The following is a 60,948-nucleotide window of genomic DNA, read 5'->3' as shown; positions in this document are numbered from 1 at the left end:
AACGAGAACACCATTCAAGCGAGGAAATGTTCACCCAATTAACCTCAGTAGTCCGTAGACACAGGCAAGCCTCTGGCAGTGCCCTTCCGATTCAACTTCAAAATTGATTCGTACACTTATGATGTGACAAGCAGAAGTGGTGCGAGTTCAAGAGTTTGCAGAGCTCCGTGGGTAGGCCTACAGCATGCTCCGTGCTGCTCGACACGTACCGTACACTCTCAAGTTTTCTCAGTATAGGCTATACAGCATGGAAGTTCCACCCGAAGGTGAAGGCACTTCACACCCGCTATTACACATAAAATAGCCGGGACCAGGAAATATACTTATTTTCTCTCCGGGTCCTGCGTGTAGTTTTGTTTTCATTTCCAACCTCATGTCGAGGCATTGCGGGATTACACTTGTTGCAGAGTCTTCAGAAGGATGTCACTCCCAACCATAGCAATGGCCCAAGTATAGTTGGGACAGACCCAACTACAGGCCCAACTATAGTTGGGGAAATTACCAACTATAGTTGGGTAACGTCCAACTCGATCGCAACTATAGTTGGGACGATGCTTCAGTTGGGCTCAACAAGGATGGACAACCTGTTGTGTACTATGCCCTGTTGTCTAAGTTACTGTTGTGTCATTGTATGGTTCATTCTGATTAATTACGCGTAGACTTTGGACGATATCTTTATGCATCAAAAACGAAAGCACAGTGTCTATGGTCACTGTTCGGTTTTTATTACTACAAAGGTCGTGTTGGTGGTACCCCGGGCCGATTGGATTCGGTTTCGAGAATGTGAGCATTCATACTGATGAAATTTAAAGGAAATATACAACATTTGCAAACATCGAAAAATAAAACTACCAAGTTTTTACGAAATACCTTACTAGGATGTTGGTAAATGACAGTCTAAAGCATCCTGTAAAATTATGGCACCTGGTGTGAAGTCATTTTCAAGAAAATGTTTTTTTGTAAACATTTCCAACGGTGGTCGGCCGACCACCGTTAGAAAAACCTAACTATTTTTCAACTACTGCTCCAACTTTACACTTTTTTCGGTCCAAATTTTGTTTGCTATTGGTTACATGGTCATGAACGGGTGCAGGCCAGCTAGACTGGTTCCCTTACCTTACAATTTTCCGGCATCTATAAATTGATCCATTTTATCTTTAGTGGAGTCAAGCAACCAGACTACTTGAACATTTTTGTTTTTCTTGGTTTTTCCAGCATTTTCGAACACAAAACTTCAAACATGTCAGTGTAACAATATTTGATCTATTATACTAACCCCTCAAATAGTTCATTTCTGAAAATTACAGCAAAAGCCAATGATGTACATTCCCTTTAAGTCGAAAGTAAACATTTATTTCCTCAAAGTTAAAACGAAAAACCTTGGCAAATGCAACACTGACGACAACAGGAAATTGAAAGTACCAGTGTTAATATGATGACAATCCGATTCTGTTTCTACGAAAGTATGAAAAAGTAAAACATAAAAACAGACAAACAATATTCTTTAAACGTTTAAAATAAAATAACAATTAGAATATGAACATTTATCGGCGACTTCTTATAAACTCACAGAGGCTATACAACCAGTTCGTAGCATGGGTGAAATTTAATCATGCATATTCATTTAACGAAAAAATACTTAGCTTCACAATGAATGGTATAGACACGCCCCGTAATTAATCACCATAGCGACATAAGACAAGGCCAGGGGCGATACCCGGAAGTTAATTAATTCATAAAAAAATACATCTATTACTGTAACAATAATTAAAAAAAAAGGACATCTCCGATATTAGTCAGACATCAGGTCTCGTTCAATGTCGCGTGGTTTTTGTAGTCCATCACAATTAGGTTTTATTCACAGAATTGCTATTATTTAAGAAATAAGGAAAAACGTTCGAAACTCCAAGGAATGTCAGATGCTCGTCGGTCGTTTCCAAGGGCGTAAATCCATAGTGGAAGGGGGGGGGGGGGAAATCCCCCACTTTTAGACCAGGAGGATGGGCCATTGGATCGTCTCCCACATTTGTGAGGTGAGAAACCAAACAAAATGCTGATTTTGGGTTTTCTTTTAACTTTCCAGCATTGCAAGTGTATTTAAATAGTTATGAAAAACGGGGAACGTACAGTACAAAAGCTTTAAATCCACGGTGTTGGTGTTTTGATATTTCGACACTTCTAAGTTGCAGTGTTTGGTCTTGTGTCCATTTAAGTCATTTCGCACCCAAAGTCATATCCTCCATCATCGCGGTATCCGCTTGAAACCCCGCCCCCTAAAAGTTGCCATCAGATTTACCGCCCTCTCCCGACAGGTCATCAAATATGGTCCAGCTCATTCAATTTTTGTTCGACACGGCGGCGTCGATCTCAACGACGACCTGTTCATCCAAGACGGCTTTCGTTTCACCCTGTTTCCCTTCCGCCTCCTCCGTACGAGTTTGCGTCGTCTGCTCCGCATCGGTTCCACTGCCGCCATCTTGGTTCCCTACACCGCCCTCTGTCGGCTGGAAACCGCTATTGCTCGCCCCACCCGTTGCTGCCTCACCTTCACTGGTGCCCTGTCGCTCTACCATTGGTTTGCCATGGTCGTCTTTTCTCTTGCTCATAAACAAGCAGCGGCCGGGCCTGTAGTACCTTTGACACAGTAAGGTTAACAGGGATCCAAACACTATAATGCTCCCCAGTACAATCGCGACAACAATGAGGGCGTCAATGTACTCCTGCTCCAGAGCCATGGCGAGCAAATTCCTGAGAGTAGTTCACAAGTTTACAATTTCTGCACTGCCGTTGAAAACTTTGCCGGCGCTGGTGGACCTAGATGTGTCCGATTGTTGGTTGAATTCCGGAGCTTTGCTCCGACACGACCAAGTTCTCTTGAGCTCCTGAAATCTGACCACAGTTTAGAGTAGTGCCGATGATGTGAAAACAAACTGTTGGTTGGTCAGTTTATAGACTAATATTTTTCTCCGCATTTGACTGACGTTTGCAAGATGTACCCACACTCGATGAGCAGGTTGATGTTTCCATTCGTTCAAGTAAAATGTATAATGTTCGAACGCCCAACCTGCACTGCGAATTAAACCCACCACTCCCGGAAAAAGTCCAAAGTCCCTTTCCTTGAAATCCAAAGGATTACCATTCGATGATGTAACTCAGAGAGATATGAAGATACCCCCAATCAGTTAAAAAGAGGTGCTTTAATACGAGCTGGAAAGTTTCTGTACAGAACAACCACTGAAGAGATCGGTCTGCTCTGACGTGAACAAAATTCTTCTGGCCTCTGATCAGGACTGCAGAACCACATCACAACGTCTGTAAAACCAAATTTAAATCCGAGAAGCCTTGTATGCCGCAGTCCTATAAACAGAGTCCACAAAAGATTGTTTGATTAAAAGATACATGCACCACCAGTTCTTCCAACGATAATCAATATTTATTCCTCAGTTTTGTAGCAGACTCATGCGCGTCCCTTTTCGATGATTCCTAAAACTGTGTCAATTTTCCTAAAAATGAGGCAATGTACACACAAACATCCACAGTCAAAATTGCAGCACAAAAGAGGAAGTTTGTTTGAGAAATGAGAATGACACAATGAGTGGATTTTTATTCACATGGCGATTGAAGCATGACGTCACTGCTTCTTTGTATCGCCAGACGAGGAAATGTTGCTCAACTTTCATTTCTATGCGAAGGTATACTTTGTTGACTATAGTAAATCATTGCTTAAACAGTTTGCCTGAGCTGGAATGCAAGGGGAAGTTGCATAACGTACCCAATATTGCAAAATACCAAATCTGATATCATATTCAAACAAAACCTTCAAGCAATTCCTTTTAAATAAATACGCCTTAGCCTTGTTCGCTATTTATCTTGTCATATTTTAATGTATATGCTCCAATAAATTTGTGATCATCTCATTCTAATAAAATTATTGACATGTACGTCCTCTTTCTTTTCACTTTATAAGGAAATCGATTTTTCTCTTGTTTTGTTCAACTTTGAGTCTTTTTCACAATTAACGTTAAGCTACTGATCAGAGGTGTTCTTCTTGATTGTGTTAATGATTTTGTTCTATCATCATTTTTACCTACATATTATTGTAATTTATTTTCATTTGTTCCGGTTTGCCTTCCATCCCCATTGTCTTGTTTCGTTCATGTTTGTTGTGTTTACAATCCATTTGTCTGTGTATATAATCATGCTAATTATCGGGGTCCATACCCACAAGCTCAGCCTTCTTATGGATTCCACATCTGTATTAATTGTATTTATTATCTGCTTATTACCTTGTACTCATGTAAATTATGAGATGAAATAAAGTCAAGTTCAAGTTCAAGTTCAAATGACAAGGAAATTCCGCTTCTATATGGAGAATATTTATTTTATACTCAAAGTTACAAGATCGGTTTTGTGTAGCTCTGCACACGAGCAATAGATCGATTGCATCATTAAAGGGAATGTACATTATTGGTTTTTGCTGTAATTTTCAGAAATGAACAATTTGAGGGGTTAGTATAATAGATCAAATATTGTTACACTGACATGTTTGAAGTTTTGTTTTCGAAAATGCTGGGAAAACCAAAAAACCCAAAAATGTTCAAGTAGTCTGGTTCCTTGACTTCACTAAAGATAAAATGGATCAATTTACAGATGCCGGGAAATTGTGAGGTATAAAGGGAACCAGTCTAGCTGGCCTGCACCCGTTCATGAACATGTAGCCAATAGCAAACAACATTTGGAATGAAAAAAGTGTAAAGTTGGAGCAGTAGTTGAAAAATAGTTAGGTTTTTCCAACGGTGGTCGGCCGGGGGGGGGCGTGGGGGGGGGGGGGGGCAGCCCCATGAAACCTTGTCGCCCCCCAGTCACCCCCCCCACTGAGATTTTGAGTTTCTAAAAAAAATATCATTGATCTACATGACGCCCCCCCCCCATGAAATGTTCCAGCCCCCCCCCCCCCCCCCCAGCGCCCCCCCCCTCCCACTGAAAAATTCCTGGCTACGCCACTGCTTTAATGACACGATGGTTTCTAGTGCACGACATGAAAATGAGATCTCAGTGGTACCTGTGCTTTAAGGTAAAGAAGGAACACCTAATAACTTTTTAGGCAAATATCTAAACCGATGAATCGGGAAAAGGTGTAGGCCACATTCCCCCATGTGAGGCGGCAGCACCTCAATCATAAGAACAAATCTTTAAAATCTAAACATTTATTGCGTTTCATACAAGATTATCAATTGTTTCAAATTTTGTTTAATAAGCGAATAAACGACAAAGTTAATTGGAAGTACTAAAGTAAAATCACTAAAAATCACGATGCAAAGACGTGAGTATTTATTGGAACTTTGTTGAAAATATCATCATTGTTAACAATATGGTCAATTACATTCTAGCTTACAATTTTGGATAGAAGACTAAAGGAAATTGCGTGAATTTTTAGAAATTACGAAAAAAACTACATCATTCTTTTAAGTATTTGAGCAATCAGATTTTTGCGTTCTTTATTTGTTTCGTACCATTCTGAATCATCAAAAATTTAACAAATTGAGTTTAGAGTATCGTTCAGTTACTGGTGATGGTGTTGTCAATTTCGACCACGCAATTGCTGAGCTTGGAGCAGCTTGCCGTACTCTTTGACGAAATGGACTGCGGCTTCCCCGCCTTCTCTCTCCTCGAATTGGTCTTCCGCGGTATCTCGTAGTTATCAAACGCGGTGTTGGCGTAGTACGCGGTCGACCCTGCCTTGCGCCGTGTCGAAAGCTCGAGTTTCCGGGCCTTCCGGCTCCGTTTGCGGTCGAGTTCCAGCTGCGCCTTGCGTTGGTTCTCCCGGCGTCTCCGGCGGCAGGATTCGCACACGAGACAGCCCAGATGCGGGGCAAGCAGGCAGAGGATGCCGAAGACGATCAGCCCGCCGAGTGCTGAACCGACGACAGCGAGGAGAAGTAGAGGGTCACCCGCTATGCCATCAGTTCCTCCGTCTGGATTGAGGGGTGGGTTCGGATCTGGTGGTCGGATGGTCACTGAGGCATTTCTGGAGGAATTGGGACTCTGGGCTATGCAGGTTATCTGGAGACCGTAGTCTAGTTCCCCGACGTCTGAGATGATAAGACGTGACTGTAGGTGTCCAGTCAGGTCCTCCTCGTCATCAATGGTGAACCTTGATTCGAACGAGTTTGAGGAGGAATTAGCCATAGGGGTTACAGTTTCGTTCCCGACTATCCACTGCACATTTTCAACCGGTGGGTTGGCATCACCTGAGCACGTGAGAGTTACAGAGTCGCCAAGACTGGCTTGAGGGTTGGAGGGTAAAATTGTCACCACAGGCGCGTGGAGTACCACAAGAGGGCCTACAGTGCACGACCGTGTTCCTTCCAGCGCTAGATGGTTCTCCTGGCAGGCAAAAACGGCGCCGTCGTCCGCCGGTGCAGCCCGTAAAATCGCGGTAAAATTCGGCCCCGCGCCGGCACTGATTTTGTCATCATGTCTGTACCACGCGAGCTGGGATTCCGGTCTCCCACCGCTTCCACTTACGCAGCTCAGCCGAATTTCATCTCCTTCCGACAAAGGCTCGCAGTATCCCGCGAGACAAGACGGCCCCTCCGGAGGCGCAACAGCCTCCACAACCTCCAACATCCCAGGCAGCCCGTTCACAGTGCGCACTCCATTCGACATCAAACATTCGTATCTACCAGCATCAGATGGCACCAAGTCACTAATAGTGAGATTATAAAACCCGAGGGAGATGTCAACATCAAGTTCAAATCTCAGCTGTTTGACGTAATCCGATGTCCCCAAGCCCAACACCAATTCGTCTTCAACTCTCTCCGCGACCCAGTAAACACCGTACATGCCCTGGTTTGTCACGCGGCAAAAGAGCTGAACGCCCTGCCCACGAATCCCAACGGCGTGTGAAAACTGATCGATGGTTTGTACTTGAGCAACAGTCAGAAGGTCCTCAGTGGAAAGCAGAAAGTAGCAGACGATAAGGACTGAAACTTTTCCCGCCATTTTTGCTCTCTACTCAGTGTTTCGTTGAAAGTTCAATAGGCCTATGCATACCACCTATCTAAACTTCACATTGAACAGCAATCACTGATAAAGTACATGTCATGCAGAACCAGCAACCAATTCACAGACCTTTCACACGTTTTTTCATGAGGGAACCAGTTTCAAGATAGTTATTGTCAAAATTAATTCAACTTCCTTGCACAACAAAGGAACGTATTCAACCCTGACAATGCAATTGAATCTGTTTACACCTCAGTGAACCAGGTAATGGCGGCGAGCAGACATCGCGACACAATAGATTCCAAAAATCTCACGGCTTTAAAATAACATGTCTCTTTTGGTACTCCAGATTTCGTTTCGGCTCTGTCCAAACAATAAATCGGCTATTCTTATAATCGACCCTTAAAATTAAGACCAGCCAGGGATTCAGGGACCAATTAACGGTACAGAAGTGAGAGTTTTTGGTCCACTTTGCCAACTATATCAAAAGACAATTTCGAGACTTATTTCATGTGGACTCCTTTGTTACTCTTTGACCCAATTCAAGAAGAAAATTCAATTTCGAGACTTATTTCAAGTCTGGCATCGCGACGTTACTTGTCCATGGACATCCCTCCCAATCATGCAATACAACACCGAAGTCAGACTTCATTCCCTAAACTTTATCATTGATGGCTTGATACCAAGTCTAGACCTTGTGACAAATTCGTTGAGGGCGCTCTTTTAGGCGTTCCACTTATGTCACGGCCGACCTCGATTTCATGGCTGCAGAACCAGACGCTTATGTAAACAAGACCAGCACTCGAATCAAGGCTAATCCAGACTTAAGCACTCAAAAAAGGGACACTTTCATATGCAAATTTCGTCCGCAACCATGCGGCGTACCATACTGCACTTAGCATTTCATGAAATGTTCAGTGTTTAATGTTTGTCCAATCCTCCTCAATCAAAAGTAAGAATGGAAATGGGCCTCTGAAAATATGCGGCGAAGTGAAAGTAAGATATGTCGAAAACAGCGTTTCTAATACTTGAAATGCAAATGTCACAAAAGTACAATACAACCCCTCCCCGATATTTGCATGAGTCAGAGGGGTCTGTGTTCTTTAATTCTCAGTTTGGTGAGCTTCCCAAAGTGTGGCTTTTCATACCGGAGAGCCTGTGCGACAACACGGTACCCTTGGTGTCAAGGAGGGTCTATTGTATGGGGCTCCTGTTGTGCCTATTGTCCGCTCAAAAAGGGACTATCGATGCATGCTACGTCCATGCTATCTGCAAATGTGTGGTTCCATCGTCGCCTCTTTTCACATCGTTCGTGAGTAAAACGCCCTCTGTTGTCTGACCGACATTTTTACCAGTTTCAATGTTGATCATCGATGTCTCGTCGACGTCTCTGGCGCACTCGCCATCGGGTGAAACACTCCCTTCGTCCGGGTCACGCTTTCTGATGCACAGGCAACAAAAAGGCTTACAGTACCGTTTCAGAATGAAAATCACCACGAGTCCGATGATGGAGAAACAGGCCAAGAAAATCAAGTCGATGATGAGCACTCGCTCGTAGTCGTCAACCATGGTTGATGAATTCTCCTTCTTCTGAAGAAAGATTGAAACTAGTCGCAATCTCCCGCCAAAATACCCACAGGGTTTAAGTCGTGCGTTCTGTTCAATGCCAAATTCAAGTTCACCTTATCCAACTTGCTCCATGCTCGTACATTCTGTTGCCAAGTCCTGAGTTAACTTATACCGTAAACTTATACCTTTTGCTCGCTCTTGGGGTCAGGAACGAGAACACCATTCAAGCGAAGAAATGTTCACCCAATTAACCTCAGTAGTCCGTAGACACAGGCAAGCCTCTGGCAGTGCCCTTCCGATCCAACTTCAAACTTGATTCGTACACTTATGATGTGACAAGCAGAAGTGGTGCGAGTTCAAGAGTTTGCAGAGCTCCGTGGGTAGGCCTACAGCATGCTCCGTGCTGCTCGACACGTACCGTACACTCTCAAGTTTTCTCAGTATAGGCCATACAGCATGGAAGTTCCACCCGAAGGTGAAGGCACTTCACACCCGCTATTACACATAAAATAGCCGGGACCAGGAAATATACTTATTTTCTCTCCGGGTCCTGCGTGTAGTTTTGTTTTCATTTCCAACCAAACGTCGAGGCATTGCGGAATTACACTTGTTGCAGAGTCTTCAGAAGGATGTCACTCCCAACCATAGCAATGGCCCAAGTATAGTTGGGACAGACCCAACTACAGGCCCAACTATAGTTGGGGAAATTACCAACTATAGTTGGGTAACGTCCAACTCGATCGCAACTATAGTTGGGACGATGCTTCAGTTGGGCTCAACAAGGATGGACAACCTGTTGTGTACTATGCCCTGTTGTCTAAGTTACTGTTGTGTCATTGTATGGTTCATTCTGATTAATTACGCGTAGACTTTGGACGATATCTTTATGCATCAAAAACGAAAGCACAGTGTCTATGGTCACTGTTCGGTTTTTATTACTACAAAGGTCGTGTTGGTGGTACCCCGGGCCGATTGGATTCGGTTTCGAGAATGTGAGCATTCATACTGATGAAATTTAAAGGAAATATACAACATTTGCAAACATCGAAAAATAAAACTACTAAGTTTTTACGAAATACCTTACTAGGATGTTGGTAAATGACAGTCTAAAGCATCCTGTAAAATTATGGCACCTGGTGTGAAGTCATTTTCAAGAAAATGTTTTTTTGTAAACATTTCCAACGGTGGTCGGCCGACCACCGTTAGAAAAACCTAACTATTTTTCAACTACTGCTCCAACTTTACACTTTTTTCGGTCCAAATTTTGTTTGCTATTGGTTACATGGTCATGAACGGGTGCAGGCCAGCTAGACTGGTTCCCTTACCTTACAATTTTCCGGCATCTATAAATTGATCCATTTTATCTTCAGTGGAGTCAAGCAACCAGACTACTTGAACATTTTTGTTTTTCTTGGTTTTTCCAGCATTTTCGAACACAAAACTTCAAACATGTCAGTGTAACAATATTTGATCTATTATACTAACCCCTCAAATAGTTCATTTCTGAAAATTACAGCAAAAGCCAATGATGTACATTCCCTTTAAGTCGAAAGTAAACATTTATTTCCTCAAAGTTAAAACGAAAAACCTTGGCAAATGCAACACTGAAGCCAACAGGAAATTGAAAGTAACAGTGTTAATATGATGACAATCCGATTCTGTTTCTACGAAAGTACGAAAAAGTAAAACATAAAAACAGACAAACAATATTCTTTAAACGTTTAAAATAAAATAACAATTAGAATATGAACATTACTTTTATCGGCGACTAAGTATAACTTCACAGAGGCTATACAACAATTCGTAGCATAGGTGAAATTTAATCATGCATATTCATTTAACGAAAAAATACTTAGCTTCACAAGGAATGGTATAGACACGCCCCGTAATTAATCACCATAGCGACATAAGACAAGGCCAGGGGCGATACCCGGAAGTTAATTAATTTACAAAAAAAAAATACATCTTTTAACTGTAACAATATAACAAAGGAAATCTGTGATATTAGTCAGACATCAGGTCTCGTCCGATGTCGCGTGGTTTTTGTAGTCCATCACAATTAGGTTTTATTCACAGAATTGCTACTATTTAAGAAATATAAGTTTGAAACTCCAAGGAATGTCAGATGCTCGTCGGTCGTTTCCAAGGGCGTAAATCCGTAGTGGAAGGGGGGGGGGGGAAATCCCCCACTTTTGGACCAGGAGGATGGGCCATTGGATCGTCTCCCACATTTGTGAGGTGAGAAACCAAACAAAATGCTGATTTGGGTTTTCTTTTAACTTTCCAGCATTTCAAGTGTATTTAAATAGTTATGAAAAACGTAGAACGTACAGTACAAAAGCCTTAAATCCACGGTGTTGGTGTTTTGATATTTCGACACTTCCAAGTTGCAGTGTTTGGTCTTGTGTCCATTTAAGTCATTTCGCACCCAAATTCATATCCTCCATCATCGCGGTATCTGCTTGAAACCCCGCCCCCTAAAAGTTGCCATCAGATTTACCGCCCTCTCCCGACAGGTCATCAAATATGGTCCAGCTCATTCAATTTTTGTTCGACAAGGCGGCGTCGATCTCAACGACGACCTGTTCATCCAAGACAGCTTTCGTTTCAGCCTGTTCCCCTTTCGCCTCCTCCGTACGAGTTCGCGTCGTCTGCTCCGCATCGGTTCCACTGCCGCCATCTTGGTTCCCTACACCGCCCTCTGTCGGCTGGAAACCGCTATTGCTCGCCCCACCCGTTGCTGCCTCACCTTCACTGGTGCCCTGTCACTCTACCATTGGTTTGCCATGGTCGTCTTTTCTCTTGCTCATAAACAAGCAGCGGCCGGGCCTGTAGTACCTTTGACACAGTAAGGTTAACAGGGATCCAAACACTATAATGCTCCCCAGTACAATCGCGACAACGATGAGGGCGTCAATGTACTCCTGATCCAGAGCCATGGCGAGCAAATTCTTGAGAGTAGTTCACAAGTTTACAAATTCTGCACTGCCGTTGAAAACTTTGCCGGCGCTGGTGGACCTAGATGTGTCCGATTGTTGGTTGAATTCCAGAGCTTTGCTCCGACACGACCAAGTTCTCTTGAGGTCCTGAAATCTGACCACAGTTTAGAGTAGTGCCGATGATGTGAAAACAAACTGTTGTTTGGTCAGTTTACAGACTTGTATTTTTCTCCGTATTTGACTGACGTTTGCAAGATGTAACCACACTAGATGAGCAGGCAGATGTTTCCATTCGTTCCTGTAACGCACAACCTGCACTGCAAATTAATCCCACCACTCCCGGAAAAGGTCCAAAGTCTCTTTCCTTGAAATCCAAAGGATTACCAGTCGATGATGTAACTCGGAGAGATATGGAGATACCCAATCAGTTAAAAAGAGATGCTTACGAGCTGGGAAGTTTCGGCACTACCAAAACAACAACTGAAGTCAAAATCGGTCTGCTCTGACGTGAACAAACTTCTTCCGGGCCCTGATCAGCCTGAATGGGTACCACATCACAAAGTCTCCATGTAAAACCAAATTTGAGAAGTATGTATGCTGTCCTAAAGAGTCTACAAAAGATTGTTTGACTAAGATACATGCACCACCAGTTCTTCCAATGATGTCGACACAGTCAATATTTATTCCTCAGTTTTGCAGCAGACTCACGCGCGTCCCTTTCCGATGATTCCTTAAACTGTGTCCACTTCCGTGTGGTGCTGTGCTACACAATTTTCCTAAAAATGAGGCCACGTACATACACACAAACATTCACAGTCAAAATTGCAGCAGAGAAGGGGAAGTTTGTTTGAGAAACGAGAATGACACAATGAGCGGATTTTTTTTCACATGGTGATTGAAACATGACGTCACTGCTTCTTTGTATCGCCAGACGAGGAAATGTTGCTCAACTTTCATTATTATGTGAAGGTATACTTTGTTGACTATAGTAAATCATTGATTAAACAGTATGTACAGTGCCCACAATACCAAACCTGATATCATATTAAAACAAAACCTTCAAGCAATTCCTTTTAAATAAATACGCCTTAGCCTTGTTCGCTATTTATCTTGTCATATTTTAATGTATATGCTCCAATAAATTTGTGATCATCTCATTCTAATAAAATTATCGACATGTAGGTACTCTTTCTTTTCATTTTATAAGGAAATCGATTTTTCTCTTGTTTTGTTCACATTTGAGTCTTTTTGATATACTACTTTACTGCTCCTAGAGTTTTTATGATTGTATAGTAGTAACTGTGTTTTGTATATGTACATGTTATGATATATTTTGGTCTTGTCATGTTTTGTTTATTTTTTAAATTATTGGATGTACACATATTTTTAATTGTACACTGGGAAATGAAGTTTCATGTAATTTTGAGCATGGCAATAAAGAAATCTAATCTAATCTAATCTAATCTAAGACACCACGTACCCTTTAATGACACGATGGTTTCTAGTGCACAAACTTGCCGCCATATTCGACATGAAAATGAGATCTCAGTGGTAACTGTGCTTTAAGGTAAAGAAGGAACACCTAATAATTTTTTAGGCAAATATTTAAACCGAGGAATCGGGAAAAGGTGTAGGCCACATTCCCCCATGTGAGGCGGCAACACCTCAATCATAAGAACAAATCTTTAAAATTTAAACATTTATTACGTTTCATACAAGACTATCAAACGTTTCAAATTTTGTTTTAATAAGCTAATAAACGACAGAGTTAATTGGAAGTACTAAAGTAAAATCACTAAAAATCACGATGCAAAGACGTGAGTATTTATTGGAGCTTTGTTGAAAATATCATCATTGTTGGCAATATGGTCAATTACATTCTAACTTACAATTTTGGATAGGAGACCAAAGGAAATTGCGTGAAATTTTAGAAATTACGAAAAAAAACAACATCTTTTAAGTACTTGAGCAATCAGATTTTTGGGTTCTTTATTTGTTTCGTACCATTCTGAATCATCAACAATTTAACAAATTGAGTTTAGAGTATCGTTCAGTTACTGGTGATGGTGTTGTCAACTTCGACCACGCAATTGCTGAGCTTGGAACAGCTTGCCGTACTCTTTGACGAAATGGACTGCGGCTTCCCCGCCTTCTCTCTCCTCGAATTGGTCTTCCGCGGTATCTCGTAGTTATCAAACGCGGTGTTGGCGTAGTACGCGGTCGACCCTGCCTTGCGCCGTGTCGAAAGCTCGAGTTTCCGGGCCTTCCGGCTCCGTTTGCGGTCGAGTTCCAGCTGCGCCTTGCGTTGGTTCTGCCGGCGTCTCCGGCGGCAGGATTCGCACACGAGACAGCCCAGATGCGGGGCAAGCAGGCAGAGGATGCCGAAGACGATCAGTCCGCCGAGTGCTGAACCGACGACAGCGAGGAGAAGTAGAGGGTCACTCGCTATGCCATCAGTTCCTCCGTCTGGATTGAGGGGTGGGTTCGGATCTGGTGGTCGGATGGTCACTGAGGCATTTCTGGAGGAATTGGGACTCTGGGCTATGCAGGTTATCTGGAGACCGTAGTCTAGTTCCCCGACGTCTGAGATGATAAGACGTGACGGTAGGTGTCCACTCAGGTCCTCCTCGTCATCAATGGTGAACCTTGATTCGAACGAGTTTGAGGAGGAATTAGCCATAGGGGTTACAGTTACAGAGTTACAGAGTTACAGAGTCGCCGAGACTGGCTTGAGGGTTGGAGGGTAAAATTGTCACCACAGGCGCGTGGAGTACTACAAGAGGGCCTACGGTGCACGACCGTGTTCCTTCCAGCGCTAGATGGTTCTCCTGGCAGGCAAAAACGGAGCCGTCGTCCGCCGGTGCAGCCCGTAAAATCACGGTAAAAATCGGCCCCATGCCGGCACTGATCTTGTCATCATGTCTGTACCACGCGAGCTGGGATTCCGGTCTCCCACCGCTTCCACTTACGCAGCTCAGCCGAATTTCATCTCCTTCCGACAAAGGCTCGCGGTATCCCGCGAGACAAGACGGCCCCTCCGGAGGCGCAACAACCTCCACAACCTCCAACATCCCAAGCAGCCCGTTCACGGTGTCCACTCCATTCGACATCACACATTCGTATCTACCAGCATCAGATGGCATCAAGTCACTAATAGTCAGATTATAAAACCCGAGGGAGATGTCAACATTAAGTTCAAATCTCGGCTGTTTGACGTAATCCGATGTCCCCAAGCCCAACACCAATCCGTCTTCAACTCTCTCCGCGACCCAGTAAACACCGTACATGCCCTGGTTTGTCACGCGGCAAAAGAGCTGAACGCCCTGCCCACGAATCCCAACGGCGTGTGAAAACTGATCAAGGGTTTGTACTTGAGCAACAGTCAGAAGGTCCTTAGTGGACAGCAGAAAGTAGCAGACGATAAGGACTGAAACTTTTCCCGCCATTTTTGCTATCTACTCAGTGTTTCGACCAATTAACAGTACAGAAGTGAGAGTTTTTGGTCCACTTTGCCAACTATATCAAAAGACAATTTCGAGACTTATTTCATGTGGACTCCTTTGTTACTCTTTGACCCAATTCAAGAAGAAAATTCAATTTCGAGACTTATTTCAAGTCTGGCCCAATCACGCAATACAACACCGAAGTCAGACTTCATTCCCTAAACTTTATCATTGATGGCTTGATACCAAGTCTAGACCTTGTGACAAATTCGTTGAGGGCGCTCTTTTAGGCGTTCCACTTATGTCACGGCCGACCTCGATTTCATGGCTGCAGAACCAGACGCTTATGTAAACAAAAACAGCACTCGAATCGAGGCTAATCCACTTCAGCACTCAAAAAAGGGACACTTTCATATGCAAATTTCGTCCGCAACCATGCGGTGTACCATACTGCACTTAGCATTTTATGAAATGTTCAGTGTTTAATGTTTGTCCAATCCTCCTCAATCAAAACTAAGAATGGAAATGGGCCTCTGAAAATATGCGGCGAAGTGAAAGTAAGATATGTCGAAAACAGCGTTTCTAATACTTGAAATGCAAATGTCACAAAAGTACAATACAACCCCTCCCCGATATTTGCATGAGTCAGAGGGGTCTGTGTTCTTTAATTCTCGGTTTAGTGAGCTTCCCAAAGTGTGGCTTTTCATACCGGAGAGCCTGTGCGACAACACGGTACCCTTGGTGTCAAGGAGGGTCTATTGTACGGGGCTCCTGTTGTGCCTATTGTCCGCTCAAAAAGGGACTATCGATGCGAATCCGGTTCGACCTACTGACGGAATTTCACTTGATTAAAGGCCATTGTGCAAGATTATATCATTCCTTCCAACAGAAACACTGCTTACTTCGTGAGCAAGTATCACATTCATTATATTTTTTAAACAGAAGTGGTATTGATGGTATTGTTAAAAAGACTTTATAGTTCTGCACAAGAGGGTCATAAAGTGAGAAGTTGAACTGTGGCACTGCAATAAATTTGCTGATCTCTTTAAACTTTTTCGACATGAATAGCGCATCAAGCTGTAGGGTCAGAGCGCACCCACGCAAAATAAAATTTTGATTGAGTACACACGTTGACCCACTACCAACACCTTACGTGGGTTTATAGCTCGTACTGTGAAAACATTAGGGCGGTTACTGACGTGACAGGATAATACGCGGTGTGCCACTTGCAGTGTCAGTGGACCAATTTCGCTGCGGAGTTCGAGTGTTTGCTTTGGATCTTGTAAGGAACAGTGTTCACTTTTTCAGGACTGAAGTGAATTCATCTTCTGGGATTCGACTGAATGAGAGCAGGTAATTGTGGACTGGATTGTTAGAGATCGTTGGTATTGGAATACAAAGAATAAGATGGCAGTGTGGAATGGTGTGAGAGTACTGTGTTTCGTGATCGCTGTGACAATTACCGGGGTTTGGGCCCAACTGGAACCTTCCTTCGCCGTTCGGCCCTCGGCTACAGTGGGCGCCGTCGGTCACTCCGTTACCATCTACTGCACCATAGCCAACCTGGGCCGGCAGCACCAGGTGTTCTGGAACGTCGATGCGGCCCAGGATTTCACCCTGGGTCCCGACACCAACGTGCACGCCTCCTATCCCCGCTTCCAATTCGTGGGGGACCGGTCCAGCGGCCAATTCAACCTGCAGATTGCCAACGTAAGCAGTACAGATGAGGGGACGTACATCTGTCTGGTCCGCGATCTGACCGATGAAGGTCCAGTCAAGGAAGCCCAAGCAAAACTGACCGTTATTGACAACCCCATGTCGCCAGATTCTGGTTATCCACGATGCCTAAGAAGTCCACTGAGAACTGTAAACATGCCGACAGGGGTGTACATGAAGGATGATACCTTAACCCTCACTTGTACCTCCAAAGGGGGCGTGCCCCTCCCACAACACTCCTGGGTCAGAGTCAACATTGATGACACCGTCAACGATCTGAAAAGTACGACGACTGCCATCGTCGACGTGGTAACCACTGAGGCTAAGATTACCCTATCCAGCAGGGACAATCAGGCTTACTACAAGTGTATCGAGACCCACCCCGCCAGGCCTGGCGATGACAGAGATTGTATGACACCGTTCTCTGGCTCTGAGTCCCGCATGGACGTTCGCTTCGCACCGGAAGTTGACATCACTCCAGATGTGGTCACCGTCGAGATCCTTGGTGTCACCAAGGTGACACTAGTCTGCGAAGCCAACAGCAACCCTCCGCTCACCGAGAAACCGCAAATCATCCTCCCAGTGAACAAGACAGGTGTTTACCCCAATGAGATGGACAGGTCTCTGGTGGAGGTCGAGATGACCACGGATGACATCGGTAAGGACTTTTTCTGCATAGCGCAGAACGACCTAGGCGTCGGTGAAGACCGAGTTGACGTACAGATGGGGTCGTTCCCAACATGGCTGATACTCGTCATCATTGGCGGGATCGCAGTCGTCCTCTTCTTCGTCTTCGTCTTGATCGCGTGCGTCTGTTGCATCGACAGACCGGACCCAGTTGAGGACGTGAAGGAGAAGGACCCGAACCTCTTGCGAGTCACCCCAAAGAGGTCCACCAAGCGCAGGTCCCTGAGACACGAGGGGGAGGACGAGTTCTTGGACGACGGCATGATTCCCATCGATAACTTCCAAGGCGGTCATGAGAATCTTGACGTTGAGGAGGCCCGGGAGGACAAGGCGGAAGAACTTGCTATCAACTCAGACTTCGAGACGGGAGAGAGGGGTCCGAGGTACCAGAACGTCAACGAAGTGATGCAGGAGGTCAATGCCTTAGACCACCCAGATGATGAGATCCTTGCTCCTTACAACCCTGAACCTCCAGTAGATGAAGCTGAGCCCATCCCTGTCGATTTAGTTGAGTAAACATCCTTAATAGTGCACTGTGATATCCTACGCATCTTTACGACCTATAACCTTAAAAGGCTGTGTCCGAACTCTACCAGTTTATCGTGTTGAATTTAACACTCTTGGTATATATCACGGGAAAATGATCCTACATAAATATCACCTCATTCATTTCAATGAAAACACGGTTTGGTGTCCAGCTGCGGACATCCAACGTAGCGTGTCAATATCAAATCCAAAGCTGTAACCTTAATACAAACAGACACCATAATACAGAGCTGCTAAGCCAAAAACAAAGTTGCTAAGCTGAGAATATATCTGCTAAGGCAAACAAGGGCACCAGCCAAAATGTTGCATTATGTGAACTGCTTGTAACTGCTTTACGACAGCTTTTTTGCTCAGCAAGGAAATTAAATCTGCTAATCAGAGTTTCCTGCTAAGCAATTCCATGAAATTGGTCCAAATTCGAACGCAGCCTGGAAGGTCTTATGTCGAATAATTTTCAAATTTATACCAGCGTATAGCTTAACATCATATTTCAGAGGTGGAGGGAATTGGCTAACACTACTATAAATGATCTGAAATCTCGTGTTAAAATGTCGGCTGGGCCAAGTTGGTTTATGTGCTTAACAAGAACGATTTTTTTGTTTAATTTTGTCAATATCCCTTCAGTGTATACAGAAATCAAATTACATGTATTTGGCGAACTTTAAATCAGCACCGGGTAAGAAGCAGGGGTCCACCAAAAGTTGGATGAATTCGCTATGGGTTAGTGAACACAAACTTGTTAGGAACCATAACATAGTTCATAAATGACATAGTATACAGTGTTTATGAATTACGTCGGCGAAGGGCAAAAACCCCAATATAAAATTTAGCTCCAATTTTAGAGCACAATTGTGTTATAATTGACACCTCTCGCGTATTCACTTCAGTTCCTGTTTCACTTAAAAATGATTTTTGAAGTTATGAAAGCAACAGCCAACACACTTCACTTTAACCGTAATGTGCAAAAGGATGAAACTGCAATTTATGTCTTCAATTTTGTAATAGTCAAACCGACATCAAGCTAGCTATACATTAAAGTGACGTTGTAGATGTAAACATTTCTGCATTGCCGAAGTTTTTTAAAACATGTTTAATTGATTCTTTTTATTAAGTAAGCCTGGTGTATACCGTATAAATGCAACTCATAATAAGACTTTTTGTAAAATCGTAGTGGTGACAGATTTTTAATTTTTTTTTACTTTTGACTTTTTACCCTGCTGAGAAGTATGCCATGTCAATAAAGAATTTCTTATATGAAATTGTAGTTTTAGGTAGAGCTTGAAAGTATATAAATATTTTCATCAGTAAGTGATTTCTGAATTTGTTTTCTTTACAAAACCTTGAAAATTGTGTCTATGCTGGAGCTTTGTAAAAAGCCAGGAGCGATAATTTGAAGGGTTTTTTGTCTTCCCTATATCACGTGACAATTTTTCAATATGGCGGAAATCGCCGGGTGCTTGTTACATTTTGAAAAGTTGTGTCAGAAGACAAGTTACAGATGGATAAAATTATTGCTTGATGTCTTGTAATGCGCTTTCTTGTAAATCATTGGGATATGTATTATGTAACAGCAATTTATTTTTACTGTAAAGGAAGTGCTTTGTATATTTTGTCACATTAAAAACATGTACTTTGCTTTTATGTTTTTGTTTTTGAAATTTCTTGCAAATTTGTGCCAAGTTTTTGAAAAGTTTCACTAGAAATGTCTTCCAATTCATTTCCCAAATTATATACTCTACACGTGTAGTTGATGTAACAAGGTGTCGTCATGCAAACTTTGTAACCCAACTATCCGTTGAAAACGGTAAAGCAAATGCAAGGTGGTACTTTATTCCTGTTTAAATTTGTACTTGGGCTTTGTGACATAAAGTAACCAAACGGAAAGGATTATTTTTAGTATAATTGGAATATTTTGTTACATTTCCAGCGAATATCGATGTCGATGGTACATGGAATGGAGGATTAATGTTTGAGTCACGGTAAAATGTCATCTAAACAGCTTATTCAGCTCATTTTTGGAGGACACACCTTTAGTGGGCAGATATAAGGAAACATTTGGGGGAATTGTGCCTTTGATGATACAAACATGGCATTTGGCACACAGAGTTTGTCTTAAGAAAGATATTTGGCTCTAGGGCCATCCCAGAATTGTCCTTTGAAAAATTAGAGGTAGAATAACAAGAAATGTGCACTTTTTTTTAAAAGGGCTTCGCAGCATTGCTTGTTATTCTACCTATATTTCCACAAAGGACAAATCTGCGATGGCCCTATAGCCAAATATCTTTCTCATGGCATTCTCTGACTGTGTGCCAAATGCCATGCTTGTATCATCAAAGGCAGAACTCTGCAGCTATCTGCCGTACTACTTGACACACGCACAAATCGTTGAAAACTGTCAGCAATAATTTGTTCTTAACACGATCTAACTTATTTGAGATACCATGTATCATGTCTACAGCATCCGGTACAGTTCAGTTCTTACTTGTCGAAAAGTGTTCTCACACACAAATGTTTCACATTCCTTTCGTTAAAAAAATGGTCTAATAACAATAATGCGGTGAAGGGTAGACATCTATCCAAACACGCTCACCGAAAAAGGGCGTATTCCCCCAAACAGTCAAATATCAATACTTTAGGGTGTAACATTCATGTGGGAACGGGCAACAAGAAATATTTCCATATCAAACTACTACCCAATGTTATGAGTCATGTGAGCTTGTAGTTACCCTGATCTCAATGGGGGCTTAGGCACCCATTGTCCGCACCATTTTACCCCATTGTGTTCTCTGTTTTCACAAGTGAAAACTACGCCGAGTGAAGTATATGCGCTGGTCAAACATTCACGCTAAAAACCCTTTTGGACGGGCGTATTTATACTAGAGGGGTGTTGCAAATATATTCATCAGTTTGCATGCGCATTTTGCGACACTCACAAATTGTTCAGGTCATTACTTGTTCATAATCATACTTGATAAATATGTAATTAAATGGAAATGTATTTTGTGTATCGCGTTGACGGGTTTCGTGATCCTGTTGCTCTTAGTGTGAAACAAGGAACACCCCTTTTATGTGATAAATTATTCAGCTATACAAAATGAAACTTCCACAGGTTGAGGTTCAGACGACAGCGGCCTACGTAACCGCGCCCAGGTGTGTTTCGTTGTGAGTAATAAGCATAGACAGTGCAGTCGACATGCATGACATGAGTATAATTCGCCGGCCTACACACCAAAAAAATAACCGTAGATTCTGCTGAACGTTCTGTGAGTTAGTATCGTACAGAGGTGATGCGATGTGGCAAAGGTCTCCATCATTTCTCACATCTGGATGTTTAACACTGAGTAGTCGCCTTTGAGATTGCCGGCTTAGTCATAGACAGCAGGTGAAGACATCACTGATATTTTAACAAAGGTCTCAGTTGTCACTTTACCGGTTGTTGACTTATTTGGATGTTTGGATCGAAGATGGCTTTTTGGCAAGGTGTGACGCTCTGCGTTGTCGTCGCTTTATTGACAACGACAAGTGTCCTGTCACAGACTGTTCCACCGCCGTCCTTCTCCGTGCGACCCAGCAACACGGTGGCAGCTATGGGGCACGAGGTTATCTTCTACTGCACCGTGGTCAACCTTGGCCGTCATCAGGTGTTCTGGAACATCGACCAGCGATCGGCTGCGAACGCCGCCGCGAAAGAGTTCACCATCGGCCCCAATGCCAACACCCATAACAGCTACCCTCGCTTCCAGTTCGTAGGGGATGGAGGGAACGGAGAGTTTAACCTCCGCATTTCCGATGTAAAAGCAGACGATGTAGGAAGATACACCTGTCTTGTGAGTGACCCCAACGACCCTACCTCCTCGGCCATGGAGGCTGGCGCCACGCTGACTGTCCTCGATTCTCCCGTTGCACCGATGCCTGGCTTTCCCCAGTGTACCAGGGCGCCAGACCCCAACCCAATGGGATTCTACAATGAAAGCGAAGTCTTGACACTGACTTGCATTACCATGGGAGGGGTGCCCCTCCCCAACCTGTCCTGGGTCAGGGTGAGAGATGACAATACAACCGAGACTCTGCCAATCCGTACTGTCAGAAGTGGTGATGTTGTAACAGCCGAGGCCAAAGTCGATCTGTCGAGTGTCGATCACAAGTCGTTCTACCGATGTGTCGAGACCCATCCCAGTGGCACTACGGGGCGGACCTGCACCGTATCCTCAAACGGGTCCGGTTCGCAGCCGTCCCTTGACGTCCGCTTCAAACCCGTGGTCAGTATCACCCCCGATGTGGTCAATGTCGAGCTTCTTGAAACCGTGACTGTCGACCTGAGGTGCGAGGCGTACGCCAATCCCCCCTTGACTAGCAGTCCGGTGATTATTCTCCCTGAGAATAAGACTGGTGAGGCCATCAGCGAAGATGATCTGACGAAGACGGCAACTAGGGTCGATTTGACCACGGAAGACGTCGGGAAAGACCTCTTCTGCCGCGCAGTCAACAATCTAGGTGTCGGTGAGGCCAGTGTGGATGTCCGACGCTTGGGATGGCCAACATGGCTGATCCTCGTCGTCATTGGCGCCATTGCTGTGGTGCTCTTCATCTTCATCGTGGTGATCGCCTGTGCCTGCTGCGTGGACAGGTCGGGACAGGAAGACGAGAAATACAAAGACCGACTGCGATACTCCGTGAACAGGTCACACCAGACCTCCAGACGACACGAGGGAGTGGGTGATGGGGACTACATCGACGGGTACGAAGATGAAGACATTGTCCCCATCGAAGACTTCCAAGGAGGGCATGAGTTGGCTGAGATGCAGGAGCACCAGAAGGACTCCAGCACAAGCAACGACTTCGAGACGGGAGAGAGAGGCCCGAGGTATCAGAACGTCAACGAGGCGTTCCAGAGTGACAACAACTCATTTTCTCAGTCCAATCCATCGTCTTCGGAGCCCATAATTGACCCCGACTTTGAATAGACTCTCTAGATGGAATGGCGCCGATAACCACAATGGCTTGGGGAAAATGAGAAATAGTAACAGTTTTGGTCAATATCCAGAAAGATATTTGGATTTTGTCATGTATAATGGTCCGATCTTACACAATGCAGATATAATTGAAAACAAAACCACATGGAATGCACGAAATAAAATAAACCTAGCTAAATGTGTTTAAAAACGTACAGTTTTTTTAACGGTGGCGGGAATAAGTTCCAAAAAATAAACCATCAGAATTCGTAAATTCCATCTAAGATGATTCGAAAATTCAGGATCTTGAAGTTTAGTGATACACAAAAATACCTTTGCGTGTTGGATGCGTTCGGAGGATAGGGTCTGTATCTTGAACGAAAGGTCACATCGAGAGGAGAAAGTACATTGGTCATTAAGACATTTGAATGGTCATGACGTCATTTTAAACATGACGACAGGCCTGACGCCATACAAACATGCAGGCTATGTACTTTTCCTTTGGATTTGATCATCTTTTTTTTAAATGGTACGTACGGTTATGGTTGCTCCAAAGAAGTTCTGAGGGATCGAGGTTGAAAACTTTAAACTTTTTGTTTTTTACGTCGTTTCCATCGAAATGTGCAACTTCAGTCGTTCTTTTAAATATTATCATTCACTAATGACCGATCTTTTGTTAATGATTGGCGCTAAATGCTAATTTGCCGTGTAGAATTGCAAGCATATCAGCCTGTTTACCAAAACTATGTCTTTCGAATCAAGGGCGCGGCCATCTTGTCTTGTCCCTAGAGGTAGCAGGCTGTTGCCAAGTTGGTCAGCAAAAATAGACCAGCCTATTTTGCTCAAACTACAGCTGCGTAAAAAGAAAGCACATTTTGTAATTATTTCAAAGCTAAGATAAAAAGGCTTACTTTTTTCAGTGACGAGAAAATGCAAGATACAGGAATCAGACAAAAAAATGTAGTACATGTATAAGCAATTAGATTGCTCCGCATTTTTGCTGTAATTTAAAGATTTGCTGTCAATTTGTGCCAATTATGTCCTTATGGTGATTGCTTTGCTGTATATTACGTTACTTTGGGATTACAAGGGATGACATGTAGAATTATAGAAACTATAGAAATAAAAGGACATACATTGTATCTTCATTGATATTAGGTTAAAAATCACATTCTGTGTTTTAATATTAAAATTATTATGGACCTATTTTTAAGAAAAAAAAATTGATTCAAAAATTTGATTGGGTGATGATTTTGTTGATACAAGTGGGTATTGTACGATCTTCTGTTATTCTCTATAACTATATATGAATTGTCAGGGTATTTGAATTGTGATCATTTTTCATTTAATATCTAAATTAATGACAATCAAGTTGCCAAGAAATATGATTTACATGCCTTATATAGATACCTATGCAAACGGATCACATATTTTTTAATTATGCAAATGATCAGAATTTTTCTCTGATCCTTGTACATAAAAGTGAAAACTGCAAGTTATAATTGTAAATATTTGCCTGGGCCTTCATCCGACTTTGAAAAAAAGAAAAGCTAAGCGCTATTTGTATTGGTGTAAAAAGTAGGGGAAAAGATTTAATCCTTTATTATAAAGCTTAGAATTTGAAAAACAATGAAATCGACGTCACAATGCTTGTAAATTTATTCAAAAGAATTAAAATATAAATCTGTTCACACAGAAACTATTTTTTTACATTATTGGAATGAATTACAGGCTAACATACAGTCATGTAGCGAAAATTTGAAAGTGAAGCAAAGGATCTTGTTAATTACTCGCCATTGTGTTGTATTCGTATCTCACTGTTTGAAATGTTATTTCTACAGTACATCAACATCTCTTAACGTACAATCATCAAACGGGAATATTTCGTTTAAACATTACGAAAAAAAACACCATTATTTTGTATTTAAAAATTGGGATATTTTAAACGATAATAAATAATGCTTATGGATGCAAAAAAAGAGAGATCATGCCTCTAGTTTGACTTTCCATACTCAATTTCTTTTCCTTATCGAGTTTATTGGGCTGATCGACGAATTAGTGCATGGACCCAATATTACATTATTTTCTCTAGAGTACGAAAGCCTTATCATTAGTGTCACTTGCTACAAAAAAAACCATCCCGAGCGTGTTCCTTTTTTAAATAAGTGTTTATTACATTGATAAGGCAAGACGATGGCGCAGTGGCACTGCCCTCGCCTGTCACCTCAGTGGCCCGGGTTCGATTCCCACCGAGGTCAGCATTCGGAAATAGCTTAGTCCCTTCCTGACTCTGTAAATTTCCCTGGAATATCGTTCCGGAAGTTTCCTTTCGGAACTAGAGTTGAATAATTCATCGTCCGAAGACGCCTACTGGCTATAAGGTTTCAACTAAAAAGCTACAGTCTCGGAGCTCTTTTGACCACCAATATTGAAATTAAAATTATTTACATGATTTTAGGAGTTTAAGGACTCGAAACCGAGAAGAAATGGCTAAATTATGACAAACTACTTTCTGATGTAATAAAGCGGTCCTGCCGTGTGTTTATAATGCTTTAAAAGGCAGTCAGTCTGTAAAATTATAATATTCACTATCGAAACTACAGCACCTGTTTCTTTTCATGGCGAATAATGGCTCGAGCACCGAGGCTGGCAAAAACATCTGCATGCCATCCAAATTTGATGGGAAGAATTTCCGCAATTATGAAGAATTGTGACAATTTTTATGTCCATGCAAAATTGTTTCCAACGACGATGGAAATTGGAAAGCAGACGCCATGACTATATGCTTCTACCATTAGGTCTGACCTCTGGTAGAATCAAGTACATGGAAACCCACTCGTATGCATTTGATGCAATAAGTTATATTTAGGTCGAAACTATTTTTGCTTTTGGCATAATGCTCATTACAAAATCAGTCCAGTAACCCTTATGATTCATGTACACCTTCTGATCGATAAGACGAGTATTCAACCTTCATTTCAAATTTATCAAACGATCGATGTTTGCCCTTTTGCATATGAACTTTCCAAAGACATTTATAGAGTGGGCCATCGCAGATTTGTCCTCTGAAAAACTATATGTAGAATAACAAGCAATTTTCAAAATTTTCAAAATGGCTGCCATTGCTTGTTTATTCTAACTATAATTGTGTCAGAGGGCAAATCTGCGATGGCCCTGTAGCCAAACATTTGTCTCTTGACATATTCTGACTGTGTGCCAAATGCCATGCTTGTATCATCAAAGGCACAATCCCTGCAACTATCTGCCATTAATATATCAAAGGTGAAGTCATAGAAAAATAAAAATGGCGGCCGTCATTTTTTTGATCGTGACTCAAACGCCAGAGAACGTAAACAGTGGGCGGTTTATTCTTTCCGTCTCTGGATGAAAAGAACCCAAATTCCGACGCCCATGGGAACCAACTCGATCAGCAGCCCGCTGAATACAAGCCTCACAGGTCGGTGGATACGAGGTCACTGCCAAACACAAAGTTGAAAAGAGAAGCATGAAAGGAAATAACTTTGGCCGAGACAGAAAATAATTATTGTTCTTCCTGTTTTTGGTTCGTATCACGCACAGGTACATGTTCAACCACTGTATTGTACTCAAAACCTAAAAGGTTATATTCATCCACTATTGCAACTGGACATTTACCAACACTTATATTTAGACTTGACTACGTGCACTTTGTCAAGATTGCGAAAAAATACTCTTTTAGTATTTTTGTTTTGGGGATTCAAATCGACATGAAGTTGTATTCAATTGTGCTAATTCTTTTTTTAAAGATTCGACGTATGAAGTGGGATTTTCTTTTGAATCTAGGCCTACGTTTGTCGGCGAAAATTTTCTTAGAGGACGCTTCTAAATCAATTACACTTGACAATTTAACACCAATGCAACAGCTCACTTCCTGGACACAAACAAGAATCAGTCGTCCAAATATTTCCTCTTCTTTAAAAATGAACACTTACGATTCTTGAGTGTATCTCACTGAAAATTTACACATATCAAAGCATTAATTTCAATCAAACTGGTTGAAGATTACTTGCCAATCACGCCCATCCTTCTTCTGAAATTCAGAAATCTTTGATGATAATTTTTTTTTCAAAAGATTTTACTTTTCGTGAAGAAATGTGAAAATTTGGAATAAGAATCTGTTTTTCGATTTCAGTGCCCCCACACCATAGTAAAGTGATTACAGGTGCGGCGGGCCCCTCTTTAAAAATCAGTAAGATGTAATAATTCACGCCCACTAATTGTCAGCAATCTAGCTCCTCCCTTCCCCTTATCCAAGTGTGGGCGTTCATTATGTTCATGGCGGCCGGTAGGTGGCGTATATACTTGCCATGATTTTTGGCCCCAACACTATCAGCAATATCGACAAATACTGAACCGATGTGATCGCTCGTTCCCACAGAAAGCGAAACCATACAGTCACGCACCATTGATCCCAATGAAAAGCTTATGCCAGACGCATTCATATGCAAAACTGATATGAGCCATTCCAATCCAACCGTTTCAAGTAAGCTGCATGTACGTTATTACATGTACTTTGGTTTATCCACGAAGCGGTAAAATAAACATAGATCAAAGAGAGAAATGATTTGGATGACAATGGGGTTCAACTGACCACACACAAAAGACTAAACTAAAGTGACATAAGTACTGGATGACCAGAGGTTTATTTCGTGAATAGGCGTGGTGATATTGGGATGAATAGTTAAAGTGCATGAGTCATGCACGGTTCTGAAAAGACTGTAAAACGGTGATGATGTATATCTGCAGAATTACAAACTGGCATCTATGCATGATTTTGAAACGATGGGTAGTTTTTAAGGGTTTTCCCCTCCTCCACACCGAAATTAACATGAAGTTCAAAAGAACTATTGAATCACGCATGGTTGAATGTATTCGAGTTGAATAGGGAAGGTACAGCAATTCCCCGGATGTTCGATTGACTGGTGTGTCACAGGTGTTTCAATATACGCGTGTGGTTGGCCAAGGCCTATTGATGCAGGAACACAATGGACACCAGGTATTAGCGGTGGGTGTTTTTAACGGTGGAATCGCGGTGCTTAAGCTGGTAAAGTACCCCGACTGCAGTAAGCCTGGCCGGGACTTGTTGAGATAAATCAAGTGGAGAAATGAAATCGTGAGATGTGACTGTAACACCGAGAATTCACATGTGTGTGACTGAACGGAATGGCTCCATTACCCACGAGCATCTACCCGAACGAGAAACCACGCCGAGTTTCCAGTTAAAATTCATCGCGAATTGAAGGACACACGTCTTGTTACTGTGTATCTAACCTTGCTACCTGTGACAGTGCGACTACCCACAAATTGGATTGTTATTTTGGAGAACAGTAATCAAGGAACATTCTGGTAGATGGTGTTGAACAAGGACGAACGTGAACCATCAGGTCGAAAGTCACAGATACCTGTTGTTGAGGACCCTGACGTTGTTCACGTATAACATGTGACCGTCAGTGTGCAATTGATTGCTTGGGGCAAGTTGATGTTGTGATGCATGTTACCGAAATGGCGTCACAGATGCGGTTTGTGCGTGTCCTGCGATGGTTGAGTCTCCTGCTGATTGCGAGTACGTCAGCGAACGGTCAAATGATAACATTAATCAAGAAACCACCAGATGAATATACATTACAGGGAGAAGTTGTTGTCTTCGAATGTACTGTGACAGGTGTAACAGATACAACAGGTACACAGATGAAGTGGTACAAGGACGCAGCAGAGTTGAACTGTGATGGCAGATTTGTAATTGAGGAACACAGTCTCATCATTAATAACATTGTGGTGGAAGACGCTGGGATGTATTCTTGTCGGTACGGGAATGCATCTAAAGAGGGTACACTCAATGTCTTACCTTCTTCTTGGAAACCTCGGTGTGACAGATCACCGAGTACGGGGAGTATAACCACCGGAGACCAGTACGTCATCACCTGTACCTCCACAGGGCACATCAACACTTCCCTCCGATGGTTCGGCTCGGGAAGTTCCAATACCCTTGATGTCAAAGTCGAGCGGCGGGAGAAGACGGTGTCCATCAGTTACAACAGCACGGTCCAAGACTCGACCTCCCAGCTGCTCTTCATCTGCGAGGCGAACTTGGGAAGTCTAGAATTGAGCTGCTCCATCAATTTTGAAAGCGGGGTCAATAACCAGAACGTCATCCCCTTCGTGGTGGTGGGTCTGATGAGTCTCATCGCTCTCTTGCTCTTCTTCGTGGTGCTGTTTTTCCTCTTAAGGCGCCGCCAGTGCCGGTTCTGCCGGGAGCCCATGTTGGAACCCATCCAAATCCTGGACGCTAACTCGCTCCAGACGGGGGCGTGGATCCCCCCACCGGTGGTGGCTATCGATATGGAGGTCAGTGAGGACGGGGAATCGGTCAAGGATGCACCCCACGTTTATGAAGACATGGAACGTGTCTCACTGCCTCCAGATGTCGTGCCTGCGCAAGAACCAACGAACGATGATTCAGCTGAAATTGACGTACCTGACGAAGCACCCATTGTACAACCGGAACCAGAGACAGTCCCAGCCGTTGAAGCTGCACCTGTCGCAGAATCCCCAGCCCAACCCAAATCCAAGAAGAAAAACCTCACCATCACCAAAAATATAAACCAGAACTTTGACAAGCCGACCCGGACACTGGAAAAGAAGGCGGTGCCGGTGACAGTGCCGCCCTCTGTCATTAAGCCACGCCCAACACACAAGAGACAGAAGAAGGTCATCAAACACTACAAGGAGTCGCCCGTGAAGGCTCGGATCAAGACACCAAAGGAGCCCATCTACGCGCAGGTCAAGAAACTGAACGTCCCATCCAAATCCGTTCCAAGCAAACCAGCTGATGACATTCCTTCCACATCAACGGGGGCGGAGACCAGCCCTGCCCAACCCCCTATTCTACCGCCCCGCCCCTCTTCCGAAGACTTTGACTCGAAGGACGCGAGCTCTACCGCAACAGGTGAAACAGATTCCACGGACCAGACAACGCAACTCGAAAACGACCTCGGAAGGGGGAATTCCAAGAAGAAGCGCATAAGACATTACCGGAAGAAATCCGAAGACATCAAGAAGAACTCGGGCCAGGGTGATGTTGTGCTGAACATACAAGCGACTAAGGAGGAACTTCCAAAAGAAGCAACACAATCTCCGGAAGAATCCAGTGGAACTTCCAAGAAGAAGAAAAAGAACAAGATACCAGCTGATCGCGTTATCTATGCAGAACTGGACTTCAGTAAAGAAGTCGGACTCAATATCCTAGAATAATTTTAATTTTGAAGAGAGTTTTTTTCATGTCGCAATTATTTATCCTAAATCGAGTACGCTGTGTCTTTATTCATATCGAAATCGTGGCTTTTCATTTGACGGGATGCATTTCTAATAAATTTCAAATACAGGTTGAGTAAAAAGAAAAGGAAACCCAAATGTCAGGACCATTTTTTTTTAAAATGAAGCTCTGCATGTAGCACATTCAACTTGGATAATCAAAGAGATGTATGTGAATATTGTTTTCGTTTTGCTGAAAGAACACTGCCTTTTTTGTGATTCGTGGACAGAACTTTAAAACGGTGTTTGTGTTCAAGATTCCTTAACTTGAAAAGTACACGAGTGATTTAAATGACTCTTGTACTAAAAGAAAGCTTATTAATTGGGCTTTCATATCCTTGATTTTGAAAGTGCTACATCAGAACTTCATTAAATAATTGGTCCTGCCTTTTGGGTTTCCTTTTTTTGTTTACTCATCCTGTACTATGCGATTTCTTTGAGGTAACACATCCGATTTTCTAGGAAAATTGCAGGAAAATTTACTTAGGTTTTCACATCAATCGCACAAACATAAGGAATAATACACAAATGAATATCTTTCACTGATTTCAAAGGTAAAGAAAACTGGACGCAGAAATAATTCATATAATTACGTTCACTTTTTAAATATACAATATTATAGGTTCTTATCTTTAAAAATGTTTCCAACATATCCAATGACAACTAATCAGTTATTAAATTATGTATTTAGAAACCATTTGAAAAAAAATACGGCTGCCGAAAAATTATGATGACTGTTATGAAAACCCGAACGTCATTTCATACTTTCAAAATATTCAGTTCCAAAATTATTCATGCATGAAAATGGATCTTAATGCCAGATTACAATAATTACGAAATAGGTTTTACAACTAAATCAAGAAAGTGATTATATTTTTCATTCATGTAATATTATTATTTCTACTGAAGAGTGCATTCTACCGAAGAGTGCAAGAGAACGCAAAAAAAAACCGAGAAAAAAAATACAACTGTTAATTCAATATAACAATATAATATTTTTTAAATGAAATTTGAAGAATACTAAATGATTTTCCCTATTTGATACATTTTATAACCAAAGTATTTTCTGTTAAATTTGTTTTGTTCTATACTCTGCTTGTTCAAAATGTCTGTCGTTTTTATCAGTATCTGTGTTGACGATTCTTAAAACCTTCATGTAAAACAATTGTAGCATTTTTTGACCACGAAATAAAATATTTTTGTATTACTCAGACAACAATCCTGTATTATCACTGAAAAATGATAAGAGCACATAATGGTGATGTGAAACTTAAGTATTTCAAAACAATTTTGTATTCTGTATTTTTTATACAATTGTCTTGTATAAGTTTTGAAATGGAACAAGAAGTTTTTAAAATCTACTAGAACATGGTGTGCTGTCTTCATTTTTAAAACCCATATAATTTTGATACCTTAATCTGAAAGATAATTTAATCAATATTGTGTCATGCGTTGGCAGGTGTTCGGTCGTTCCCATAGCAACACCGGCACTGCGAACCTTCCTGCTTGTATAAAATGACACCCGTGCAGGCACCCATTTTGTTGTCTCTTCCAACAGTGAAGCATTCTACAAATGAAAGTAATTGCATTTTCTAATCGAAGAACTGGTAGCAACGTTTTTCAAGATATTGAGTTGAATCGAAATTAACGGACGAGTATAGAAACAGTAGAATTGTTCTATACTGAGAAATTGCTTTACTATTATGTAAAGACAAAGCACATTTGCAAGCAAACACCTCTGTTTAGGTTGGGTATTTGATTATTTTTTTTGTTATTTGTTATTTTTGTCCCTTTTCAAACATATTTAATTAGGTATACTGTACATGTAACCGTCTGTTTTTGGAATCACAAAATCCTTCTATCTTGCCCTTAAACTTGCTCCACTGTGACTTTCCTTTCATTTTACGCCCCAACCTCTCAAGAGAATGCCATTTTAAAGACTAATATTAAGGGACGTTCGTAACCGTCGAAAATATTGCCTACAATCCTGAATCATCACTGGTTTGAAAAAACAATTAACTTCTTTTCCCAAAATGCGAAGGCCAAGTTGAACACTGAGTGGGTATAAAAAAAAGCAAATGCATGAGTGTATTCAGTGGTTGCACGGCTTGCCAACCATTTAAAAAAAAAACACACCATCGCCAACTAGTACCGCCTTGTCCCCATTTCTCCGAGTGAACCTTTGGAATTATTATTATTATTCAAATAAGCTGAAAACCAACACAATGGAAGTTCGAGGCTGCTGTTTCCATATAAGGTCACAAATTCAGCACCCTTTGTGTGCTCGTACGGATAAAATAGAAAAATAAAAAAAGCACAAAAAATATTCAGTCATGCGTTCATTTCAGACCCATTGAAAGAGAGTCGTGAAAATATGTGCAGCAATTGTAAAGTGTTGTTTTTGGGGGGGGGCTGAATCGTGTGCTTTGTACATGAGTCGAATAGAAATTTCCCTAAACTGCGAAATTCCTCAAGAATGTCTACCCACTGCACAATAAAATCCCACCAAAAATATGTGCGTATGAAGACAAATTGCAAGGAATGCATAAAGGAGTGGGGAAAAACAGATTTGTAGATCCGTTGAACGAAAATGTATTTTTATGCGAAAGAGGATGGCAGCTGGAAGAAATATAAATGGGTCAGAACTCATCAACCTATTTTTTTGTTAGGGGGCGGGGAATTTATTTAAAACAGAAAAGGTATAACGAATCAAAGAGAACGGAGATGTATATTCATCTATATACTTTCTTCCATGCATCCTCAATTGGAGACGATGGGGTCAAAGGGTCATGTTTACCTGTTGCATTAAGAACCAGTTTGCACTTTCAAAGCAAGAGGAGAAACCCCCTCCTTGACCATTAAGGACAATCCTCACAGTTCAAATGAATACTAAATATATCCCAACAAAAACACTTGTACAGTTTCTTTCACTGAACGACGACCGTCCTTGTGGACCAGCCCCTCATGAATATTCACGATCTTATTGTTTGCCCGGATCTTATTTATTATTCACGTGGAACAGTTGACTGAATAGCATTAAGCATGTCAGGTGTGGCTCTATTGTGAAAGTGGTGGCGTATGAAAGAAATGTCAGCCTTTGTGACTGGGTGACGTCATGACTAACCGCCTTCGGTTAGGTATGCATGGTGTTGCTGCTGTACAACACGCAGTTATGCAGTCGTGTTGGTATCGGGATGAATTCAAAGCTATAAATCATATTTTAACCCACCAATGAAGTAAATAAGTAATCAGGAGGGAGTGGTTAAACGAAGATTTGAATTGGTGTCTCGGAGATGACATCAGGACTTGGGAATCAGCCGAAAGGAGAAGAGCGAATCCAACAGGTTTCAGGAGGAAATTGACGAAGATTGGACCGTGGGATTTCTCTTGAACAAACGGTACGTAATTTGGAGTGTCGATTCGGCTCTCTGCCTCCCGGTGTGTGGTGTATACGCAGTGACAATGGACATGGCTTCCTGGTGGAAAACAGCGGTGGGATTGATCGTGGTATTAGTACCGTTAGTGTCATCTCAGGTGTTCCTCACTGAACCCCGAGATGCCGAGGTACTGATGAACGCTCCCATGACTATGCCGTGCAGTATTTCCTCCACCACCCAAGCAACGGTGTACTGGGAAGTGCCAGGGAGTGTCAACAGGTTGTATGTGGAACCAAACCAGCAGCTCCCCGCTGGCACCCCCGCTAGATTCTCGATAGGAGGACAAGATGGGACTGGCAATTACAACCTCAACATCAGTCGCGTTCAGATCGAGGATGAGGGTATGTACACCTGCAATGTCATTGTGGATGACGGAAGAGGGGATATACAGCCGGAGACTTTGACATCCCAGTCTGCGATTCTTACTGTCATCAGAGTACCGCCGATTGGTGATCCGGTCTGCTGGATTCGGGAGGGAAGGTTGGTTGAGGTCGGGGACGATCTCTCCCTGATGTGTGCCTCTAGCGACCCTACGGTGGAGCTGAAGTGGTATCTTGGAGACGTCCCTCTCAGCAGCTCCAACTTTGAGACCTATTCCCCAGGACCGGGGATTCGATATTCCATTCTTGCCGAGAGTTCGGTCAATCAGCGAACATTCACGTGTCAGCCGAACAAGGGACAGTACGAAGCTTGCCAGGTGACTGTCGTGGTTCGGCATTCGCCGATCGTAACCATCGAAGCCGATGCGATGATGGAGACTGGAATCGATGCAACCTTCACATGCACGGCGATCGGAAATCCACCCGACTTCGCCTACACCTGGCACTACAACGAGTACCAGATCTCGTTTGCGCAGCACCCGAGGTTCAACCGAGCGAGACTCGAGAAGAGCGGGTCGGTCCTCATCCTTCCCGATCTAACGGACAGCGACAACAACGCGACTTTACGATGCGAGGCTGTGAACGATGTAGGAGAAGCTACCGCCTCTCATGTCATCAGAGCCCTGCCCGGGAAGACCCTGGCTCAGATCATCGGCCCAATCCTCCTCGGTATCATCCTCGGACTTGTATTGATTGTCTTGCTCCTGTACGCCATCTGGTGGCGCCGCCAGAGGAGAAAGGTCAAACAGATCAACAAGAAGAAGAGCGTCAAGAGGTCCTTCTCCTTACGCAATCGCGCGCAGGAGGACGTCCCGACCGTGGACTCGGGGATAGTCTACACCCAGACCCGTGGCGGATTCGGTAGCCGCTACGGGAAGACAGCCACCAGTAATGGCGACCTGGCTCGGTCTGGGCTGGACTTGGAATCGGCAGGGTACGGTCCGGATGTCACCAGCATCCCAGCTTACCGAGCGACCGCTGAGGAAGAGAGGGAAGACGACGGAGCGCTCAGACCCATCCCAAGAAAGACCTCCATGTCATCCTTGGCTAGTGGAGCCAGGGGCCAGTCAACGACCGCAGATGATGCTTCCCTGATCAGCCCCAATGAGGAGAAATCTTTCACCTACTACGTCAACCCCCATTTCGATGAGTATCGCAACTCGATGGTGAAGATAGAAACCGAAGAGAATAATCTTGATCCTGAGATGGAGGAGGAGAAACACGCCCCTCCTCCGTACAACATCGGAGAAGACTCACCGGAGCTAAAACCAAGTAATGATGTTAAGGATGAGAATATCATCAGCACAGAACTGTAGAACAATTCACCTCATGAAATGACGTGAAAAGTAAAGATCACATGACCGTTTGGGGGAAAAGGCTATTTTTTTCGGCCGCCATTTTGATCCGACGGCTAGACTAGCGATGGCAGGCAGTTTTTAGCCAATCGTTAAATATCAAAGGACATTCTTGTTTGATGAAATTGTATCCGATGTCTACTTGATAAATGTCTAAAAGAAAATGACTGTTATCATTTTTGTTTTCCGAATGATAATTTGTAACGAATGAAATACTGTCTCGCCAATTGGTTGTTGATATAGTCTAAGAGTGTCATGAGCATAATGTTTTCTGACAAGAATTGAGGTGTTTCTGTCCCGAATTCATGTTTTACTTCAATTTTTTTTATGACTATAATCTTCGTTGTGGAGATGCATTTTGAAGAATAAAAAATGGCGTCGTGATACTGCATTCTTTCAAATACCGTCACAACAAAAAAGATATACGCAAACCGTGTACATGAAATAATGGTTAAGATACTTTTTTAAGAAAAAACTTTATTGCGGTTTTTAAATCCAGTACGACCATAGAAATTATTGTACAGTCGAACCGTGATACGGAGAGCACTGTTACTACAACATCCTGCTTATAATAAGAAAAATGTTAGGCCAAAGTCTTTGTTATTCTTTCGTTTCCTTTGTTTTCCATTAATACAAGATACATCTGTTATAACGAGGTAATTTGTTAAGTCCCAAGGACCTTGTTATAATGGTGTTCGACTGTATTTTGAATTCCTGCGATCGGTTTCTACATGAACATACAATGTAACATGTTTTGTGTATTTGGCATTCACCACAAGTTTTAAGTTTTCCTGAGATCGTTAACAATAATTGTATTATTATTCCAGGCCAAAATAACATTTAACAGCCTTGAGACCATTTTTTCCACATCGATCTTCGCATTTGTATTGAAAAACTTCTTCAAAATTCAAATTATGTCAATATCTACCATTTTTATGACTTCTACATACATGTAATTACATTTCAAATTAACTTTTATATGCCACGGATTATTTTGTACTATTGAAATATTTTTTATAGCACCGTGTGCCGCGTTTTTGTTTTGGTTTGTGTTTTGTTTTTATTATTGAACATCTTGTACATAATATATACATGGAAAGTTAGGCCTAAACAAAATGTACCATCGCTATTGAGCTTTGTTAATCTCTTTCTGTGAAACATATTTCAATGCATTCAATAAAATTGCCTTTTTATAGCTGTGGAATTTTCAAGTTCACAATCTTAAACAAAGTCTAATCATGCCAAAAAAGGATTGAAAGTAGTTTTAATTGTAAATGGAAGTAGACTTTACACTTGTTTAAGCATTATAAGATGGTCGAGTAGTCTTTAAAATTGGCAAGTTTTATTTTTACTAAAGCTTCCGTTAAACGCTTTACCTTCCGTGTTATGCTCAAGCGCGAAATAATAAGGTAGTTTTTTTTTTCATTTAATAAAGATAGCCACTTCAAATTGCTTTTAAAAATGATATGGTGTCGGTCGGCCGATAAAATCTCGATATAATCAGCTCAGATATGATATATGCAGCGTTTAATTCGAGAATAAAACATGTTTATTTTGCAGTATGCATGGTTGTGTATTAAGTATTAAAATAGACTTACAGAAGAATTCGGTATTGGTTTTGTAAATTTAAAAGTACATGTAGCTGGATCATGTGTGTACATGTATATACGATTGCTGAAAATTAATTTGGACTCATTTTGAATGATAATGAAATGCAAACATTTTGTATTAATAACTTTAATAGTGGATCGATAATGGCGGGTTTGTCATGTTAAGATTTTTTTCCCTAAAACCTGTAGAATACAATTAAGCTATTGATCATGTTTTTTTTCTTGTCGTGAGCGCAACTGGTTTGCGCACATGCTTTAATCAGTTATGCAGCAATCAAATGATATTTAGAAGAGACCAATTTATCAAATAATTGTTATTTCCCAAATGGTGATGCAAAAATAAACCAAAAAGAAAAGCACTGCAGACATGACCAATGTTGCAGGAATTTCAAGCAATTATTCCTTGTTTACTTTTGGCACACAATGAATTCAAGGGCGGATCCAGAACAATTTCGGGGGTGGCCCTAAAAAAATTGTGGTCCCCCCAAAAGTGGGTCAAAAAAATAATGGCGTGGGGTTCGGGGCCCGATTTTTTTTTTGATTCTAGATGGTCTGTGGTGCGATCTGAAGTAGTTTCTGACCACTTTAATCAACGTTTTTGAGGAAAAGATGGTGGTGTACAGGCCTACGTAGTGCCTGCCTTTATTGCGACGTCACTTAAAAAAAATGGGCTCGGGTTTTTTTTTTTTTGGGGGGGGGGGGTCATGGCCCCCGTTGGCCCCCACCCCGGATCCGCCCTTGAATGAATCACTAATCTGTTGGTCATTGGGGAGGGATTCTGCAGACCAACTTAATATTAAGCTACAAAAATAATGATGTTACTTATATTACCCCCACCCATACCCCCATCCCCCAAAACCACACCCGAAACAACACTCAACTCGTACTTATTTATCAACTGAGTTTTACTCATTTATAATCGACCGTTGGGGCTCTTTTGACAGGGGGGGGGGGGTCGTAGTATGTTGGTGGGGTAGGTAGGTGGGTTTGAAAGGGTAGAACGGTGCTTAAAATGAGATTAAATCGAGGTGGGAAATGTTACTTTTGGATACATAAAAACTCTAAAACATTTTTGGCGGAATATACATTTTGTAATAAAAATACTTGATGAATATTAACTGGCCTGCTATGAACAGTATCCCTAGACGTAGACAAAATGGTGCAAACATTCCTGACCAAATTATCTTCGTAAGATATTTTTTTATAAGGATATTCCGAAAATCAGGACTTCCATTTCAACAGATAATTTGTTATGATTATGACAGTTAAAAAAATAACTTGGGTGTGTGGCTTCTTCGTACGAGGTCAACGACAGAGGGCGCACAACATTTATTTGGCGTTACTTCCGGGGTTAAGTTGAGCGGAGTGTCCTGTGCAGTTCATTTCTTTCACGCCTTTCCTGAGATTTTTTGCCGCAACCATGAGTGTCAAGTACTACTATTCGAGTGTCACCGGTAATATTGAGGTACGTAGCTTACTCCGGGGGAATATTTATTTCGGAAAATTACTGATGATGGCGGAATAAACATGATTAATCGAAACTAAACTCAGTCGTGCATGTTGTCACGTACGATCATCCGCCCATTTCCTGTGCCATTTGTATGCTAAGTTGCATCCCCATGCATTGTATTTTGTAGCAACTGTCCGAAGTATAAGCTGTCCAGTAACAATAATACAATGGCGTTTTTGTGCAACCGAAAACTAGTAGAAGGCTAATTTCACCAAAACTGAAAAGAAGGAAACGGGAGGTTTTTTTTGGGGGGGGGGGGGGAAAAGTATTGTTTTAAAAAGTTTGGTAAAATGAACTTAGCCCAACAGTCCCTGGCCGTACACTATCACAAGCTCTGTAGGTCAGCCAGAGTGGCATTGCTCCCCTACACACTGAAAAGTGATTTTGCTACCGATTTTGATGGAGATTATCTTCTCATCCAGGACAGAAATTTCCAAAGTTAGGGTACCTAGTCGTAGAGGAACTAATTAGTGTTCGAAAACACGTTCCTTTATCTAGAAATCTTCATCCATCTGGCCAAAAAAAGGACGGTAAGTCATCAGCTCCCACGAATATCGTCCCAAAAATGTGTCTACATGGGGTTTCAAAATGTCGGACGCGTTCTAATGTACTATGCATTATGCGGGCGCGCGTGGGCAAGGTTATGAATATGCATTGAACAGTTCATGACCTCGTGTTTGTAAAATTGTAGTTTCACGGTAATTTTCGCCATGTTGTTCACAGGGCAAAAAAAGAACAAGCATTGCTAGATGCGAGTGCATGTTGGAATGAACGCATGATGACTTGGAAGTGCAAAAGTTTTTGATGGATGATGCGTACACAACAACATGTGTAAATTGAAAAAAAATGTGAACAAAATAGAGAAAAGGTAATAGATAAAGCTGTTAATAAGAATCTTCATTTTTATTCACAGATGAAAAAGAAACAGCAACACATTGAAATGATTCTGGACTCAAAGAAAGTTCAGTACGAAAAAATTGATGTTGCTGCCGAGGAAGAACAGAAGAAGAAGATGAGAGATTTGATTGGCGATCAGGCTGCATTGCCTCCCCAGCTCTTCAACGGTGACACTTATCTTGGCGTAAGTTGGGAAAAAAAAGTCTAGTTGGCTAAATACAATTATTAAGAGCAACTGCAGATTGTTTTTGTGCCAAAAAAAAATGTTACGATATCCATACCTTACTTGTTGAAAGATTGTTATGACTGTCCTTTTTGGGTGCTGTGTATCTACGCTATAAATTGTTTGTCAAATGTTAGCACAAATGTCACAGGTTTGCGTGTATTCAGTGGAGTAATCCATTGCACACACTGAACTCCATTTACATGCCACTAATGCGCCAAACTATTCGCTATTCGACTACATTCCTCAATAACCCTTACCACTTTAACCCTTCAAAATCCAACTGCATGTTTTGTTGGAATCTGTTGGAGTGAGTACTGCACTAAAGCCGAGTACACGCTTTACATCGGGTCAGGCATACAACCATAATCAGAGTCCAACAGTGCCTCATATTACTGTTTGTAGTTCTACACTGAGGTCATAAATACCAGAAAGAATACTGACTTACTTGCATGGAAGAAAGCCTATGTTAGTCCAATTGTCCACAAATCCGTGATTTTCCCTTTCCTTCCAAAATCTGTTGACGTCTGTCTCCAGGAACTCATCAGCATATGAGCTACGATTTGGAGAGAATAATAATTAACAATAATAATATTAATAACAATTTATTATTATTATTTGAGAGAGATTCATCATTCAGGGTAACCTTGGAGAAAAAAAAAAATTAAGTGCAATCCATTATTAAAATTCTGAACACATCTACGCTTGTAAAAGCACAGTTCAGAGTGAACTTATCGATTTCGGTATAGACAAATCTGGCGGCAGTCATTTTCTGCAGTGACACCAGGCTTGTGCGAGTCACGCTCAGGTAGTTTATTACGCACTACCAATACGAATACCAAAATGCACGTGCGCCTCGTCTTTAAGAACGTGTGCAGCACGCGCATGAGCGTGACACCACCGCAGTAATAAAGTTTCTAATTCTGGTCGCCGGATTCCACTATAGACCATTATCATGTTGCGGCCATCTTGATTTTTCCCCATTCAAATCAACATAACCAAAGCGAGGCTGGAAGAAAAAAATAGTCTGGTTCCTTTTTGCCCCAGAAAAACATCATTCAGTACTGTTATTGGATACAGGAAACATGACTGAAATGGCGGCAGCATGATAAATGTCTATACTGGGCAGAGTTGTCATTGAGTCTGTCACAAGTCCATCACAAGTCATCAAGTCTCAAGTCAAGTCACAAGCTATTCAAATGCATAGTTGTTAAACCCTCAACCCCCCCCCCCCCCAATTTGAGCACCCCATCCTTGTACCCCCCCCCCTCCATCCTTCCTGCCAATTATGTTTACCCATGGTTGATTTGTTCATTATAGGACTTTGCTGCATTTGATGTTGCAGTCGAGGAAGGGTCTTTGGAGAAGTTCCTGAAGCTATAAATGTCTGCAGATGGTCCACTTTTAATAACAAAAAAAATCTGAAACCTTTGCTCAGGTACATTATTTTTCTCCGGTAGTTTCACCAGCACAGATCCTTCTTTCTTTTATCGCCAAATATTGTTGTTTAGGCTCTTTTAAGCATTGCTTTGTTGGAAAAAATGAGAGAAGGACAATCAGAGAAAAAAAATACTGCATTTTGAATTGCGATTACATCATGTAGTTATAGGTTCATTTATAGAAACATAGTTATTCTAGGTAGATCGATTACCATATTTTGTAAGTTCCTACCCCTACTTGATATCACATAACGCTACACTACTGTATTTTTGAGAAATATACGACTCACTTAGAACTAAAACTCTATTTTGTTAAGTTGCAATACATTCCACTCCAGTAACTTTCAAGTTTGTTGCATAAATTCGCGACTTGTTAAATTGAATATGAATTTTGGTGCTCAGCAAGATGCATGTAACAACCACAAGTAGTTAGTAGAAATGGGTTACCACGATCTTGGATAAGAAAAAGGGATCTTTAATTAAATAAATCTGGTTAGAAAATTATTTAGAAAACCTTGGGGAAGGTTTCTTTTTCCTTATTACTTACTAGATGTTTCTTTAGCTGTACCACTGGTAAAACTAAAAACATAAGTCCACTATAATTAAAAGGCAAATTCGAAAATCATGGCAACTGAACACCGAATTAACCGAACTACAACTTCAGATTTTTCCAGTTAAATACATTCCACTTCGACGCCTGATGCACAAATTTGCTTTTTGGGGTTCTCAATTTGTAAATTATCATCGCATTACAACTTTTAGTAAATAGTTCCCTTGGCACACACTCTACAAGCCTGTCGGTGGAAAATAGAATAGCATGAGAACTAGACAGACGTTTGATACAATTGTTATTTTTTGGTAATTTTGATAATTTTTTTGGCACTCGTTAACTCGCAAGCGAATAATGTGAAAGAGGAATTAAAATTCCGTCATATTTGTGAAAGTTTGGTTAAATTACATTGTTGATTATACTCTCACCACATTACTACAATTTTCTTCAAATTAAGAGAGTACATAGAAATGATATTAGATTAGTTCAAACTTAATCTTCAGCGGTTTAAAGGTCTTATATAAAAGGTGTTTATTTTTTATTGTACTACTTTCTTTTAAAGAAATAATGTTTTGGTGACAAATTTTATTTTTTATTTTTCATGGGTTAACTAATTGATTTACTTGTTTTTATTGATGGAATGGTTAATCTTTTGAATTGTAACGATTACATCTGAATAATGTAATGAATTATAGGTTGACCTTTTTGCATCGGAGGGCAGGTCTTTGTTCCTCTGTGATACGCATGAGTGGACGTATTGTACTTCCTTGTCACTCAATTTAAATGACAAAGCCTGTCCTCCTTGAGGGCGCACTGTGCAAGGAGTCTGTACATTAACCTGAACTCCCTCTAGAGGCGTTTTTACAAAGGACCTTCTATGAAAAAATGTCGGCTAACATCCAACATCCGGCATTACCAGTATGGCACTTTCTTTGAACATGAACAAAACTGGAACATGAAATCTTATGTAACCCCCCAAAAAATCCGCAGAAATCAATCAAAATCTGGTGTTGGATCTTAACAATTCAGCTAAAATGCAACACCGGGCATTAATGGTATGGAACATTTTTGAATTTGAATCAAATTTCATGACTTCAAACTCCATGGAGAGAAAAAGCACCATGGCTCTCCATCCTTAATCCATCAAAATCAATCAAAGTCACTTGTTGGATTTTGGGCAGATTCGGGAGGTATTGGGTGAATGCAACCTAGTTTAGGACTTTGTTCACATGTATTTGGTGTATTTATCAACAGCACGTACACAGTCATATTAGTTGCACGTTTTTATATCCACATTATTGAAATAAAGAACATTATTGGCAAAAAGTTGTTTGGTTTGTGTGCGTTTGTTGGCTAACTTGTTAGCTAGTTTTGTTTTATTGACATTATTGTCTGGAAGGATTTACAACACTGTCAACTGATGGTGGATGATGTTGGTTTTTGTGTTATAATGAAGGATTTGGGTGGGGCCATGGCAATGCTTGGTGTTGAGAAAATAATATTTGAATTTAACACATCGGAATACGTGGCTCGCTTGGTAGAGGATTGATTGCATGCGATTCCATCAGTTACGAATTTCAATATGAAAGCTGACCTTTATTCGGTTATTCACAACTTGGGCTCGATGGATACTCAAACAACCTGCCCTTCCCCACCCCACATCACCCACCCTGATCAACCTAACCCCTTCGTGCCATGGCCAATGAATAAATTGATGAAATAAATAGACGCATAAATACATTCACTCTATTATTAACCAGAACTGGGTCTTGAATATTGAGTTGCCAATCAAACGGTGAAGCCAAAACACATGCACAGTGATTGACACGGACACTTTTTAAGGTCTGTTCACGCTAGACAAAACAATTTAGACAAGCTTATCTTTCCTTGGTCTGTGCCAGGGTGTGCTACCCTCGTATGCACAAGTACATTCTAGGTCAAGTTGTCCTTTCAGTCAAAATCAATCACATGACTGTTTTCAACAGTTGAGAGCTCCCAGCGTACATAAAGCAGGATTGACTGGCTGTGACTGTTAATGTAACTTGATACAGCTATGCTTTGACTGTGGGTGATTGATAAGCCAGCTGGGCCCCTCACTTGCCTGCTTTTGTCTGTTGACTTAAATCGACTAGTCACGGTGTTTGCTGAAAATATTATGATCTGACTGTTGATGACTAGCCTGTGTTAAAGGCATGGCAGGGGAAGTGGATGGAATGTTTGACTGTCTGTGACTGTTCAAACAGTAGGAGGGTTGGTGCCCTAGAAAACAACCTGTTTCACTGCATCCTTCCAAGACTCGTGATTGTAAATCAGATAAACGACTATGACTTAAAGACCAGCACTTAGTACTCGGACCTTCTGGAATAATGTTACTTAAAAGGAAAGATGAATGAGCTCGTGCCCGCGCCTGATACCTCAATTTCGGTTACTATGGCGATGATCAAGCCTGCAAGCTTTTAATGGGGCACCGTAAATCAGAACTGATCCGTGAGACCGTGACGTCACGATCTGATATATCCTAGCAACTTCATGTTATTTTAATGACGCAAGGATGTTGGCGAACACACTAATCAAACTGAGTGTGACACAGTTATTGATGTGGAACACAACGAGAATGCCATCAAGAAAGTGATGCATCCGCTTGGGGGAGGGGCATATGATTTGATAAGGGGGGGGGGGGGGTTGAGGTGGCGGGTAAATCGTTAACGCCCTTTATAGTGAGGTACATTAGTAACAAAAATGCTAAGGATCGTTACACAGTGGACAAAAGCACCATTTTTTCACCAAAGCATCTCCATGGTATTCCTTTTCGAAAAAAAGACGGACGCAAAAAATTGAACGATGGAAAGGTCATGTATGACGTCATTATGACGTCATCAGCTAATTATTACATGAAAAAATATAAATTGATAATACTTTTCAGAACTACAAGCATTACAACAACAAATGTGGTATCAAATTAAAGGGGACAGCAAGCTCTTTCATTTGAGTGGTATGTCATGGGGATGGAATATAGTTAAGGGTGATTTTGTGGGTCAAACAGACCCCTTTTGGGGGTCAAAAGACATGTTTTTAGGCTAAAATCATGGATTTAGGGTAGTCACATTGACACCTTGTTTTAACATGCAAACAGTATGTGGTATTGTGAGATGTTGTTTTTAAGTCAGAGAGAAAGGCTCAAATTCTATGCTTAAAGAGTTTTTGTAATTGATTATTAGTATCTTAAATGTTTAGTGTTCCAAAGATAAGCGGAAAAGTGAGGTACCTTAGTGATATAATCGTGACACGGGTGGACAAAAGCACCATTTTCACACCAAAGCATCTCCATTGTTTACTTTTTCGAAAAAAAAGTAGGATGCAAAAATATTGATGATGGGAAGGGTTATTTATGACATCATTATGACGTCATCGGCTAATTATTACACACTTATACATTAAAATTTAAATATTAGTTAGGAATAAGCCATGGATCGGTTTTTTTACATTTAATATACATTTCTGAGATCAAGGAAATCAGTGCAGTTGCCAATTTTGTTCTTAGACTATCTTTAAAAGAGTTAAATACAAATAGTTTGATAAAAAGAGGGATGTTTCCTAATTTGTAATAAATTAAACATGTATGTACATGTACATTTGACCCTCGCTCCTATCCCCTGTTGTGATCAATGATTCGTTAAAATGCAATGTTTTACCGGTACGTCATGATTATCTCATAAATGATTACCTCAGGAATGATGCCACGAGGCATTATTTTCCACAAAAGTTTCTACTGTCCCTTCGGCTCCGTATTCTACATCAACTGGCAATGCATTTATTGCCCTAAACCCTTCAACATTAGCCAGGAATTGAGCATATACTTCTCCGGCGTTACAATTTAAACCTTTTTGTGGACAACGTAGTTTTTCTGGGCGCTGGGGGGATGGAACATTTCATTGGGGGGGGGGGGGCGTCATGTAGATCAATGAATTTTTTTTTAGAAACTCAAAATCTCAGTGGGGGGGGGGGGGGGCGGCTGGGGGGCGACAAGGTTTCATGCCCCCCCCCCGCCCCCTGTGGCTACACCACTGCAGGTCATACAGTTAAAGTTTATGTAAACTTGAATGAAAAGTCAAAGAAAAGTAACTCCCATGATCTATTTGACACCAAGTTTGTGTTAACTTGCCGGTAACGCCCTAAAAAATTATCCTGACAAATATGTTTATTTTGTAACATTTTATGTTCGTCTGTCGGTCTTCTATGCTGTTATGTTTACTTTTAGGTACCTTCAATGGTACTATGTTTAATTAACCTGTTCATTTGTTTAATTAAACTAATAACGCACATATAGTTGCCAAATATGGCACTAACAAGTTTGAAGTCGGCAATTTCGTCTTTAAAAATCTGGGTACATCGGGTTACCGTACACACAATTGTCATGGAGACAACAGTACCAAACTACAGAAAGTCGTACGCAAGAGCTCCCCAGCAAATATCGCTGACGCCATTATGATTCCAAAATTTCTCACTGTGTCACACAGTGAAATAACTAAACAGCGTCGTTGTATTGTGAACACATAAAAACATTCAAGTCGCGTTCTTGCACACTCTCTGCAAGTCGAAATAGATATCCTTGAACCACTGCCCCTGCTTTGCATAACAAGTGCACACGAATGAACGATTCGACTTTTATTCAAAGAAATTTCTATGTACAGTCACCAGACTCTATTCAGTAAAGTCCCCGTCAAAACGAAAATATACAATCCACGTGCATAACGCACGGCTACACCATCGTACAGTGTGGCAGGGACACCAACACGTAACAAAACAACTAAAATAATTTTTTAAAATTGATACATATTCTGATTGAATTTCGTTAAAAGATACTTGTTGATGAGGTATCACAATATTACAATTTGCAATTTTGAGGGAAATGCGCAAAATACTGCATAAATAATTTCACTTGATCATATTCATAATACACAAAATCTTTTTTTTTGGGGCGGGGTGACCTATGACTTTTGGGTGATTTTTCCCTCCAACGATGATCACCCCATCGCCATTTTGAAAAAACAAAAAACAAACAGATTCCTTCCACTCCATATCAATATAGATTCCATTCAAATGTTTTGTTCAGAAATCCAAATTCAGGGATATGGACCCTTCACTTCTACAAATACAGACCCTCAAGTGCAGGGGCCAAAATTCTTTATTATTACAGATAAACTAAATCATAATTTGGCCGGATTAGGTCGCGCCTATTCGGGCTGCCTCTCATTATGTACTGCGATCTGGAAATCTCTAGCGTAATAAAGACTTGAAGAAACTTTATTTGATTTATTTGATTCAATTATTTTATTTTAAATCTTAAAACATAAAATAAAAGCTAAAGTTGGACAGGCTGCCACGGATATGTAAAAGTAAAAAAACAAATTGTCACCAGACGATTATCTAAACCCCTGCCAATAAAAGAGATTTAAAATTCCATTCATAAAAATTAAATTACTATTGAAAAGTAAATTGTACAAATCATACGAAACCACACGAGACGAGACATGACGAGACATGACGAGACGAGACGAGACGAGACAAGACTGGGAGATGAGACAAGACTCAGCAAAAAAAATCATAGGGTGAAACATTAGACAAACCAGACAGATACAAAAATATAAAAACGAACTAATAAGTAAATACTCTTACAACCCAACGAACAAACAAACAAACACCCCAACACCCCAACAAACAAACAAACAAACAAACAAACAAAACAAACAACCAGACTCAATAACGGGAATGAATGACAAACGGGCTAAAAAGATTATTACAAACAAAACAAAACAAAACCGAGAAACAAAAGCAATCCCATTCCCCAGAGAGAAATATGCAAACCATAAAAACAAACAACCTAGTTGACATACATAAGTATAAGGTCTACACTCACATTAAATACACACTCTAAAGAAACAACAAGAAAATACCCGGGAACAAAATGAAATATGACACAATTTTACATTGACGATAAAATAAATATGACTGCAATAATTCCTCCCTCAGTTTTGAAAGAAAAGATTCACAACCTTCTATAGTTAAAACTTTTTCTAATTTTAACACGGTGACTTCGGAGAACATCAATGAGGCAATCGAACAGTTCTCGTATCTTGTAATCCATGTGTCTACACTCTAAAAACAGATTGGTTGAAATAACCAATATATTGGTCAAATTCAACCAATGTGGTTGGTAGATATGTGTCCAACCAATCTATTGGTTAAAATAACCCATCTGAAATGGTTTGCTTTTCAACCTATCTATATTAGTCAGAATACTAACCAACATGTCTTGGTTGTTTTTTAACCAATCAAGATTGGTGACCTTTTCAACCAATCCATAACCAGTCTTGATTGGTTAATTTTTCAACCAACCGACATGGGTTAAAGTACTAACCATCACATATTGGTCAAAACAACCAATATATTGGTTAAAGATAACCAATTATATTGGTTGGAATGACCAATCTTATTAGTTAAAGATAACCAATTGTATTGGTTGGAATGACCAATATTATTGGTTAAATTTGACCAAGAACATTGGTTGGAATGACCAATATTATTGGTTATGTTTGACCAATTACATTGTTTGGAGAGACCAATCTTATTGGTTAAAGTTGCCAAGTGGTTTAATTATTTTACAGGTTAAAAAGATTGGATGATATTCAAGATTTGTACTTTTGTCCATTTTTTGTGAAATTTCCAGATACATTTGCACACGTTTGCGTATCAAAATTTCAACATGAGATTTCACAAAAATTAGACATCTGAAAAAGGCAGCACTTTCTGATTAGCCTATATAGAGGGTGAGAATGCTTCTAAAGCAAAAAAAACCTACAAAGTAAGCCTAAATGTGAAAATCAAAATTTGGCAAAGTCGACACGTTTTTTGTACATGTGGATGTGTGGCCTATGTTTACGGAGGCAGTCCAGTAAATAGGCCACATTTATGGGGCTATAGGTCGGCCAGAGTGGCATTGCTCCCCTACACACTGAAAAGTGATGAAGTGATTTTGCTACCGATCCAGGACAGGCATTTCCAAAGTTAGGGTACTTAGTCGTAGAGGAACTAATTAGTGTTCGAAAACACGTTCCTTTAGAAATCTTCATCCATCTGGCCAAAACAAGGACGATCAGTCATAAGCTCCCACGAATATCGTCCCAAAAATGTGTCTACATGGGATTTCAAAATGTCGGACGCGTTGTGATGTACTATGCATTATGCGGGCGCGCGTGGGCAAGGTTATGAATATGCATTGAACAGTTCATGACCTCGTGTTTGTAAAATTGTAGTTTCATGGTAATTTTCGCCATTTTGTTCACAGGGCAAAAAAAGAACAAGCATTGCTACTGCTAGATGCGAGTGCATGTTAGAATGAACGCATGATGACTTGGAAGTGCAGAAGTTTTTGATTGACGATGCGTACACAGTTTTTGATTAACATGTGTAAATTGAAAAAATGTGAACAACATAGAGGAAAGTTAATACTAAAGCTGTTAAAAAGAATCTCCATTTTTATTCACAGATAAAAAAGAAACAGCAACAAATTGAAAAGATTCTGGACTCAAAGAGAGTTCAGTACGACAAAATTGACGTCTCTGCCGAGGAAGATAAGATCAAGAAGATGAGAGAATTGATTGGCGATCCGTCTGCATTGCCTCCCCAGCTCTTCAACGGCGACACTTATCTTGGAGTAAGTACGAAAAAAAAGTCTAGATGGCTAAATACAATTATTAAGAGCAACTGCAGATTGTTTTTGTGCCAAAAAAAAGTGTTACGATATCCATACCTTACTTGTTGAAAGATTGTCATGACTGTCCTTTTGGGTGCTGTGTATCTACGCTATAAATTGTTTGTCAAATGTTAGCAAAAATGTCTCAGGTTTGCGTGTATTCAGTGGAGTAATCTATTACACACACTGAACTCCATTTACATGCCACTAATGCGCCCAACTATTCGCTATTCGACTACATTCCTCAATAACCCTGACCACCTCAACCCTTCAAAATCCAACTGCATGTTTTGGTGGAATCTGTTGGAGTGAGTACTGCACTAAAGTCGAGTACACGCTTTACATCGGGTCAGGCATAGAACCATAATCAGAGTCCAACAGTGCCTCTCATTACTGTTTGTTCATGTTGTAGTTCTACACTGAGGTCATAAACACCAGAAAGAATACATGTACTGACTTACTTGCATGGAAGAAAGCCTGTGTTAGTCCAACTGTCCACAAATCCGTGATTTTCCCTTTCCTTCCAAAATCCGTTGACATCTGTCTCCAGGAACTCATCAGCATATGAGCTAGGATTTTGAGAGAATAATAATTTGCATTAATTACAAAAATAACAACAAATATAATCTCAAATTTTGCCTCTAAAGGGGGGCTGTGACATTAGGGAGACATGAAAATGTCTCCCTAATGACCATCGTGCGAAGAAATTACGATAACGTGTCTCCTTAATGGTACCATTACATGTATAATTTATCTCTCAAACAAGAGAGATTCATCATTCAGGGCAATCTTGTAAAAAAAAAGTCAAACCAAATTTACACTTGTAATAGCACAGTTCAGAGTGAACTTTTTGATTTTGCTATAGACAAATCTAGCGGCAGCCATGTTCTGCGGTAGCACCAGGCTTGTGCTAGTTGCGCTCAGGTAGTTAATTACGCACTACCAATATGAATACCAAAATGCACGTGTGGCTCGTCTTTAAGAACGTGTGCAACATGCGCGTGAGCGTGACACCACCGCAGCTTCTAATTCTGGTCGCCGGATTCCACTATAGACCATTATCATGTTGTGGCCATCTTGATTTTTTTCCCCATTCAAATCAACATAACCAAAGCGAGGCTGGAAGAAAAAAATAGTCTGGTTCCTTTTTGCCCCCAAAAAACATCATTCAGTACTGTTATTGGATACAGGAAACATGACTGAAATGGCGGCAGCATGATAAATGTCTATACTGGGCAGAGTTGTCATTGAGTCTGTCACAAGTCCATCACAAGTCATCAAGTCTCAAGTCAAGTCACAAGCTATTCAAATGCATAGTTGTTAAACCCTCAACCCCCCCCCCCCCCCCATTTGAGCACCCCATCCTTGTAGCCCCCCCCTCCATCCTTCCTGCCAATTATGTTTACCCATGGTTGATTTGTTCATTATAGGACTTTGCTGCATTTGATGTTGCAGTCGAGGAAGGGTCTTTGGAGAAGTTCCTGAAGCTATAAATGTCTGCAGATGGTCCACTTTTAATAACAAAAAAAATCTGAAACCTTTGCTCAGGTACATTATTTTTCTCCGGTAGTTTCACCAGCACAGATCCTTCTTTCTTTTATCGCCAAATATTGTTGTTTAGGCTCTTTTAAGCATTGCTTTGTTGGAAAAAATGAGAGAAGGACAATCAGAGAAAAAAAATACTGCATTTTGAATTGCGATTACATCATGTACTTATAGGTTCATTTATAGAAACATAGTTATTCTAGGTAGATCGATTACCATATTTTGTAAGTTCCTACCCCTACTTGATATCACACAACGCTACACTACTGTATTTTTGAGAAATATACGACTCACTTAGAACTAAATCTCTATTTTGTTAAGTTGCAATACATTCCACTCCAGTGACTTTCAAGTTTGTTGCATAAATTCCAACTTGTTAAATTTGATATGAATTTTGGTGCTCAGCAAGATGCATGTAACAACCACAAGTAGTTAGTAGAAATGGGTTACCACGATCTTGGATAAGGAAAATGGATCGTGAATTAAATAAATCTGGTTAGAAAAGTATTTAGAAAACCCTGGGGAAGTTTTCTTTGTCCTTATTACTTACTAAATGTTTCTTTAGTTGTACCACTGGTAAAACTAAAAACATAAGTCCACTATAATTAAAAGGCAAATTAGAAAATCATGGCAACTGAACACCGAATCAACCGAATTTTCCAGTAAAACACATTCCACTTCGATGCCTAATGCACAAATTTGCTTATTTGGGTTCTCAATTTGTAAATTATCATCGCACTACAACTTTTAGTAATTAGTTCCCTTGGCACACACTCTACAAGCCTGTCGGTGGAAAATAGAATAGCATGAGAACTAGACAGACTTTTGATACAATTGTTATTTTTTGGTAATTTTGATAATTTTTTGGCACTCGTTAACTCGCAAGCGAATAATGTGAAAGAGGAATTAAAATTCCGTCATATTTGTGAGTGTTTGATTAAATTGCATTGTTGATTATACTCTCACCACAATACTACAATTTTCTTCAAATTAAGAGAGTACATAGAAATGGTATTAGATTAGTTCAAACTTAATCTTCAGCGGTTTAAAGGTCTTATATAAAAGGTGTTTATTTTTTATTGTTCTACTTTCTTTTAAAGAAATAAATGTTTTGGTGACAAATTTTATTTTTAATTTTTCATGGGTTAACTAATTGATTTACTTGTTTTTATTGATGGAATGGTTAATCTTTTGAATTGTAACGATTACATCTGAATAATGTAGTGAATTATAGATTGACTTTTTGCATCGGAGGGTAGGTCTTTGTTCCTCTGTGATACGCATGAGTGGACGCATTTGTACTTCATTGTCACCCATTTAAATGACAAAACCTGCCCTCCCTGAGGGCGAACTGTGCAAGGAGTCTGTACATTAACCTGAACTCCCTCTAGAGGCATTTTTGCAAAAAAAATGTCGGCTAACATCCAACATCCGGCATTACCAGTATGGCACTTTCTTTGAACATGAACAAAACTGGAACATGAAATCTTATGTAACTCCCCAAAAATCCACCAAAATCAATCAAAATCTGGCGTTGGATCTTAACAATTCAGCTAAAATGCAACACCGGGCATTAACGGTGGGGAACATTCTTTGAACTTGAATCAAATTTCATGACTTCAAACCCCATGGAGAGAAAAAGCGCCATGGCTCTCCATCCTTAACCCATCAAAATCAATCAAAATCACTTGTTGGATTTTGGGCAGCTCCGGGAGGTTTTAGGTTAACGCAACCTAGTTTAGGACCTTGTTCACATGTATTTGGTGTATTTATCAACAGCACGTACACAGTCATGTTAGTTGCACGTTTTATATCCGCATTATTGAAATAAAGAACATTATTGGCAAAAAGTTCGTTTGGTTTGTGTGCGTAATTTGTTGGCTAGTTTTGTTTATTGACATTATTGTCTGGAAGGGTTTACAACCTGTCAACTGATGGTGGATGATGCTGTTTTTTTTGTGTAATAATGAAGGATTTGGGTGGGGCCATGGCAACGGCCACGATTTAACACATCCAATTACGTGGCTTTAGAGGATTGCATGCAATTCCATTAGTTTCGAATTTCAATAGGTTGACCTTAATTCAGTTATTCAAAATTTAGGCTCGATGGAAACTCAAACAACCTGCCCTTCCCCACCCCACATCACCCACCCTGATCAACCTAACCCCTTCGTGCCATGGCCAATGAATAAATTGATGAACTAAATAGACGCATAAATACATTCACTCTATTATTAACCAGAACTGGGTCTTGAATATCGAGTTGCAAATCAAACGATGAAGCAAAAATACATGCACCGTGATTGACATGATATAGACAACTTTTTAGGTCTGTTCACGCTAGACAAAACAATTTAGGAGACAAACTTATCTTTCCTTGGTCTGTTCCAGGGTGTGCTACCCTCGTATGCACAAGTACATTCTAGGTCAGGTTGTCCTTTCAGTCAAAATCAATCAAGTGACTGTTTGTAACAGTTAAGAGCTCCCAGCCTACCGTTACATATAGCAGGATTGACTGGCTGTGACTGTTTATGTAACTTGATACAGCTATGCTTTGACTGTGGGTGATTGATAAGCCAGCTGGGCCCCTCACTTGCCTGCTTTTGTCTGTTGACTTAAATCGACTAGTCACGGTGTTTGCTTAAAATATTATGATCTGACTGTTGATGACTAGCCTGTGTTAAAGGCATGGCAGGGGAAGTGGATGGAATGTTTGACTGTCTGTGACTGTTCAAACAGTAGGAGGGTATGTGCCCTAAAAAACAACCTGTTTCACTGCATCCTTCCAAGACTCGTGATTGTAAATCAGATAAACGACTATGACTTAAAGACCAGCACTTACTCGGACCTTCTGGAATAATGTTACTTAAAAGGAAAGATGAATGAGCTCGTGCCCGCGCCTGATACCTCAATTTCGGTTACTATGGCGATGATCAAGCCTGCAAGCTTTTAATGGGGCACCGTAAATCAGAACTGATCCGTGAGACCGTGACGTCACGATCTGATATATCCTAGCAACTTCATGTTATTTTAATGACGCAAGGATGTTGGCGAACACACTAATCAAACTGAGTGTGACACAGTTATTGATGTGGAACACTACGAGAATGCCATCAAGAAAGTGATGCATCCGCTTGGGGGAGGGGCATAGGGTTTGATAAGGGGGGTGGGGTGGCGGGTAAATCGTTAACACCCTTTATAGTTATGTTTTGCTGCCTTGTACACTCTGAATTGTGTGTTAATCATTGCTCACAGCATCGGGCATGCATGCGACACGGTTAGCGAAAGAAGACATTTATCATTGATTTGTTTTGACAGATCTTTTGATTTTGTGTATCATCGCAGCAGTTTTTTTATAAGCATTAAAGGTAATAGCGATATGTGGCATAATTTTACTAGGCATACGAACTAATAAACCGTTCTGCCTAAAGATATACCCTTGAGCGAATTCTCGTTAAAGAAAATATCAGAAATAATTAACTTGGTGATATTTGCTTTGACGTTAGGCCGATATCATAGACCAAATCTAAAGTGGTAGTAACCATGACGACATTATCACATTAAATCAAGTTCCTACTTTAACAAGGAAAACAGACCAGTCCGAATCGTTGGTTTAACCAAATCGTTGGTTTAACCGAGTGGTTAGCTTAACCGAATAGTTAGTTTAACCGAATCGTTAGTTTAACCGAATCGTTAGTTTATTAGTTTAACCGATTCGTTAGTTTAACCGAATCGTGAGCATAACAAATAATTTGATTTCAGCGAATTGCCGATCCTAACTCAGCACCGAGAGTTGTTCAAAAATGTAAACGAGAAATTTACAGTTCTTCACGAATAAAAAAGTTTGAAATATTTGACCGGACGGGCAGTAAATCTCAGCGCTAACTGCTCCCACGGAGCCTCGGCGGTGACTTGTTAATCTCCTCAAGTCAGGGCTTGTTTTACGGCTATCAGCAGCTATCATCAGCAAGGCTCATTAACACCAAAGTGGTTGTCAGAATCATTCGAGTCCGGAATAATGACTGTAGAGCGGACCGAAGCTACCCGCTGCCTGGCAACCGACTAGAGCCGCCATCATGATACAGTCCATAAAAAAATATCCACAAAGGACTGTTCAAAAGGCGGCACTGGAAAGATTTGGCGGGAGTGTTGTTGGTCGTGAACACGCGCCGGGCATCAATCTCCGGCGGGAGTGTCGTAAAGATGACAAGTGTTGCTTAAAAATTGCTACAAGAGGTGGATCGTTGCACCAGCCGGGACATTAAGCCCACATGTCACAGGAATTAATGTTAGTGTCTCATGTTTTCGCAGTCGTAATTCATTTGTACTTCAAAGACTGATCAAAGTTTGACTTTTCCATTGAAATGCACTGTGAGAAATCGTGCTGAAGTCACATCAAGAGAGAACTTGACATATGGTGGACGGTGCCGGGAGTGCTATGAGTTTGAGAAGTACAATCATCATCATTTAGCCGTGGAATGACAGTTATACCATCAAAAATAAACTTGTGGATGAACTACCCCACGCTGAGTCAACGGAGAACTGCATCTGATAGCAATCCTGATTGCACTGAACACGTTGATTAAGCCACATCTCGTCACGTTGGTAATTTTTAAGTGATTGGCGACGACATCCGGCCTTTTCAAGCCAACCGTCACAATTACCCTGTATCACACTTACAAGATTCTCTCATCAGTTGAGAAGTTTTTTCGTCACAACTGTCACCAAACTACATTAAAAAGTAATTCGTCAGTCACCTGGCGTTCAAATTTGTACCGACGGATCATTAGGTCTGTATCGTCTTATTAAAAATGAAGGGATGTTGTGTTCTATTAATGTGTAAACCGAGGGCATGCGTCGAACCACTTCAGAGATATTGCTATCTGAATTCCGGAGTTTAAAGATAAACTGGAACAAAGCCACAACAATATTAACTTGCTGCCAGCAACGGAACCATTGCCTCAATGTTTAGACAAGGCAAAGTTCATCGGAAGAAAACCAATCATCTTTAATTAGATTGTGGTTTTTGCCGAGGAAGAGTCACCCTTTCTTCCCTTTTTATCTACGAAAAACTGGATCAATTATCCTTTGAAAGGAGCCGGCATGTTTCGTTTTATTCGACAAGAGTGGTGAGAAGTCACGGCATGTCAAATGAAAAATCTACACTGCATGATGTCTACGCACGGACATTATAATTAGTACGGTGCCGTATACAATATCTGATAAGAACCATGGCTGCTCTGTGATTAGGTTATTATCAAGAACAGTCATGGTCCGTCTTGTGATGCATTTGAAACGCCAAGTCGACACCGAAAAAAACATTGTAACAGTGACAACGCTATGTGCATGTTCTTGTTTCTTGAAGCAAGTTCAGAATTCAGGTGTATCTGCGCACCCGATGGACTTCAAAAACGGATCTTTCGATTGACTGAGGGAAACCCAACATTGGTGAGTTTGTTTCTGCAATCAATAGGGGACGTTAAACAATAGAGGACAATAGGGTCCCCAATTCCCGAGAGGTCCCCAATTTGGATTCGTGTACAAAACATATGGGAGATCTTCCTAAAAAGTACAAACAAAAGAGGGACAATAAGGGGTCCCCGATTGCAGGCAAATACACACTTGCGTGAGTTGTGTGCCGACGGATTTTTCTTGCAGTAATTCAGACTTAGGGTGTGGCACCTGTTTTGACTGAAAAATGGATCTTGAAATCAACTGCAGTCATCCTTCCTACGCGGAGCGCGTGATCCACCCCGTCGGTGCCGAGAGCGTGCACTTGACGTTCGCCATCATTGGCTTAGTAGGTAACGGCCTAGTCTTCATCGTTTTCATCCGTATTCCAAGACTCCGGATGAAAACCACTAACATATTCTTGTTCAACTTGGCCATCGCTGACTTCTGCAGTTCGGTCTTCATGGCATCCCGACCGTACGTCTTCAAACTCGACCCGGAGAGTTTGGCATGGAAGGAGTTCGTGTGTCGCTTCTTCAAGTCGGACTTTCCACTCTGGACCTGCGTGACGGCTTCCATCTACAACCTGCTCCTGGTGACTGTCGACAGGTACCTCTGTGTCGTCAAACCGTTCCTCTACCGTCGTTACTTCACCGTGACCAGGATTAGACTCATGGTGATGCTGTGCTGGCTCTTCTCCGCTATCTTGGAAACGTATTGCTTCTACAGCACCCGCGTGAACGACTGCGGCTCCTGCGAACTCTACTGGCCCTCCCAAGCCCTCCAGATTGTCTGCACCATCGCGACATTCCTGTTAACTTACCTCCTCCCCACTTTAGTCATGCTCTTCGCCTACGGTAACATTGTAAAGACCTTAAAGAAGAGGGAGGAAGCTCTTCAGAATCACCACCAACCCGTTGCGGCCGGAAACTTGCTCAGAGCTCGCCGGAACATCGTAAGAATGCTCCAGGTGCTGGTCTTGCTGTTCGGCGTCCTCTGGGCTCCTAATCAACTTCTTTTTCTCTATCTCAGTTTTCCCGGAACCAGCGTCAACCTCACCCAGCTCGGCTTCTCCATCATTCTGGCCGTCGGTTTCATCAACTGTGTGGTCAATCCCATCGTGTACTCCTTCAAGAATCCTCAGTTTAAGAAAGCGCTTTTAACCGTCATCTGTTGCCGCCTTGGGCCTAGTATCGCACCCAGCGAACTCAACGTTAGCGACTTGATTTTGGACGGTGGTGGCTCACGCTCTGCACCGTCGATCAAACCAAGCACCGGGATGGTTCAAATCCAGCCCTCACACCACGAAGAACGAGACAATATCCAAGACCAGATCGAACCAAAAACCCAACCACGAAATACTGACCAAACCTCTGACATTCTACAGGAGTGAACGATGGACAGAAAACGACCAAAATGGGCCGCAACACCTCCAAAATACTATCTACTAAGCAAGGTTTACTTGCAACCCTTGTACTTCATTATACTTTTTATCATGAATTATGGGTAGGCAGGCCTTAGGGCTACAGTGTTTAAGTACACTTTTGTTTACCCTGGCCGGTTTGAAATGTTATATTGTTCTTGTTTTCTGTCCCTCTATCTCCTCTCCCCTGTCAAACTGTCCACCCTCCCTTCCCTTCCCCACCCCCTCCCACCAACCCATTCCTTCTCGCATCAGTCTTCAGTCTTGTCTGGTCATTCTTTTCAATTTCCATTTTTTGTTTACTTTCTGATATATATTTGCTTTGTCATTGTACTTTTGTTCATTTGTTGGCCGAATAAATAATAACAATAATAATAATAATATTATCTGTGTGTAAAATAGCCTTTGTGGTGTATAAACATGTTCTGTATAAACATGTTCGAATAAAATGAAACATTTAAACAGTCAATCGTCGACCGCTGAACATGGATGAATTGTTAATGGCTGGATGACTAAAAATGTCTCTTGCCTGTATCTCTTATCTAGATTTCACTCTGACGATCATGATAATTGCAATTTATTATGGATATTGCTTTTGCAATCGGTTTCGTCTAACTAGTGCCTCATCGAAGGACATTTTGTATTTTTGTTTACTGCACACATGTTGTTGTTAAAATTTTATTTTCAGTAAAGTATTGGTGTGTCATCAACACTTGAAACGTCACAATTTTATGGATGCCAAAAGAGAATTAATTAGACAAATAAATGTCGATGTTTTTGCAGCAGTTTGAAATGATCTATCGATTTCCAGTCGTCACTAGAGTACACACGAGAGTATACCAAAAAAAATGAACATCCTTAGGCCAAAAAAAAGTCTCCGGTTTCTGGTATGGAGCTTGCCCAAAAGGTGGTGCGACGACGCGGCTTTTTTTTTTTACCTGATTTTTTTGCTTCAAATGTCGGTTGATGACTGCAAATGGTGCCCGACTAAACGTAGTGCAAATATATGGGAGTCCAGAGAGGCCACATAAAGCTTATTCTCGACCATAACCCAATCTAAAAACACGTTAAAATTGTGCAGCAGCAGGATTCCAGTCAAACCGGTGAGTTTGGCGGTTTTGAGACATCATCTTTCATTGACAAAAAAACGTTTTCATTTTGCCGACGCGCATGGCTACGGCGACGCGCGCGCATACCAGAAACCGGAGACTTTTTTTTTTGGCCTGAGCTCAGCCAATCTGAGATTCAGAATAAATAGTCAAGCTTTTGAAGAAAGCTATAACACAACCAATTCTTTTTTTTTTACAGCTGTCAAAATAGCAAAGGTTTTTTTATTCTTAGCAACTGGCCGACCGTCAAAAATGTCTTAGACATTCAAGTCAACAGATTTAAGAAACACGAGTTATGATGATCGATGACTATCTGAAAAAGTACTCAGCAAACACGAACGCCTAGCATGGCAATTAATTGTGTCTCACTACTTAAAAGCAATGAAGTTAATTTTTTAAAAATAAAGGTCGGCGATATCCGTTTCTTTGACAACACATGAATCCGTCTCTACAGTAAGTTGCCAAGTGTTATTAATGTTGTATATAAAGATTATGATTTCCCCGACAGCCTTTTCCTTCCCCCATGGACAAAACAACAGGCTACTGGGGCAGGTTTTACCAGCTGCTCAGAACACTTGTGTGTACACAGTGCTTTCAGGTCTAGGAAGACAAATTCATGTTTAAAACAAACACCACGTCGACGCCAACTCCCCATCTGCTGTAACAACTGATCGATGTGCATGTACATGGATGTGCTATACTTAGCGCGATGTGGTTCGGGTACATGGTGAAAAACTTAATGGATTGTTCACATTTTCTTAATACATTTGTCAAGACATTTGTCAAGACATTTGTCAAGACATTTGTCAAGACATTTGTCAAGACATTTGTCAAGACATTTGTCAAGACATTTGTCAAGACATTTGTCAAGACATTTGCCAAGAATGGGAGGGACGTATTTCCTTCGGCTCCTATACAGGGATCGGACCCACATCTTACTTGGCGCAACATGTTCCACTGCAGGCAGACAATACTCATGTGAAATTATAGGTGGAATAAACAATTTAATGTTACATGTATTTACGAATGAGAAATCAAAAAAAAAGGGAGAGTGTTTTTTTTTTTAATCAGCCACACATTTTTTTTCGATGATGACGAAAAAAAAACATACATGTTTTATGATACATGGATTGGAGTTTGGAATACGTAATGGATCATTCTTTACAAGAGAAACTGTCAGGCTCATCAGTAATACATCTGTCATTTTAGATATCGTTTGAGTCAATATATATTATTGTAAGCTTCTTTTTTTAGGGGGGGGGTATTTTTTTTGATGAGGTGAAATGACAGGATTGTCGAGTCGCATGTGGCGTCAGTGGCACACTCAGAATTTGTCTTTGGGAGGGCGCATCATGTTTCCGACTGGCCATAGGAAATTCGAAAAGTGGAGTCTTGAAACTTCATAATAGCCGCTTTTTACGAGCATGCACGCGCCGCCTGTATTTTCTATTGTACAATTAACACTAATTTCAAGTAATGATATTGGCTAAAGGCCTCTTCTTTTCTGTTTGTTTCTTTTTTCCCCATTTTTTTGGTGGTGGTGGTGGTGGTGGTGGGGTTTTATAGTAATAATTCATGATGCACAAACGTCACTGGAATAGAATATGGACTCTTTACTTTAACTGTTAAAGGCGTGATGTCGGTGTTCTCTTTGAGCTGTAAATTGCACTCCATGCATAATAATCTGACCGTTTAACTTATCGTGATGTATATAATGCCTCCCACGCTCAGTCAACACAATTACATCCTCAAAGTTCAACACCACTTTCGCTGTTTGGTCATTTATCACCTCGCCATAAAGTTGGATTGACACTCAACGGAAACGGTGGATCGACGCTCAACGAAAACATACACGCACAAAATGCTCAAAATAAACACGGAGGACAAACGTGTACAGCTATAATTTAATAAAGCTACAGGTCCCCCTGCACTTTCCTTGTTCAAAGGAGCCGAATTGTCGTGCCAGAACTCGCTAGGTTTTCATTTGGTTGAAGATTAATCTGGTGGGAAAGCTTTTGATGTCCAAGGGCCCGAAATCCCAGATTGGAAAGTGCAGTTT

General features: G+C 41.1%; 9 protein-coding genes and 1 long non-coding RNA gene across 10 annotated transcripts; 7 read left to right on the top strand and 3 right to left on the bottom strand.

Moving 5' to 3' along the window:
* Window positions 1-4,996: 4,996 nt before the first annotated feature.
* Window positions 4,997-9,636, bottom strand: LOC119744448 (cell adhesion molecule 2-like). The gene has a single exon (XM_038220379.1). The coding sequence runs from the start codon at window positions 7,003-7,005 to the stop codon at window positions 5,560-5,562; it is 1,446 nt and encodes a 481-aa protein (XP_038076307.1). The 5' UTR covers window positions 7,006-9,636; the 3' UTR covers window positions 4,997-5,559.
* Window positions 9,637-10,349: 713 nt separating this feature from the next.
* On the bottom strand, window positions 10,350-11,614 carry LOC119745519. Its single transcript, XR_005273633.1, has 2 exons — window positions 11,349-11,614; window positions 10,350-11,318 (listed from the first exon to the last, which is right to left on the bottom strand). It is a non-coding gene; the product is annotated as an uncharacterized LOC119745519 (long non-coding RNA).
* Window positions 11,615-11,713: 99 nt separating this feature from the next.
* On the bottom strand, window positions 11,714-15,281 carry LOC119745518 (cell adhesion molecule 4-like). The gene is given in 2 exon segments (XM_038221906.1): window positions 11,714-14,215; window positions 14,217-15,281. Coding segments are annotated over 2 exon segments (1,395 nt in total). The 5' UTR covers window positions 14,960-15,281; the 3' UTR covers window positions 11,714-13,563.
* Window positions 15,282-15,516: 235 nt separating this feature from the next.
* LOC119745517 (synaptogenesis protein syg-1-like) lies at window positions 15,517-19,546 on the top strand. Its single transcript, XM_038221905.1, has one exon. The coding sequence runs from the start codon at window positions 16,364-16,366 to the stop codon at window positions 17,873-17,875; it is 1,512 nt and encodes a 503-aa protein (XP_038077833.1). The 5' UTR covers window positions 15,517-16,363; the 3' UTR covers window positions 17,876-19,546.
* Window positions 19,547-20,390: 844 nt separating this feature from the next.
* Window positions 20,391-24,847, top strand: LOC119745816. The gene has a single exon (XM_038222432.1). It carries the CDS (start codon window positions 21,355-21,357, stop codon window positions 22,867-22,869), a length of 1,515 nt encoding a protein of 504 aa, XP_038078360.1. The 5' UTR covers window positions 20,391-21,354; the 3' UTR covers window positions 22,870-24,847.
* Window positions 24,848-27,560: 2,713 nt separating this feature from the next.
* LOC119746024 (titin-like) lies at window positions 27,561-30,320 on the top strand. The gene has a single exon (XM_038222781.1). It carries the CDS (start codon window positions 28,384-28,386, stop codon window positions 30,145-30,147), a length of 1,764 nt encoding a protein of 587 aa, XP_038078709.1. The 5' UTR covers window positions 27,561-28,383; the 3' UTR covers window positions 30,148-30,320.
* A 3,008-nt stretch (window positions 30,321-33,328) lies between these two features.
* On the top strand, window positions 33,329-37,381 carry LOC119746025 (kin of IRRE-like protein 2). The gene has a single exon (XM_038222782.1). It carries the CDS (start codon window positions 33,670-33,672, stop codon window positions 35,338-35,340), a length of 1,671 nt encoding a protein of 556 aa, XP_038078710.1. The 5' UTR covers window positions 33,329-33,669; the 3' UTR covers window positions 35,341-37,381.
* Window positions 37,382-38,301: 920 nt separating this feature from the next.
* Window positions 38,302-42,934, top strand: LOC119746023 (SH3 domain-binding glutamic acid-rich-like protein 3). The gene is made up of 3 exons (XM_038222780.1): window positions 38,302-38,454; window positions 39,413-39,580; window positions 40,940-42,934. Exons 1-3 carry the CDS (start codon window positions 38,410-38,412, stop codon window positions 41,000-41,002), a joined length of 276 nt encoding a protein of 91 aa, XP_038078708.1. The 5' UTR covers window positions 38,302-38,409; the 3' UTR covers window positions 41,003-42,934.
* A 6,051-nt stretch (window positions 42,935-48,985) lies between these two features.
* LOC119744959 (SH3 domain-binding glutamic acid-rich-like protein 3) lies at window positions 48,986-52,756 on the top strand. The gene is made up of 3 exons (XM_038221183.1): window positions 48,986-48,997; window positions 49,155-49,322; window positions 50,792-52,756. The coding sequence occupies exons 1-3, from the start codon at window positions 48,986-48,988 to the stop codon at window positions 50,852-50,854; spliced, it is 243 nt and encodes an 80-aa protein (XP_038077111.1). The 3' UTR covers window positions 50,855-52,756.
* Window positions 52,757-56,568: 3,812 nt separating this feature from the next.
* Window positions 56,569-57,856, top strand: LOC119718775 (galanin receptor 2a-like). Its single transcript, XM_038188191.1, has one exon. It carries the CDS (start codon window positions 56,605-56,607, stop codon window positions 57,748-57,750), a length of 1,146 nt encoding a protein of 381 aa, XP_038044119.1. The 5' UTR covers window positions 56,569-56,604; the 3' UTR covers window positions 57,751-57,856.
* The last annotated feature ends 3,092 nt before the right edge of the window (window positions 57,857-60,948 follow it).

The sequence above is a fragment of the Patiria miniata genome, unplaced genomic scaffold (genome assembly GCF_015706575.1).
Source record: "Patiria miniata isolate m_02_andy unplaced genomic scaffold, ASM1570657v1 HiC_scaffold_7, whole genome shotgun sequence".
NCBI classification, from domain to species: Eukaryota; Metazoa; Echinodermata; class Asteroidea; order Valvatida; family Asterinidae; genus Patiria; species Patiria miniata.
The sequence above is the reverse complement of the archived record's forward strand: the minus strand, read 5'-3'. Positions and strand labels throughout refer to the sequence as shown.

What these genes read in the sequence shown, in the direction of transcription:
- LOC119744448 (XM_038220379.1), bottom strand. Translation starts at nt 7,005, where the DNA reads ATGGCGGGAAAAGTTTCAGTCCTTATCGTCTGCTACTTTCTGCTTTCC.
- LOC119745517 (XM_038221905.1), top strand. Translation starts at nt 16,364, where the DNA reads ATGGCAGTGTGGAATGGTGTGAGAGTACTGTGTTTCGTGATCGCTGTG.
- LOC119745816 (XM_038222432.1), top strand. Translation starts at nt 21,355, where the DNA reads ATGTTTGGATCGAAGATGGCTTTTTGGCAAGGTGTGACGCTCTGCGTT.
- LOC119746024 (XM_038222781.1), top strand. Translation starts at nt 28,384, where the DNA reads ATGCATGTTACCGAAATGGCGTCACAGATGCGGTTTGTGCGTGTCCTG.
- LOC119746025 (XM_038222782.1), top strand. Translation starts at nt 33,670, where the DNA reads ATGGACATGGCTTCCTGGTGGAAAACAGCGGTGGGATTGATCGTGGTA.
- LOC119746023 (XM_038222780.1), top strand. Translation starts at nt 38,410, where the DNA reads ATGAGTGTCAAGTACTACTATTCGAGTGTCACCGGTAATATTGAG. An exon ending in GTGTCACCGGTAATATTGAG is followed by an intron (nt 38,455 to 39,412) that starts GTACGTAGCTTA and finishes TTTTATTCACAG; the next exon opens with ATGAAAAAGAAACAGCAACA. An exon ending in ACGGTGACACTTATCTTGGC is followed by an intron (nt 39,581 to 40,939) that starts GTAAGTTGGGAA and finishes TGTTCATTATAG; the next exon opens with GACTTTGCTGCATTTGATGT.
- LOC119744959 (XM_038221183.1), top strand. An exon ending in ACGGCGACACTTATCTTGGA is followed by an intron (nt 49,323 to 50,791) that starts GTAAGTACGAAA and finishes TGTTCATTATAG; the next exon opens with GACTTTGCTGCATTTGATGT.
- LOC119718775 (XM_038188191.1), top strand. Translation starts at nt 56,605, where the DNA reads ATGGATCTTGAAATCAACTGCAGTCATCCTTCCTACGCGGAGCGCGTG.